The sequence below is a fragment of the Aegilops tauschii genome, chromosome 1, assembly GCF_002575655.3.
Source record: "Aegilops tauschii subsp. strangulata cultivar AL8/78 chromosome 1, Aet v6.0, whole genome shotgun sequence".
Lineage (NCBI taxonomy): Eukaryota > Viridiplantae > Streptophyta > Magnoliopsida > Poales > Poaceae > Aegilops > Aegilops tauschii.
Window position 1 is genome coordinate 23,929,517 of NC_053035.3, and position 72,089 is coordinate 24,001,605.

The 72,089-nt window shown below is 47.4% G+C and overlaps 1 pseudogene; it reads left to right on the top strand.

Annotated features, from left to right (window-relative positions):
• The first annotated feature begins 5,235 nt into the window (after positions 1-5,235).
• On the top strand, positions 5,236-27,528 carry LOC109775783 (uncharacterized; annotated as a pseudogene).
• The last annotated feature ends 44,561 nt before the right edge of the window (positions 27,529-72,089 follow it).

Here is a 72,089-nt window from a genome sequence, read left to right on the forward strand (position 1 = left end):
TTCTTCATGACTTATACATGTTCCTCAGACTATGAGATTATGCAACACCCGAATACCGGAGGAAAGCCTTGTGTGCTAACAAACGTCACAACATAACTGGGTGATTATAAAGATGCTCTATAGGTGTCTCCGATGGTGTTTGTTGAGTTGGCATAGATCGAGATTAGGATTTGTCACTCCGTGTATCGGAGAGGTATCTCTGGGCCCTCTCGGTAATGCACATCACTATAAGCCTTGCAAGCAATGTAACTAATGAGTTAGTTGCGGGATGATGCATTATGGAACGAGTAAAGAGACTTGCCGGTAACGAGATTGAACTAGGTATTGAGATACCGACGATCGAATCTCGAGCAGATAACATACCGATGACAAAGGGAACAACGTATATTGTTATGCGGTTTGACCAATAAGATCTTCGTAGAATATGTAGGAACCAATATGAGCATCCAGGTTCCACTATTGGTTATTGACCGGAGATGAGTCTCGGTCATGTCTACATAGTTCTCGAACCCGTAGGGTCCGCACGCTTAACGTTCTGTGACGATTTGTATTATGAGTTATGTGATTTGATGACTGAAGTTTGTTCGGAGTCCCGGATGAGATCGGGGACATGACGAGGAGTCTCGAAATGGTCGAGACGTAAAGATCGATATATTGGAAAGCTATATTCGGACATCAGAAAGGTTCCGAGTGATTCGGGTATTTTTCGGAGTACCGGAGAGTTACGGGAATTCGTATTGGGCCTTAATGGGCCATACGGGAAAGGAGATAAAGGCCTCAAGGGTGGCCGCGCCCCTTCCCCATGGACTGGTCCGAATTGGACTAGGGAAAGGGGGCATCCCCTTCCTTCCTTCTCCTTCTCCCTTCCCTATTTCCTATTCCATGTGGGAGGTGGAATCCTACTAGGACTCCACACTTTGGGCGCGCCCTATGAGGGCCGGCCTCCTCCTCCCTCCATCCTTTATATACGTGGCCAGGGGCACCCCATAGACAGACAAGTTGATCTTTGATCTCTTAGCCGTGTGCGGTGCCCCCCTCCACCATAATCCACCTCGGTCATATCGTCATAGTGCTTAGGCGAAGCCCTGCGCCGGTAGCTTCATCATCACCGTCATCACGCCGTCGTGCTGACAAAGCTCTCCCTCGAGACTCTGCTGGATCGTGAGTTCGTAGGACGTCACCGAGCCGAACGTGTGCAGATCACGGAGGTGTCGTACCTTCGGTGCTAGGATCGGTCGATCATGAAGACGTACGACTACATCAACCGCGTTGTCATAACGCTTCCGCTTACGGTCTATGAGGGTACGTGGACTACACTCTCCCCTCTCGTTGCTATACATCACCATGATCTTGCGTGTGCGTAGGATTTTTTTTGAAATTACTACGTTCCCCAACAGGGGGCGCCGCCCCCTCCTAGTACAATTCGGACCAGCCATGGGGGGGGGGTGCACCCCTTGAGGCCCTTCTCTCCTTTCCACTAAAGCCCATTAAGGCCCACTAGTTCCCCGGGGGGTTCCGGTAACCCCCCGGTACTCTGAAAAAATACCCGAAACACTCCGGAAGCATTCCGGTGTCCGAATATAACCTTCCAATATATCGATCTTTACCTCTCGACCATTTCGAGACTCCTCGTCATGTTCGTGATCTCATCTGGGACTCCGAACAAACTTCGGTCGTCAAATCACATAACTCATAATACAAATTGTCATCGAACGTTAAGCGTGCGGACCCTACAGGTTCGAGAACTATGTAGACATGACCGAGACACATCTCCGGTCAATAACCAATAGAGGAACCTGGATGCTCATATTGGTTCCTACATATTCTACGAAGATCTTTATCGGTCAAACCGCATAACAATATACGTCATTCCCTTTGTCATCGGTATGTTACTTGCCCGAGATTCGATCGTCGGTATCCTCATACCTAGTTCAATCTCGTTACCGGCAACTCTCTTTACTCGTTTCGTAATGCATCATCCCGCAACTAAGTCATTAATCACATTGCTTGCAAGGCTTATAGTGATGTGCATTACTGAGAGGGCCCAGAGATGCCTCTCCGATACTCGGAGTGACAAATCCTAATCTCGGTCTATGCACACTCAACAAACACCATCGGAGACACCTGTAGAGCATCTTTATAATCACTCAGTTACGTTGTGATGTTTGATATCCCACAAAGTGTTCCTCCGGTATTCGGGAGTTACATAATCTCATAGTCAGAGAAATATGTATAAGTCATGAAGAAAGCAGTAGCAATAAAACTAAACGATCATAATGCTAAGCTAACGGATGGGTCTTGTTCATGACATCATTCTCTAATGATGTGATCCTGTTCATCTAATGACAACACATGTCTATGGTCAGGAAATTTAACCATCTTTGATTAACAAGTTATTCAAGTAGAGGCATACTAGGGACACTTTCTTTGTCTATATATTGACACATATAATAAGTTTCCGGTTTATACAATTCTAGCATGAATAATAAATATTTATCATGATATAAGGAAATATAAATAACAACTTTATTATTGCCTCTAGGGCATATTTCCTTCATTTCCCCCTTTTATTTTTGTGTTTACCATTCAATTCTTCTATATTTAGGATTTTATTTATATTTATTCAACTCGATGCTAACTACTACATATAGCAATGAAGGAACCATTTACACAAGATCGTCATGACCATATATAGAGAGAAGTGACCTCTCTTTCTCCGTCCTTGGTCAAACAACAAGTTTTCGTATATCTATCCGAATCTACTACATATATACAATGTAACATATCTTACGATCCCTGACATCATCTACCGAAAATCCATTTGAACTTCCGTATGGTATTCTCCCTTTTCATGTATGACGTGGTCAAGAAAGAATCCCGCCAATTCCTCTTGAATTGCTCGTATGAGATCATTTGGTAGGAGTTCTTCCCGCATCTGCCGCATCTAATTTAAAGAAGGGGGTCAATACATATATATGAATGAAACCCAACACAATTGATGGTAATAAAATAAAATTATGAATATTGTTCATGTACTCGAAATTGTTGGTCAGAGGAGCCCCGCTCAGAGGTCGAGTGGCGCATGAACGCGCAAACGTAGTATCCACATAAATTAGCCCCGGGTGCCTGGCACAAGCACTTTACGAGAATAGAGTTCAATCAAACTGATAATCAAGCATGATAACGGTATTGATGAAACTAGAATCAATGAGAGATGCGCGGAACTAGCTAGTACTACTTACTTTGGGGTGTGCAAATCGCAGCTCCTTCTTCAGACTCAGAACCATTGTGGTGAACTTTTTCCAAACCCTGCTCGGCAAAGAAAATGATTACTTGATATCAGGAAATGAACGAAAGTTGCCGATATGGTGCGATATTGATTGAACTTACTTCTAAAGCATTGCACTCATGTCCGCATAGTCCTTAGGATCTTTACGTCTCGAGTCTAAGACAGTTACTACTCCCCCGTTAAGCTTAATGGATAGCAGAATAAAGTGGAAGCTGCACATGCATAACTCATCAATTACAGTACTTAACCTCGAGTAAGCGAAACCGAATATGCATAAGACAGTAACACTCACTCGAAGATGTAAGGAAAGAGTATTTCCCTTTTGTTTTGATGTCGAAGTAATGATTTTAACAAGGTTTCCTCAGTATCTTCAACTCAGTTTTGTTCCATCCATTCATCTACGGTATTTGGGCTAATGAACCCAATGTCATAGATATGTCCTCTTTTGCATTCGACGATCTTCAATCTGCATAATATAGTGAGGATAATTATATATACATGCAATGAACGAGCTGAGCTAGAGACTTAATTACAGAAGTAATACTTACAGACAATAGCAAGTCATGAGTTATTTGTCGAGGGCGTCTTGATTGAATAACTGAAATAATTCCATAAATTCAACAGGCATCAGGTCGACTCCAATGAAGTCATGCTCATCTTTAGTTGCCACCAAAATACTGTCAGTCTCATCCTTGCTGCAGGTTTCCAAGTACCAGTTATGCAATCTTCGCATCATCGTTGGTAGAGGCGGGAGCTGATCAGGTTCGACGAGAGGCTTCCCGTGCTCTTATCTAAAGACAGCTACTACTTCAGCCATTTCAAACTGTACATCATCGCTCATGTAATCACCAAGAATGGTACCGGGTGCTAGCCCCGGATGATTAGTCATATTGAACTTCTCACTCTGTGTGCTCTATAATTTAAATTTCCAATGTATCTCATTTCTAAAAGATGTCCCATTCAACTTTCGGTGCTACCTCATTGTAGCCTCTACTTTTGCTCTCTCCAAAGACTTGTGTGTGTTGTACGCGATTGTCACACACCTTTGTTATAGTTTCAAGCACTGCTTCTACTCATGAGGAAGCTAGTTATTTATAGATACGGTGCAAGTGCAGACTTCATTGCTTCACCAACTTCACATGTTTGGGATTTTATTGTTCTTCCTTCAAGTGTACCAGAGCCGTCAAGGAAATAATATCTCTAAAGGCACATACAATATATGGGATATTAACATCCGATGGGTCAGGCTCCATCTTGGTTATGAAAATAGTGTTTTGGAGTTTCAAAGGAAAACTATAATGTCCCCCTAGCGCTTCTCTCTCTATTGCCTGACAATGACGCTTCTTTCTCCATCACAAGATTCTCTTCACGTTAAAATATTTCACTACACAAGTACATTTAAGCTAGCTAGCATGAATAGTGTTGGCTGAAAGAAAGAAAAAAACAACATTTTTGATACAGCCACAAACTTCTTAGATCTTGTTAATTTCCATCTTGGGACAACCACCATAAAAATAGGCGACACACCGACCATGTGCATATAAATCAACAAAATATTTAAATCCAAATGATTGTGGAAATATCTGTTCATCAGTGACACCGATCATCATAAACACATGGTTTGATTAACAAGACCTAAAATGGCTTCTTCAGGTTGATTCTCATATACAGTTTAATTATTCATGATACAATATGTTGTAATTAACTAGATGTCTCAAACCAAGGCTTGTGGTCTGATGATGGCAGGCCGTTGCCGTTGCCGTCGCAGGTCAAGGCTCCGCTGCACATCTCGTTCCCTCTTATCTCTATTCCATGCCGCCGCTAGGTTTCCTTCCCTATACGCGGCCTCTCGGCGTGGGAAATCAGCACCAATCTCACACCTTTTTCTCTTCCATATAGGGCTTATGTGTTCCTTGTAAGTTAGGAGTTGTGAAAGGAGAACACCAATGATGGAGTTTGTGGTCAAGTCGTTGGCATCCATGTTGATGAACAAGGCATCCAGCCTCCTGGCGGACAAGTAAAAGGTCATGTATGGCATGGAGAAGCACCGTGAGATCCTGGAGCGTGATGTGGCAGCAGTCTTGCGCATCATCAAAGATGCGGCGAAAGAAGCTTTCTGGCGCGAAGTGGGTGTCTGGCTCGACGCCCTCAAGAAGGTAGCCTTTGAGGGGACCGATTTCTTCGACGAGCTCAAGTACTAGGTACTCCAGCATGATGCCCAGAACGGGCGTTACAAGAACTTGGCTTTGATACAATAAGCCTCTTCCCTGCCCACAACCCCATCATATTTCGTTTTAGGATGGGCAAGAAACTATGCAGAATTGTGCAAACCATTGAGGACCTTGTCACATGGATGAACACCTTTGGATTCAAACAGATGCAACACGCAACCCCATCTAAGCATGGGAGGATCTAATGTGGGGGTCATGGGGGCCATTTCCCCCCCACACACTTTCCAAGATGTTTTTTTACTAGTGCATTCATATGTATATTCAATACTTTATGAACTATTTTTAATGCGTTTTGCAAAAAGAAAAACTACAACCCTTCGTAATGTTGCCCCCTTGTTGGTCCAATTCTAGATGCGCCAGTGCATCTAAGTAGTGGCGCATTACATATTCCACCATACTCGACTCTGAGAATGACATATTGTCAGGATGTCTAGAGTATATTGATTGGTCAAGCTAGCGACAGGGATCTCATCGCCCTTCCCATTGTTGGAATGGGTGTGCTGGCTGAGAACACCTTTGCTCAGCTTGTCTACAATGACCCAGAAATAAAGGAGGATTTCCAGCTCCAAAGGTGGTGGTGGGTGTGTGATGATTTTGACATTGTTAAGGTTGCAAGAAACATCTGTCAGACCAAAGAGATTAATCATGAAAAGGCATTGCAGCAACTTCAGAAGGTAGTAATTAAGTGGGAAGCGATACCTTATTGTGTTGGATAATGTATGGAATGAAGATGTTGATATGTATGAAAAACTCAAGACCTGCCTGAAGCACAATGCTAAGGAAATTGCAATACTGACGACCACTCGTAATGCACAAGTGGCTCAAATTATGAAGACGTGCACTAATGATAGTCATAATCTCAAAAATCTAGATAATGTATTCCTGAAGGAAACATTTGGGACAAGAGCAGTTAATTTGCAAAAGCCAAACGAAGATGTGCTAAGTGACATGCTTGAAAAGATTCTAGATAGATGTAGGGGATCCCCTTTGGCTGCCAAAGACTTTGGATCTATGTTGAGTAATAACATTAGCATGAAACAATGGAAGAACATACTAACCAGAAGCAACACGGGCAATGAGAAGACGGGAACTTTAGCAATACTCAAACTCAACTATCATGACTTGCCATCACACTTGAAACAATGCTTTAATTTTTTTGCAGTATTTCCTAAAGATTACCAGATTGATGTGGAGATTTTAATCCAGCTATGGATAGCACATGATTACATACCATTGGTGGAAGGCGACAATCTTGAAAAGGTAGTGTTGAGGATATAACCATTAGAGTCACCCGCCCAGGAGGGGCCGGGTTACGTCATAATGATCTTCACGTAAAGCCCAGTACCAAGCTTAAGGATGGCGGATCAATAATGGGCTTAAGACCCGGAGGCGGCTTAAGGCCCGTAGTGATAACCCGCCGTTATGGCAAGTCTTGTAATGTAAGGCCAGAGTAGTTGAGAGTCCGAGCCGGATACTGTTATAAGCCGGCCGAGACTCTGAGAGCCACGGGGCGTCAACCTCTCTATATAAAGGGACGACCCGGCGGCGGTTCAGGGAGAGAAACAACAGATCGAGAGCCGGGCATAGCGATTAAGCTCCCTAGTCATCGAAACCCTAAGCAATACTACCTCAACTGGACGTAGGCTTTTACCTTCACCGTAAGGGGCCGAACCAGTATAACCCTCGTGTTCCTTGTCCCGTTTAACCCCTTTAAGCTTCCTAGCGGCGATGGCTCCACGACTAAGTCCTTGCACGAGGACATCTGCCGTGACAATTCCTCGACAGTTGGCGCCCACCGTGGGGCCAGCGCACGGTGGATTTGAGTTCTTGAAGGGCAGCTTCGAAGGGCTCAAGGGATACGCTGTGGGCCGGATGACCAAGAGTCGTCGCGGCAAGCTCTACATCGACGATGCAAACTGGGGCCCCGACGCCGGCTCAATTGAGTACGGGTACCGGGTCCCCTTCGGCGGAATTCATGTCTTTATTGGCAAGATTGGTGAGCCGGGCCCTGAGCCGGACCTCTGCACCGATCTCATCGAGACGGCTCAACGTGCACGACCCGCTCGGACTTTGCCTGCCTTGAAGCGTGCTTTCGTGGGATGCGTCCATGGAGAGCTCTCTGAAGGATCTGGATCTGGTGATGAGACGGCCGCTCGCTCTGACGGCGAGTCATCCACAGAGGAGACCGATTCGTTATACCAACTTCAAGATGGCAGGCTCAGGGGTTGTTCCGATGGCGACAGTATTCCGGACCCCTTTGAGCCGCCGAGCCGGGTTGGAATCTTCATGGCTGGCGCACAACCTGTTCAAAACCCCACCGCCGGGGCAGGAAGCCCTGTGCCCTCGCTGGCTCAGGTGCTGATGGATCTCACAGACAAGATGATGGCCCTGTTAACCGCTACGGTCGCCCCAGCGGATCAAGCTCAGCATGACATGGAGGTGGCACAGTTAAAGCTGGATCTAGCAAAAGCCAAGGAGGATCTAGCGGCGGAAGGGATCAGGATGGCTGCGGAGAGGGCGGCTCTCGACGCCCAGACTCAGCTGATTCAGGCACAGTCCTTCCGGCTCACGATGGATCAGAACGCGTCCAATGAGGTCATGAGAAGGAGGCATCAAAAGGCCCAATCTCGACTCCCTCCGGTTTACGATCCTCGTAACCTCTTCAACACGCCTGGTGCAGGGCCCAGTAACCCGCCAGAGGTCACGACGCTCGGGGCTGGAACGCCAATTCAGCCCCAAGTGATGGGGCCTCCCCGGGTGAACGCTGCCCCGCCTCAGTATGTGCCAATATCACCGGGTCATTATGCCAACCCGTTGGAAAACATGGTCGCCGCAGCGGCGCGACTGGCGGCTCTCGCAATCGATGGCGACTCTCCAACGGCGGTTGAAACCCGCCGGGTCAGAGAACTCCTTCAGACGGCTCTGGCGCAGCAGGAGGCATATTCTTATAGCCGGGACAGGATTCATTCAACCCCTCGTCCAGGACGGAGCACGAGTTACAGTAGACACATGGTCTCAGCGACCGGGTCAAGCAACGTCCGACGCAATGACTTGCCTCCTGGCCACGGCCCGGCTCATAACGGAGCCTTTCACGCGGTAGACCAAGACAGAGCACGGCAAGAGGCGGAGCAGGCACCTCAGTTGACGGCTTACCAGCCACCCCCGGCTTATCCGACGGCTTCTATCGATGCGGGTATACCTACGAGGACTGGAGGTGTCCCTTGTCTGGTACCGGCTCTCCGCAATGAACGTCTGCCCAAGGATTTCAAAGGGCCTAGGAAGGTGCCTAATTACACGGCTGATTTACAACCCGGAGCCTGGATCGAGAGTTACGAGATGGCCATGGAGTTGCTGGAGGTTAGTGAAGCAGCAATGGCCAAGTACTTCACCATGATGTTGGATGGAACTGCCCGCACTTGGTTGAAGGGACTGCCACCAAACTCTATCGGGTCTTGGGCTGAACTAAAAGCCCGGTTCATCCAAAACTTCAAAGATACCTGTAGGCAGTCTATGTCAATTGTGGATTTGACTAACTGTAAGCAGCAGGAGGGTGAATCGACAACCCATTGGGTTCGCCAGGTCAAAGAGATAATACATTCATCTGATAAGATGGATGCCGGCTCTGCAGTCTTAATGTTAGAGCAGAATTGTCGCTTTGCGCCCCTGAAGATGAAGCTCGGGCGGCTCAAGCGCGATTGCAACGATATGGGTACGCTGATGACGGCACTGGTTAAGTACGCTGACTCTGATAGTACCAAGGATCCCGCGTCGGATGATGAAAGGATAGGAATGGCAAGGGCCCCCAGCATAACCCGGCGAACCAGGGGGGTAACAAGCGTAAGGCTGATGGCAGTATGGAGTTTGTGGCCAACGCCAGTTCACAGGGTAACAACCACCGGCGCAAGGGGAGACCGCCTCCCCGCGCCGGCGGGTCAGGCCCGACGCTTGAGCAGTTGTTGAATGAGCCTTGTCCAAGGCATGGCTCTAGGGAAAAGCCAGCCACTCATCTGTGGAAGTACTACGCAATCATGAAGGCCTTCAAAAATTCCAATGCCTTCAATGGCAATAATGGCCCGGGCGGCGGCTCAGGCGCCGGCGGCTTTCATGGCCCGGGCGGCGGCTCAAATTCCAATTCTCAGAATGTTCAAGGGGGCTTTAATCAGCAGTCCGGCCAGGGTCATCAGCAGCAGCAGCAGGGGGGGATACCAGACCAATCCAGAGAAGCTCAATGGTGGACAGTATCATGTGTTTACCACCAGTCTGTGCAAGCGAGATCAGAAGCTTCATAAAAGGGCTGTGAATGCTGTTGAGCCGGCGGTTCCATGCTATTTAAGATGGTCTGAGCAGCCTATTGTGTGGAGTAGGGAAGATCACCATCCCCGGGTTGATAATCCGGGTCACCTGGCTCTGGTGGTGGCTCCTCAGGTGGGGGGATATAAATTCACTAAAGTGCTCATGGACGGAGGCAGCAGCATCAACATCCTCTATTATGAGACCTTTCGTCGTATGGGGTTGATTGATAAGAACCTCAGCCAGTCCAATACTGTTTTCCATGGTGTGGTGCCTGGCAAGTCGGCATATCCAATTGGTAAGATCGAGCTGGAAGTGGCTTTTGGAGACGAGTACAACTACAGGGCGGAAAGATTAACCTTTGAGGTGGTTAAGATAAGAAGTCCGTATCATGCTTTATTTGGGCGGCCGGCTTACGCCAAGTTCATGGCACGGCCGTGTTACATGTATTTGCAGCTCAAGATGCCGGGTCACAATGGGACCATTACGGTTCATGGCAGCCGAAAGATAGCCTTGGAGTGTGAGGAAGGTGACGTGGCTTATGCAGAATCTGTTTGTGCAGCAGAGGAGTTGAAGTTTTATAAGGACAATGTTGACCCGACAGATATGACATCCTTGAAAAAGCCGACCACGGAGCATGAGCCGGCAATGAAATTTAAGTCAGCTGATGAGACTAAACTTGTTGACTTCGTTCCAGGTGACTCATCTCAGCAGTTTAGCATCAGTGCCAATCTGGATCCGAAATAGGAAGGCGCGCTCATCGAGTTCATCCGTGAGAACAGGGACATTTTTGCATGGAAACCTTCTGACATTCCAAGTGTACCTAGAGAACTCGCTGAGCACACTCTCAATATTGATCCGAAATTTAAGCCGGTCAGGCAATTCCTCGGCGGTTTAATGAGGAGAGGCGGAAAGCCATTGGTGAGGAGCTGGCCCGGCTCTTGGCAGCCGGGTTTATTGTTGAAGTCTTTCATCCAGAATGCTTAGCTAACCCGGTACTCGTGCTCAAGAAGAATGGCACCTGGCGGATGTGTGTGGACTACACGGACTTAAACAAGGCTTGTCCGGCTGATCCTTTTGCTCTCCCCCATATTGATCAAATCATTGATGCTACGGCGGGTTGTGAGCGCTTAAGTTTTTTGGATGCTTATTCTGGATACCATCAGATTAAAATGGCAGTTAGGACCAGGAGAAGACGGCGTTCATCACTCCCTTTGGAGCCTTCTGTTATGTGTCTATGCCTTTTGGACTCAAGAGTGCACAGGCGATTTATCAGCGTTGTGTGCAGAATTGTCTTCATAACCAGATTGGGCGCAATGTTCATGCCTATGTGGATGATATCGTGGTTAAGTCCAGGGAGAAGGAGACCCTGGTAGATGATCTTAGAGAAACCTTTGATAATCTCCGGGTTTACAAGATGATGCTTAACCCGGCCAAGTGTGTTTTTGGTGTTCCCGCAGGCAAGCTCTTGGGTTTCCTGGTTTCTCAAAGAGGCATTGAAGCTAACCCGGAAAAGATCAAGGCAATCACCTCTCTGGCTAAGCCGGCGTGCATAAACGACGTCCAGCGTCTGGCGGGCCGCATCGCTGCTTTGAGCCGGTTTATAAGCCGTTTGGGTGAAAAGGCCATGCCACTGTACCAGTTGATGAAGAAAACAGATGACTTTGTCTGGAATGATGCTGCTAATGCTGCCTTTGAGGATTTGAAGAGACAGCTGGCTGAGCCCCCAGTTCTTGCTGCTCCAGTTGACAAGGAGCCCTTATTACTGTATGTAGCCGCTAACACACGAGCCGTCAGTGTGGCTGTGGTGGTGGAGCGCAAGGAAGAGGGCAAGGAGTATCCGGTTCAGCGGCCGGTTTACTACGTTAGCGAGGTACTCATTGAGTCCAAACAGCGGTATCCACATTGGCAGAAGCTTGTTTATGGTGTGTTCATGGCAAGTCGGAAGCTTAAGCATTATTTCCAGGGTCACCCCATCACTGTGGTTAGTTCTGCTCCCCTAGGAGATATCATCCAAAACAGAGAAGCCACAGGAAGAGTGGCTAAGTGGGCTATAGAGCTTGGGCCTCATGGTTTGAAATATGTGCCACGCACTGCTGTCAAATCTCAAGCATTGGTGGATTTCATCAACGATTGGACAGAGCTGCAGGTGCCTCAAGAGAAACCGGATAATACATACTGGACTATTCACTTCGACGGGTCTAGGCAGTTGGAGGGCTCGGGGGCTGGAGTTGTATTAACTTCCCCTCGAGGTGACAAGTTTCGTTATGTGCAACGGTTGATGTTTCCCTGTACTAACAATGCAGCTGAGTACGAGGCCTTGCTCCATGGTCTTCGGATGGCTAAGGAGATGCGCTTGAGCCGGGTAAGGTGCTTTGGCGACTCAGATTTAGTGGCTCAACAAGTGTCAGGCAAGTGGGATTCCAAGGACCCTCTCATGGCGGCTTATTGCCGTGAAGTTGATGCCATTGCTGGACACTTTCAGGGTTACCAAGTAGAGCACATTGATCGCAGGAAGAACGAGGCGGTTGATGCATTAAGCCGGCTGGGCTCTCAGCGAAAGCCGGTGCCGCCTAATACTTTCTTGGACATTTTGCATAACCCTTCTGTTAAGTTGCCTACAGCGGAAGACTTGGCTATCCCTGACCCGGAGGCGCAGTTAGTGGCGGCTCTCCACATTACCCCAGACTGGACAGTACCATACTTGGCTTACATGACCCGGGGAGAATTGCCTGAGGATGAAACTTTGGCCAGACAAATAACCCGGCGGTCTAAGTCAATGATAATTGTCAATGGCGAGCTGCATCATCGCAGTGTCACTGGAACTTTCCAGCGTTGTGTTTCCCCTGAGGAAGGTCAAGAAATTTTGCGTGAGATTCACCAGGGGGATTGTGGCCATCATGCCGGCTCAAAATCCCTTGTGGCCAAGGCTTTTCGTCATGGTTTTTATTGGCTAACGGCTCATGCTGATGCGGAGGACTTGGTCAGTAAATGTGACGGTTGTCAGAGGTTCTCGCGACGGGCTCATGTGCCAGCTCAGGAGTTGAGGATGATTCCAATTACTTGGCCATTTGCGGTCTGGGGGCTTGATATGGTTAGGCCTTTTAAAAGGTCCAAGGATAAGAAGACCCACCTCTTGGTGGCAGTTGACAAGTTCACAAAGTGGGTGGAGGTAGAGCCAGTTAGCAAGTGTGACGCGGCCACAGTTCATGAAAGGGTGATATTTCGCTTTGGTTTTCCACACAACATTATAATTGACAATGGTACCAATCTGTCTAAGGGCGCCATGGAGGAGTTTTGTCAACGAGAGCATATTCGACTTGATGTTTCATCAGTGGCTCACCCTCAATCCAATGGTCAAGCTGAGAGAGCTAATCAGGAGATTTTGAAGGGCATCAAGCCCCGGCTTTTGGTCCCTTTGCAACGGACGCCGGGTTGTTGGGTGGAGGAGTTACCCTCCGTGTTATGGAGCATCAATACTACTCCTAACAGATCTACGGGTTACACGCCTTTCTTCATGGTTTATGGAGCGGAAGCAGTCCTCCCTAGCGACATCCGTCATGACTCGCCTCGAGTGGCGGCTTACGTTGAGGCGGATAATGAGCGGGTGCGCCAAGATGCTCTTGACTTGTTGGACGAACAGCGTGATGTGGCAGCAGCTCGCTCGGCGATTTACCAACAAGACCTGCGCCTTTATCACAGCCGCCGGGTTAAGTCCCGGGTCTTCCAGGAAGGTGATCTAGTGCTCCGGCTCATCCAAGATCAACCAGATGCACACAAGTTATCCCCGCCTTGGGAAGGGCCCTTTGTGGTCAGCAAGAACTTGCACAACGGGTCATATTACCTTATCGATGTTCGGGAGCACAAAGATTCACGTAAGTCGGAGGAGGAGACCCGTCGGCCGTGGAACATAGCTCAGCTTCGGCCTTATTACACTTGAGCCACCGGCTCTCATAATGTACATATTTCTATAGCCATGTATATATTATGATAAATAATAAAGCAGGACCTCTGTCCTTTTCTCCTCCAAAGGTAAATGTGTTATTTCCATTACAACATTACATGGTCACTTGGAGGTGGACCCGGCTTACGATCGTATTCGAATCTGGCCGTTAACAATATGATCATTTGGGGGCTTCCTGTTCAAACATAGGTCGTATTCGAACCAAAGAGAACATAGCTGTCGATACCCACTTGATTGGCAAATCGCCGAGCTCATTGGGGAGTTTTTCTTGATCATATTTGAATCATAGCTCAACCCCCTTTGGGAACTGACGTGGATCGTATTCGAATCAGCGTCGTTAAACAACTCTCAAGGTCATTTGGGGTCTTCCTGTTCACACATAGGTCGTATTCGAACCAAAGAGAACATAGCTGTCGGTACCCTCTTGATCGGCAACGCCAACGCCACTGGGGCTATATGATCGTATTCGAATCTTAGCTTAACCTCTTTGGGACGGTTCTCTGGTCGTATTCGAATCAGAAGCCCTTAAGTTTTGATCTTTTGGTTTGCAACAAGTTGTTTTGATCATATCAACAGTGTGCAAGGGCGGTTCTTGCTCCGCCGGCTTAACTTTGATTAACAATGTTGATAGCACACAATAAGCATTATCGATGCTGGTGAACTGGAGTTGAGTTCTCAACCTCATTATTTGGGTTACATAAACCGGAAGTATACTTCCAAGGCTTGCAGGTAGGCTATTGTGGTTATCCCGAAGGTATGATTGAGAGTCGGTTTTTTATGACCTTGGTTATGTTCCGGGTTAAGTGTAAGATATATGACTCTCCATGCGGTAAGCCGCCTAGAGACTTGTGATTTATTTTTCTATGCAGAGCAATTAAAGACAGTTCTTCAAGCTTAAGGAAAATAAATGATCAAATATAACCCGGAGGAATATAAAGAAGCAGCTTCAATGGAGTTAAGCATTCAACACGTGCACGATGGCACGACAAAATTAAGTGTTTGTCTTACTCTATTACAAGACTCCCCGAGCCCAAAAGGTGAGGCATTGTTTTAAGGTGTAACCATGAGCCGCCTAAAAAAAATCAAGGTGCTTGTTGGGTCGAAGCTTCCGACTCATCCCTCTCCGCTCCTCCGGCTGTTCCCATGACCTGGAAGGTTGATGATTTCTAGTCAATGCCGTTCAAAGCTTCAAATTGAGCCTCATCATCAATTAACCCGGCTGGGTCAACTTCTGGGGCGAAGGTGTGCTTACGAGTCGGCGGGATCAGGCTGACTGCTTCATAGCGTGGAGTTGGGATCCTCTGATTCTCCGCGTCATAACCCGGCTGATACTTGGTAAGATCTGTGTCATTCCCAATCATGGTAGTCACCGGGCGCATGCTTTTCACACAGGCGGCGAAGTCTTTCTGATCGAAGGGGGTCCCATCTTCCTTCAGGCTGGGGTATCCAAGAGCGATGTCGGTCGGGTCTAGCTCCGGGAGAAACGCCTTGGCCCGGCTCAGAGTAGCTATAGCTCCGGCTCTTGCAGAGGCCCGTCTTAGCTCTTGGAAGCGCTGAGGAAGAACGGCAAGCCGCCTGAGTACGTCCGCCAGGTGAGTCAGAACCTCATTGGACAGAGCCACAACGGCTAAAGCACGCTGTGACCCGGTGTAGAGTTGCTCCACCAAGGTGTAAACAGCCTTCAGCTTGGTCAGAACATTCTGATTAAGGTTGGAGCTTCTGGGACCTGCATAACAAAGTCAGGTGAGCTGATGGCAATGGTGGGACTTATAAGACATAAAGAATGTAAGCTTGTTAAAAGCTTGCAGAATGACTTACCGAAGATTGCGGAGACCATCTGTGGCACATGGCGTTTTAAGCCGGAGAGTTCGGCGGTTCTCTCAGTCAGAGCAGCCTCCGCTTGTTCGGCCCGGCTGAGCAAGGCCGTTTTTTCCTCGGCCCAAGTCTTCCTTTCTGTTTCAAATTTCTTCTTCAGCTTTTCTTGTGCAGCAACACTGAACTCAAATTTGGCATTGGCCTTCCGGGTCTTAGTTTCCTGAGTCTTCAGGCGGTTCTTCAGCTCAGAGATTTCAGATTCAAATTTATTGCAGACAGCCTGTACAAGTTCCGGGTTACAGTTTGAGTAATTATCATATAACATTAAAGTCCCAAGCACTTTGCAAGCAAAGACACTTGGCACATGGGGGCTAATGTATGCTGAAAGGTTCTATTTATAATTGCCGGTTCATAAAGGTAAGCCGGAAGTTAAGTCTACAACGTATTCTATCATAAGTAGTAGACTTGGGGGCTAGCATAGTAAGGATGACTATGGAGTAAGCAAGAGAGTTGTACCTCAGATTTTTGCTGTATCTGCTTTACCATGTCAATCTCCAGGTCCCGGCTGTTGTGCACTTGACCAATGTAACCAGAAACAATATCTCCAATGCTCAAGTTAGCATAGTCAGTGATCTCCAGTCTGGCCCTGCGGCGCTCCAGCAGTTCTTCTTTGGCAGAGCATCTGGCCAGCACAGTGGGTCTTCCCGGCTCAACATATTCGGTCCGGGTGATCACCACATCCGGGTCATCGGCCGGTTGAGCTGAGCTGGGAATCTCCGGGTTGTTAGAACCCGCCATGGTTTGTTCTTCCGTTGAAGCGGCGGTTTCCGGAGCTGGTGCAGATGGCGGCTCAGAGGCAGAGGCGTTGGGTTCAGTTAAGTCCGGCTCTTCGACCGGTTTATTTTTCTTTGCCCTCTTGCTGAGCTTGGCTTGGGCACTGAAAGTCAAAAGGTTAGTACAAAAAACATAAATAAGATAAGCACAAAATGAGATGATCATCATTACCTGGGTGCGGTCTTGAAAGCCGGCAAGTTAGATTGCATGGAGTCACCGGAGGAAGGTGAAGTTTCCTGATAGTTTGAATCAGAAGAATTGAGTGGTTGGCGAGTGATGCCCGCCAAAGGATGAAAAGGATATAAGTTGGAGATAACCTCGGTCCGGCGCTTTCTTGATGCTTCGGGTAAGCCGGAGGAGAGGTCTGCATCCTTGCTGGCCCGGGTTTGCCTCCGGCTCTCATGAATCTGTTGCTTCAAAAGAAATTGAGGATCTTGATAAGCTAAAGGATGCAAAAATCTTACTTTCCAGGTTACTCTTCGGACTTTCAGCCTTGGCGAGGGGTCCGAGTCGGAGGAAAGTATAGTTACCTCTTCAGTCACCGGGTTACTTGCTCCGGTATCATCCTGCTGATAATCAGTGTCAATAAGGTGGTTAAAAGCAGACGAAAAACAAAAGAAGAGCCTAAAGAATCAAGGGCTACCTCTAACTCGGAGCTATCATCCAACTGAAGCAGCTCTAAGGCGCTAGGCTTACTTCCCTTCTTGCGGGGAGCGGCTCTCCTGGCGGCTTTTTTAGCCTTCCTGGCTTTTTTAGCAGCCTCATGGTCATACTTGACCTTCCAGAACTTGTCATTAGCCTGGAAAAATGCAACAAAGGTTTCCTTGAAGTTAAAACGAAAATTGTTAAAATGGAAAGTAAAGTGCTCAGATCGGTAGCTTACCGCCGGAGCCGGGTTAGCTTGGCAGAAGGGGCTTAAGCCGGTCCTCCCGCAGTCTGCTAAGCTCTCGTTCAAGAGGGACTTGGTCATGTCGTCAACGACGTCCTCAGGTAGGTCGTTGGGGCTGTGCCGCAGAGGATCATCCTTCCGGCCCGTGTAATCACACATTAAGCCGGGGCGGCGGCTCAAGGGAATCACCCGCCAGGAAATCCAGACCCGGACCAGATCAACGCCGTTAAGGCCATTTCCCAGAAGAGCCTTAATCTTGTTGATGGTGGGGATCAGTGGTTGACGCTCAACTTGAGATAGTTTGTCTGGCAGGGTGTCATTTGGCTCCAGACGCAGGGCACGAAAGCCGGGCAGAGGGTTCTCATCAGCCGGAGAAGTATCTTGGCAGTAGAACCATGTCTGGTTCCAGTCCTTTGGGTGGCTTGGCGGCTCAGCATAAGGAAAGAGGCAATCTCTCCGTCGTTGAATGGAGATTCCACCAAGTTCCAAGCTAGGCCCGTTGGCGCATTCATTCTGGCGGTTCAAATAAAATAACTCCCTAAAGAGTAGCAGACTGGGTTCCTCTCCAAGGTATACCTCACAAAACACTTGAAAGTTACAAATGTTCGACACGGAATTGGGTCCAATGTCTTGAGGTCACAGATCGAAAAAGTTCAGAACGTCTCTGAAGAATTTTGAGCCGGGAGGAGCAAAGCCCCGGCTCATGTGATCAGCAAATATCACAACCTCTCCATCTCTTGGTTGAGGTCTTTCTTCAGACGGGTCAGGGGCACGATAAGACATGACCTCCTTTTTAGGCAGGTAACCCGTCTTCACGAAATCAGCTAAAGTATCATCAGTAACATTGGATCTCATCCAGTTGCAGGTAATGGGTGCCTTGGGAGCCTTGAGCGGCATTATGAAAGATGAAAGCCTATGACAAAAGGAAATGTCCGGGTCAAATATAAGCCGGAGTAAGATTACAGTTCAGTATTCCAGATGGCGGCTTATGAAGGGGCCTAATGATATATGGCCAATTATGTCGGGTTATCTAAGCCGCTGTGGGCATCATGAGTCATTCAAGTTGTTTAAAACTCTATCATAAATGAGCCGGAAATTTCACAGCACATGGCCTCTTTTAAGCCGGAGATATGAGCCGCCATAGCTAACAGATGCAATTTTTGACTAAGTGTGGCACAAACAAGTTTCACAGATCGTAATAATTATTTTGGATCAAACGATCGTCCAGAAAGGAAAAATTTCTAGACCTAGAAAGCTGATACAGAGAAGTTCATGAGCTCAGAACGAGGTCTTTCTGCGGACAGAAGGGATCTACTAGCATAAAAATGAGTGCGAAACCACTACCGCAGGAGTTCTACCCTGTTTTTCGGATCAAAAGGGGTCGCGGTGGAAGAACTGTGAAGAACTCAGGATAAACTACGAAGAACAGGGGAAGAACGACAGAACCCTAATGCGAATCTACTGTAGGGAGGTGCAAGGACTTACTGGCGCTGATGAGATGCGGAGGTCGCCGCCGTTCCTCTGGACCAGTTCAGGGTGATGCAGCGGCCAAGGTTGAGGAAGACAAGGGGCGCGGCGGCGGCGGCGGAGCTCGAGCTCTCGGGTGTCAGAGGAGGAAGACGATGGAAGAAAGGAGTGAATGAAGGCTTATGTGCTGGGCCTATTTATAAGGGTGACTGATAAATGGGCGCGAGAAACGAGGAGGCCAAGACGTGATTATCTCGCCACAGAAACGCCTCGGTTTTCGGGATGGTCATTAAAGATAAGATCCGTTGGGATATGACAGAATAAAAAATGAATTTAATGGAAGATGACGTCACGGCGGGTTACCAAGAATCCAGAAGATGACGTCACGGCGGGTTATAACTTTCGCACAAGCAGAAGCAGGAAGATTTTCTTTCAAAGGGATTGAAGATTGACATGAACCGGTTCAAATCAATCTGGGGCCTAATGTTGAGGATATAACCATTAGAGTCACCCGCTCAGGAGGGGCCGGGTTACGTCATAATGATCATCACGTAAAGCCCAGTACCAAGCTTGAGGATGGCGGATCAATAATGGGCTTAAGACCCGGAGGCGGCTTAAGGCCCGTAGTGATAACCCGCCGTTATGGCAAGACTTGTAATGTAAGGCAAGAGTAGTTGAGAGTCCGAGCCAGATACTGTTATAAGCCGGTCGGGACTCTGAGAGCCGCGGGGCGTCAACCTCTCTATATAAAGGGACGACCCGGCGGCGGTTGAGAGAGAGAAACGACAGATCGAGAGCCGGGCATAGCGATTAAGCTCCCTGGTCATCGAAACCCTAAGCAATACCACCTCAACTGGACGTAGGCTTTTACCTTCACCGTAAGGGGCCAAACCAGTATAACCCTCGTGTTCCTTGTCCCGTTTAACCCCTTTAAGCTTCCTAGCGGCGATGGCTCCACGACTAAGTCCTTGCACGAGGACATCTGCCGTGACAATTCCTCGACAGGTAGGCAGAGAAATTTGTAACAAGCTAACTTGAAGGTCATTCTTTCAAAAAGTCAAGCAAATTCTGGGGTGGGGGGTGGGGTGGGGGGGGGGGGGTCCGTTCTAGAACAGTATGCAAGATACATGATCTTATGCATGACATTGCCTCATCTGTAATGGGAAAATATTGTCCTACTATAATTGATATGCGTGATCAATGACTTGTTCTCATGAGGCCCTACATGGCACTTGTTCTCATCTATCGCCAAATTGGAACCCTTTTGTATGATTATCTAGAAAAAAACTCTACATTTCTCTAGACACTATTGTTTGTAGATAAACACACTGCTGGGTCAACACCACACTTGTCGAAGTACATTCATATGCACGCACTTCAACTCTTTGCATTGTGCAAACTTCCACTTGAACCAAGGCACTTACAACACCTGAGGTATCTCAATCTCTCATATAACACGTGGATCAAAGAGCTTCACAAGGAAATGGGCATACTGTATAATCTACAGACCCTTAACCTTTCTACTTCTGAGAGTCCTGGTTGACTTCCTAAGGATAAGAAGTATATGACAAATCTCGGTCATCTCTATACTAATGGTTGCAGATCACTGGAGTGCATGCCTCCATAACTCGGGAACGTCACTTCTCTGCAGACATTAAAATATTTGCTGTGGGTTCTAGCCCTGGTTGCAGTACTATTGGATAAATACATGGCTTAAACCTTGGTGGTGAATTCAAACTATCCAGTCTTCAATATGTAACTCAAGCAGATGCTAAAGCGTGCATTCTTGGAAATAAAGAGACACTGAACCATCACTGGGATGTCCTTGATGCACCTAAACCAGGTTGCATTGAGGTTTCTAAGAATATACTCATACTCTACAAAGGTACCAATTTCCGAACATGGGTGACAGATCTTACTTTTCTGGGGAATTTGACCAAGCTCCACCTAGATGGCTGTAAAATGTGTGATGAATTTCCCAAATTCGGTCAATTTAAGGCTCTGAAAGTTCTTGTTTTGATAAGAGCCTATGCAATCACAATTCACCTGCAGCATTTCCAACATTAAAACACCTCGTGTTAGAAAAATTGGAGATTTGAAGAGATGGGTGGCAATAGAAGGAGAAGAATTAACAGTTTCTCTTCTTGAGAGAGTTCACTTGAAGAACTGCCGAAAGCTAACAACTCTCCCGAATAGATGGTTAATGTATATCTGCACAACAAATATGTGTATAATTATAAATACCATTGACTGTTTCTATAGTGAGCCCCGCTTCGGTACACCCGCCTACTAAATGTATAAAGCACAATATGGAGTTTTGACCCACTTTCGTATGTATGATGGGTCGCCTGTCTGTACGTAAATGCCCGTATGTTCATCTTTTTTTTTCTCTTCACTTAAAGTTTCACTTCTTTTTTTAAGTTTAGAACTTTTTTTCTCTTCACTTAAAGTTTAATTTTTCTTTTTATTAAAGTTTAAAAATTATGCACCCGACAAGCTTCAAACTATAGACCTCCCATTAGGCTATACACCAACAGGCCACCTTAGTAGTTGTGACAATTATAGGTATGACACCACTCTTAGTTAAAAACGCAATGGTTTTCCTTTTTTTTTGGCCTGGTTTTCATCTTTTTTTCTTTTTTGTTTTTTAAAATTCATGATTCTTTCTTAAATTCATGAAAAAATCAAATCTGGAATCCTTAAACTTTCTTATAAAAATCTCTTAACTTTTTTTTCAAATGCGTGAACTTTTAAAAATCTGGAATACTGTTTTCTATACTATTTTACATGGTTTTTCATCTCCCGTAGAGTAGAGCACGATCGGGTGCTATTAATTGGCTGAAGCATTGCGTGTGGCATATTGTACATGTTTAATTCAGACCGCTGATTGTGTGTGTTTTGTCAAATTAAAAACTGGTCCTGGAAGCTCAACGGCTTCCCAACAGCTGCAGAAGCGCACTCATCCAGACATCTGGGGAGCTCAGGTAACCACGGAAACACATAATGTCTCCAGTGAGCTCGAGCGACGACCACTGAAACTTAAGTAGGCAGGAGCTCTGCTTGCCGATTCACCATGTACACAAAGCTGCCACCAAATTTTCACTCAAAAAAAAGCTGCCACCAAACTTCGAAAAAAATAATTCAAATTACTAGTGCCTTTCAGAATGGACATACATCCCGTGATTTCAGAGCAGAAAACACCCCAAACACAATTAACAGCAATGCAGGTGCACAAAACACCCCTGAAGCTCTCCTGTTCATCATCAACCTCTGAAATTAACTGAAGAATGGACACCAGTGTCTGAAGAGAAGGTACAGTCGATCTGAACAATATGCTTTTCGCACCATCCCGAGCTTTTACGTCCATCTGATCACCATCCGATGGCGGAGGTTGCATGGACACGGCATCCTCCACACACGAATGGTCATCATACTCAGTTTGGAGTTGTTTCGTTTTTCTGTTCCGTAAGCTCTGATGAAAATAAGGTGGCTGAAGATCAGAAGCTTGGAGAAAATGAACTCCAAAGTTGCAGAACTGGAGCAAGAAGCTCGTGCTCAAACCTGCTCACTTTGTGCAGAAAAAACAAGCATATCCTCGCACAAATCATATTATGAGTATCATGTCCACTGGAACTTTGCTTGTGGCATGTGCACAGTCAATTCAGATAGCAGCTTACCCCGCAATTTTTCTTTTCAGATAGCGGCTTGTGTCTGTGTGTTTTTGCCAGTCTTATGATAAAGATTTTGACGCAAATGCAAAAGACTGTGAATGGGTCAAATGGGGCTCAAATCTACGCTTCAGAGCTATATAAAGTAATATATGCATTTAAGCTGTGATTTGCGCTGCTTCGGTAGATGTACCATGTTCAAATTACCAGCACGTTTCAGGATGGACATATAGTACATGATTGCAGAGTACAAGAAACAGCATGCAGGTGCTATAGACAACCAGAGTAGTAAGCTCCCTCACGTTCTTTCTTCAGTTCCATCAGGCACACATGCCGCATAACAGAGACTGCTGTCACTGTGCACAAACTTTAATCAAGTGCTCAACAGAGTTTGTGGAATTAATTATTGCACAAGCTTTTTTCTTTTGGAAAAGGAGGTTAATTAAGACCCGCCTCTGTATCAATCGATGCATACGGCCATCTTTATTTATTATTCAACAAAGGTCTAATAAGAATATACATCAAGCCACCCGAAGCCACCGCTCACACCTACAAAACTCGATAATGTGGAGTGCCCTCACTCCCTATATCTAAACCCGGTGTCGTCGCCGATCCATCCACATGACATATCGGAACCAACAAACGGTGCAGCAGACCTAAAGTGAACACCACCTGCATACGTTCTAGACATCGCCATTTTCATCGGACGCTGTCCCATCTTCAGTAGAGAGATCCGCATCATCCTTGCTAGTCTGTCCTTTCGTCGGCGCCACCACAACGACCAACGGCGCCACCGGCCAGTGCTTGTCCATCCAGACGCGAAGATTCTGGAAGATCTGTCGTGCGTAGCACCTGCCAACCAGGCATGACTTGGCATCTCCATCGAAATCTCCGTGCAAGACGAAGCCGCTCCACCTCCTGCCTCTGTCTTCCAGCACTGCTCCACAAACGATGCTCTCAAGAGAGAAAATGACACCGTAGTACCGCCATCATCCGATCTGGAGGACCAGATCCTAGGGTTCCCCTGGAGCAGCACGAGTAGGTCGACAATAGTTACACGACGATGCCTTCATCATGGTATCGACACAGAACGTTGCCATCGCCTGCGATCATCTCGGTTTTCACCGGCAACTATGTCTTCCCGACTCGCAGCCGGAGCTAGATGACTGATCTCGAGATCTGACCATCCAGCATCAGGCCGACCACCTCCGACGGAGGAGATGGCCAACATTGCCAGCTGTACCGGCCATATCAGATCTGACCGGAGGCGCCGCCGACCAGACCACCATGGCCTCCATGCCATCACCGCCAATCCGACGCCTGATGGCGCGCCGACCGCAGCCACCGCCCTTCCCGATACAGGGTCGCGCCACGCCTGTAGCCGCCGCTGCCCGAGACAGGGCCGACCACCACGCCGCCACAGCCATCGCCGCCGCATCGCAAAGATTGGATCGGCCGCCGAGCTCGCATCCTAGACGACGACGCCGCGCTGCGCACGACGCCGCCAAGAGTTGCCACCTGGCGCCTCCTTGCGATCTGGCCGTCCCGCCCCGCCCGTGATGCTCGAAGGGTGGAGAAGCCGCGCCGCCACCCTGCCGGCCCGGCTTTGCCTGGCGGCGTTGCGGACGGCGGCGAGGAGGGGAAGGGGCAGGAGGGGTCGAGTCGCGGCGGCGAGGGTTTACCCCCGGGTCGCCCACGGGGACGACACGGGGTCGAGGGGAACAAATTGAAAGTTCCGTCTACTATTCTTTGTTGAGGACTAGGCTCGGTGCGTAACTGAGATAAAAAATCCTAATACTCATACTTAAAAAGCCGTATGCATCCCTAGTTGGTGCAGAGATTGGAGAAGTAAAATTGTCCCCAAATGATCGTCTTTCTTATGTTCGTCTTTCTTGAATTGAATGTGTGAATTCCTTGCAGGACAGTGGCTCCTCCACAGGCAAATGATCACCCTAATTGGTACTCCCTGCGACCCAAAATGAGTGTCTCAATCAACTTTAGTATGTAAGATGTGTATAGTACCTTTTCGGTATATCCCCATTGTATAAGGGGTTCTCTCCACTTTGCCACATATGTATATGTAATGATCTTTGGCCCTCAGTGAATACAAGTTGCTGTTTGTCCAACATGGTATCAGATGTTAGGTTCCCCTCTCTCCCGCACGCTGCAACTCCGTGCTAGCTCCTCCCCTGATCCACCCACTGCCAGATCCGGCTCTTCTCGCCGCGGATCCGGCCGCCCCAGCTGTCCTCGCCGCGGATCTGGCCGCCCCGGTCCTCCTCGCCGCGACTCCGCCCGCCCCGGTCCGCTCCGCTGCCTGGTCCCATCGTGTACTCCGCCTGCCCGCCGCCCTGTCCCGCGCGTGTGCTGCTGCTGGGCTGCTGCTCCGCCCAGCCCCGCGCGTGTGCTGCTGCTAGGCTGCTGCTTCGCTCAGCTGCTGCTCCGCCTGGCCTGCTGTCGAGCTGCTGCTCCGCTCGGCCCCCGAGCGTGTGCTGCTGGTGAGGCTGCTGCTTCGCTCAGCTGCCCCTCCTGCGCCGCCCGCTCTCATTCGGCCGACAGCCGCTGGCCCTCGCCTCGGGTGTATGCGCGAGTGCGTGAGCTCTCGCTCGATCCCGTTCGATCCAGATCGGGTCTTCTGCCTTTGTTGACTTCAAAAAAAAGAGTGATATCTTAGTATGTCATCTTCGGGCTATGTCGCGGTTCCTCGGTGCTCGGTGATCTTTGATGGCACCAACTATTCTGAGTTTGTGGGTTTCATGCGCATCCATATGCGTGGACTCCTTCTGTGGGGTGTTCTCTCTGGCGAGGTCTCCTGTCCACCATGCCCGGTTGCGCCAGTGGCCCCAATCCCACCAGTGCCGCCGGTCCTTGCTGTTGATGCTTCTCAGGCTGACCGGGATGCTGCCAAGGCTCTGGATGATGATGCGGTTGATGCTTATGATCAGCAGGTATCCGCTTATTTCGATGCTCTCTCTGTGTACCGGGATGATCTGTCTGCTTACACTCAGTGGTGCAATGATGGTGCTCGAGCTGCTGCTGTTCTCACTGCGAGTGTCCTCCCTCAGTTTGCCTCAGAGTTCATGGGCCTTGGCACCGTTGCAGCGATGTGGTCTTACCTCTGTCAGCGCTATCAGCCCTCTGGTGATGCTCTCTACCTATCTGTGGTGCGCCAGGAGCATGCACTGCAGCAAGGTGATTCTTCTGTTGATGAGTTCTATTCACAGTGCTCTGCTATCTGGCGCCAGGTTGACTCTCTTCGGAGAGTTGTTTGTGGAACCTGTCGTTGCTGTCAGACTACTCGTTCAGATCTCGAGTTTCAGAGGGTCCATGAGTTCTTATCTCGTCTCCGGTCTGAGTTTGAGCCTCGACGTGCTCACCTGCTTGCTCGTGGTCGTGTTCCTATCTTCGAGATACTTGCTGAGCTTCGTGCTGAGGAGACACGCCTTCGCTTTGCTGGGTTGCTTCTGGTTCCGTCAGTATTGGCCGCCCGAGCTCCTGTGTCGTTTGCTCGCCTCACTGCTCCGCCGCTCCTGCCTACTCCTCCAGGGGGTGAGCCGTCCTCCTTATGCTGAGAAGGGCACGTCACGCCGTGACACTGTCTGTGGTTATTGCTCCTGGTCAGGTCACCCAGAGTCTGATTGTCGCCAGAAGAAACGAGACCAGAGGCGCTCCTCCTCCTCCAGTGGGACTCCTGTGTCTTCCTCGACCCCGTCACTCACTGACCAGGATATTGTTCGCCTCAAGCGTCTCCTTGCTTCCTCAGGCTCCTCGTCGACTGCTTCCGCTGCTGTTGTGACTGCATCCCCTTCCTCACCACCACCGGCATCTACACAGTCAGGTACATCTTCGTGGGTTCTGGATTCTGGAGCCTCCTTTCATATGTCTTCTGATTCTTCCGCGTTGTCTTCTCTACGACCTCTTGATTCGCCTGTTAATGTTCTTACTGCCGACGGGACATCGCTCCCTGTTGCTAGTCGTGGTATTCTTTCCACTCCATCTTTTTTTGTTCCGAGTATTTCACATGTTCCTCGCCTTACCATGAATCTTTTTTCCGCTGCCCAACTCACTGATTCTGGTTGTCGTGTCATTCTTGATACCGACTCTTGTTCCATTCAGGATCGTCGCACCAAGGCTTTGGTTGGTGCTGGCCCCCGGCACCGTGAGTCAGAGGGCCTTTGGGAGGTTGACTGGCTTTGTGTTCCTTCCGCTGCCACCACTTCTGCCAGCTCTCATGCTCTTGCTGCCTCTTCGTCTGCGTCCTTCCAGCAGTGGCATCATTGCCTTGGTCACATCTGTGGCTCTCGCTTGTCTTCTTTAGTTCGTCAGGGCCTCTTAGTACATTGTAATGGTTGCAGACTTGGCAAACAGACTCAGTTACCTTATCCTACTAGTGAGTCTGTATCTCAGCGTCCTTTTGACTTAGTTCATTCTGATGTCTGGGGTCCTGCTCCCTTTGATTCGAAAGGTGGTCATCGCTACTATGTTTTGTTTATTGATGATTTCTCTCGCTACACTTGGCTCTACTTCATGAAATCTCATAGCGATGTTCTCCCTATATACAAACGTTCTTCTGCCATGGTTCACACCCAGTTTGCCACGCCCATTCGTACTTTTCGTGCTGACTCTGCTGGAGAGTATATCTCTCAGCTGTTGCGTGGTTTTCTCGCGGAACTGGGTACTCTTGCCCAGTTCTCGTGTCCTGGTGCTCATGCTCAGAATGGCGTTGCTGAACGAAAGCATCGTCATTTGCTTGAGACGGCTCGTGCGCTGATGATTGCTGCTTCCCTTCCACCCCATTTTTGGGCTGAGGCTGTTTCAGCATCCACCTACCTCATCAACATTCAGCCATCGACTGCTCTGCAGGGTGGTATTCCTATGGAGTGTCTCACTGGTCGCTCTCCTGACTACTTAGCTCTTCGTATGTTTGGATGCGTGTGCTATGTTCTTCTTGCCCCCTCGAGAACGCACCAAACTGACTGCTCAGTCGGTTGAGTGTGTTTTCCTTGGCTACAGTGATGAGCACAAGGGCTATCGATGTTGGGATCCTGTGGGTCGTCGCTTGCGCATCTCGCGTGATGTGAATTTTGACGAGTCTCGTTCCTACTACCCACGTTCTTCTTCCTCGACTGTGGACGACCTTTCTTTCCTTCTCCTTCCCGATACACCCTGCTATGTGCCTCATGTGTCACCTCTTCCTTCGGCACCTCTCATTTCTTCTCATTCACCACCGACCCCGTCTTCTCCATCCTCCTCCTCCACCTCTCCACCATCATCTCCAGTCCGTCGCCCTCTCTCACCGTTTCCTCTCCACTATACTCGTCGATCTCGTACTGAGGATGTCTCCTCTGACGATCCTCCCACCTCTGGTGCACCTCCTCCCACGCCTCCCCCGGTTCACAACCTCCGTGCTCGGCCTCGCCCCCCGCCTGATCGCTACTCCCCTGATCGGTACTGTCTCTCTGTTATTGCTAAGCCCACTTTCTATCGGACTGCCATGACTCAGCCTGAATGGCAGCTTGCGATGGCCGAAGAGCTTGCTGTTCTTGAGCGCTCTAGCACATGGGATCTGGTTCCCCTTTCCTTCCGGTGTCCGTCCCATCACCTACAAGTGGGTCTACAAGATTAAGACTCGCTCCGATGGTTCTCTTGAGCGCTACAAAGCTCGTCTTGTGGCCCGTGGTTTTCAGCAGGAGCAGGGGCGCGATTATGATGAGACATTCGCTCCTGTGGCCCACATGACCACTGTCCGCACTCTTCTTGCTGTGGCTTCTGTTCGTCAGTGGTCTATCCCTCAACTTGATGTTCAAAACGCTTTTCTCAATGGCGAGTTGCGTGAGGAGGTTTATATGCAGCCACCATCGGGGTACTATGCTCCTGATGGTATGGCCTGTAGACTTCGCCGCTCCCTCTATGGTCTCAAACAGGCCCCTCGCGCCTGGTTTGAGCGCTTCGCCTCTGTGGTGACTGCCGCTGGTTTCTTGCCTAGTGATCATGATCCCGCGTTGTTTGTTCACACGTCTCCTCGTGGTCGGACTCTTCTCCTTCTCTATGTTGATGACATGACCATCACTGGTGACGACTCTGATTAAATTGCCTTCGTTAAGGCTCGCCTTCGCGACCAGTTTCTCATGACTGATCTTGGTCCACTTCGCTATTTTCTTGGGATTGAGATCTCCTCGACCTCTGATGGCTTCTACATCTCCCAAGAAAAATATATTCAGGATCTTCTTGCTCGCGCTGCTCTTGGTGATGAGGGCACAGTTGTGACTCCTATGGAGCTCAACGTTCAGCTTCGTGCCTCTGATGGTGACCCTCTTCCTAATCCCACTCGCTATCGTCACCTTGTTGGCAGTCTTGTCTATCTTGCTGTTACGCGTCCTGACATCTCCTATCCTGTCCACATCCTGAGTCAGTTTGTTTCAGCCCCCACCTCTGTCCACTATAGTCATCTCCTCCGTGTTCTATGATACCTTCGTGGCACGATCTCTCAGCTCCTTTCTTTCCCCGCTCCAGCTCTCTTGATCTCCAGGCCTACTCTGATGCTACCTGGGCTAGTGATCCCTCTGATCGTCACTTGCTGTCTGCTTATTGTGTTTTTCTTGGTGGCTCTCTTATTGCCTGGAAGACAAAGAAACAGACTGCAGTTTCTCGCTCGAGTACAGGGGCTGAGTTGCGAGCCATGGCTATGTTGACGGCTGAGGTGATCTGGTTACGGTGGTTACTTGAGGACTTTGGTGTGTCTACTACTACTTCGACTCCCGTACTGTCAGACAGTACTGGTGCTATCAGTATTGCACGTGACCCGGTGAAGCATGAGCTCACCAAGCACATCGGTGTGGATGCCCACTTTGTGCGTGCTGCTGTGCAAGATCAGACTCTCGCTCTTCATTATGTGCCCTCTGAGTTACAGTTGGCGGACTTCTTCACGAAGGCACAGACTTGAGCGCAGCATGGCTTCTTCCTCTCCAAACTCAGTGTTGTTGATCCACCATAAGTTTGAGGGGGGTGTTAGATGTGTATAGTACCTTTTCGGTATATCCCATTGTATAAGGGGTTCTCTGCACTTTGCCATACATGTATATGTAATGGCATTTGGCCCTCAGTGAATACAAGTTGCTGTTTATCCAACATAGTACAACTTTGTTTTGGGACGGGGGGAGTAACTGTCATCTTCAGGGGAATGTGGAGTTCTCTTCTTTTCTGTTTCGTAAGTTATTGCAAAAATAATCAATCCAAGCTGCAGAACTGCAGCCCTGAAGAATGAAGACCAGAGTAAAAATCATGTTTGACACTGCTATGGTGGTGTGCTGCTGGCACAGCTTTGGAGGTGGCATCATGAACCAGGGGACAAAGTCCACTGCAATATATATTTTGTGCTGCTATTTTGCAGCTCCTTTCTAACATACTGTGACCTGAACCTGATGTTTGGATGTGGATCAGTCAAATAATGCTCAAATCAACCTGATGTTTGGATGTGGATGATATCCAATTAATCCGTGATTCGCGCTGCTTCGTCAGCTGGGATGTAAAAAAAAAAAACCATGGCGACAATTTCAGTATGACGTTAAATTTGCATGTGTTCCCGCTTTTTCGAATAGAAAAAAAAAATAGTTTTGCAGGTAGCGCACCACGGACCAGTCATACCTCTAGATCAGAGCCCAACGGTTGATCGGCGTGGCCTCCCAACAGCTGCAGAAGCAGTCATCCAAGGGTGCGTGGCAGCAGCAAACGACCAGCCAGACAAACACAACGCCCCCTGCATAGTCTACGATGAGCTCTAGCAACGACCCACCAAAACTTTTATTTTTTTGCTGAAATAGGCAGGAGCTCTGCTTGCCAATTCGCCCTATACACAAAGCTGCCACCGTGCCTATTGAGTTTCAGGATGGACATACGTGATACGTCCCATGATTTCAGAGCAGACCACAAAAAAGCATCCCAAAGACAATAAAGGGGCATGCTAGCCATAGCTCCACCAATCATCCTGTTTCGACTACAAACTAGAGCTGATCTCTGGAAACGAGCGAACCCTTTTGGCACCCCAACGACGAGTACCTTCTGCACAGATTATAGTGGGGAAGAACATGCATGGCTGGGTTGCACGAATTTCAGAGAAGCTTTGCAACAAATTCAGGATGCAACCGATCCCCTTATTCTATACAGCCGTCCATGGCAACTTTTTTTTTCAGGGGTAGCCGTCCATGGTAACTAGGAATCATCTTGCTTGCTTTTATACATTCGGCATAAAGCCCACGAAGCACACAAGTAACTGACATAATGAAATCCTTCCCTTTTTCACAAAAAAATAAAACAAAATCCTTGGTACTCCCTCCGTGAAGAAATATAAGAGCGTTCAAATCACTACTTTAGTGATCTAAATGCTCTTCTATTTCTTTACAGAGGGAGTACTAGTGAAGTTATGCAGTAAAATAATGGGGAAAATCGTGTATAACTGGAATGCACCACCAATATCACTGAAACCTTACAACAATTTCAGGAAACAGATGATCTTCCTATGTATAAATTGAAGAAAATTTGTCCGAGTTCTTATGTATGTACCACCTGTCCAAAACAAAACGTACAGAGAGAAAAAGTAGTAAATGCATTCCTACTTTCTATCCTATACCCCTAGTTTACATACCTTAAGTTTCAGACATGAAGACAACTAGGAAGAGGATTCCTCTAGAGAGAACATGCACTCTGGAAAGCTTGCGCATTTCCCTAATGAATTTCTTGTCGACCTGAGAGTAAACATTGATGTGCCTATCTGCCTTCGAGATAAGCTGCACCGCCCCGTTGGAGCTCTGCCCGCAGTTGCAAGGAATCAGGACTTGCCATTTGCGTCTTTCTCTAACACAAATTTCCAATGTTTCCCATTTCTAAAATATGTCTCCATTCAATTGCCGGTGCCACTTACGTGTCGGCCATTTTCACTTTCTCCATAGACTTGTCAATATTGTATGCAATTGTCACAAAGCATCGATTGTAGTTTTGAGCATTGCTTTGACTATACGAGGAAGCTAGCTATTATGGACATGGTGTAAGCACAAACATCGTTGCTTCGCCAAACTTCACGTGTCTGGGTCTTTTGTTATTCTCCTCTCTTGTAGCCATAGTTGTTGAGGAACTAACGTCTCTAAGGCTCATCCAATATATGCAGCCTTGAAATGCCATAAATTCGGCCCAATCTGGATTATGAAAACAGGGTTCTCGGGATTGAAAACAAAACAATAATGTACCCAAACGCTTCGCAATCAATCCACTACCCGTAAAAACTTTTCTCCTAGACAAGCTCATTACCTCGTCAAATTATTTCGCCACACTGTGGGTGCTCTGACATGCTGTTGAAGAACGAGTATCTCTAAGGCTTAAATCTACATTCAGGTCCATATAATGATATGCGATTAAGACATTAATTTGAACTGCTTCGCTCAGATCTATGTGTTCACTGTTCAGACGCCTTTCAGGATGGATATAGTACATGATTTCAGAGTACAAGAAAGAGCAGGCAAATTTCTTCAACTTATTTATAAGATCAGTTGTCTCTTGAAATTGTTGGAAAGTTTCTAGGAGTTTAGAAATTCCAGTCGACTGAGAGTATTTATTATTTAACAAAAAACTAACGCATTACAGGTTTGGGCCCCACAGAAACAGCGGTATCAAAACTTTAACAAAAAAACACCGGAGAAGATGCTGCCCGGCCCAATCGCTACCACTGCTGCGCACAGGCCAGGTGTTGGGCGATGGATTCCGTGCAAACCAATAAGAAACTGCAGCAGGAGACGCCAAGGAAGCAGCCATGCAGATGGCCGAAACATGAGGGAGATCTTCTGTAGGTTAACACCGACGGGTCTCTTTTTGCTCAGCTACCAACACTGGAAGGCTGGGGACTTGTTATACGTGATGCTGCTGGAGATGTTCCAGGAGCAGGGGCGGGTCTCATCAGGCATGCGGCGAACGCTGAGCACACTAAGGTGATTGCATTGCAGGCTATCGGTGCTGCTGCAGACTGGGGAACAACGAAGATCTTGATTGAGTCAGACTGTCAAAACATGGTCATGGGCTTGTACCCCACCGCCTGTGGCTGGAGGCTGTGTCAGATGTTGTAAGCGTACTAGGGCTAGCGATTTAGCTATGCCTGTCCAGTAATTGGAACCGGAGTGTTCCATTTTCAAAAAAAAAAAGAGGAAGAAAAAAGAGCATTTCAAATTTCCTATCCCACACTCCTAGGCAAGAAGCTTCCTTTGAAGGCAGCATGCACCCTGAAAAGCTTCCGCATTCCCAAGAAGAAGAGGTGTCTCGTCGATCCCAGAGTGGCCATGCCTTGCCGACAGCATGCCTTAGCAGTGATCTGCATGGGCGTGCAGGCGCATGGAGGAGGAGGAGGAGGAGGAAGTGGGTGTTGGTGGGTAGTGGACGCAGGCCTTGCTTGAGACCATCACGATACACTACAACCAGCAACGAGAAAAAGAATCCATTTAGTAATATCATTTCTTCCTTCCAATACAACTCCAACCACTCACAGAGGTTTTCTCATCAAAGGCACTATTTGTTTATTTTCGCAGATCCTGTTGGCCGGGCCGCGTGGGTTGCCATGGAATGCTTATCTTGGCTTTATTTTTTAAGAAATGATTAATTCCATTCATTTATATATCTTCTTTGCACTAGCTATTATTAAGTTCCTGAGTTTTTTATTTGTGATCAGTTAATTTGGAAAGAATAGAATGCACAACCTTGAGCCCAAGACGTCAGCACTGTGGCGAGCACCAGCAGCAGCGAGGTTGAGCTCTATAGTCACCCCCTATCTTCTTATAGCAAATTGGTTCACGCGTGGTTGAGCTCTGCTTGCCAATTTGTTGCGTATGCAAAGCTTCCACCAAACTTTAAAGGTTTCAAATTCCCGGTGGCTTACAGGACGGATCTATTCTACATGATTTCAGAGCACAACAACATCACAAAGATAAGAAAAGGCATGCATGTGCTAGCTACAGGTCCCATCATTCTGTTCGACTACAAACTAGATCTGATTTCTGCAAAGAATTGGTATGGACAACCATGGTACGTAGTACTAGTAGCTCCCTCTCGTTCTTCTTCAGTTCCGTTTTCCCAACCAGACGACGAGTGGCTTTTGCACAAATTATAGTGGGGAAGAACATGTACGACTGGGATGCAGGAATTTCAGATAAGCTTTGCAACAAATTCAGGAAAGAACTGATCCCCTAGATATACACAACCATCCATGGTAACATTTTTTTTGGTTTTGAGAAAATACGATCCATGGTAAGTAGTAGGAACCATTTACTTGCATTTAAGCATTCGGCCCAAATTCCGCATGGCCCAGAAGCAACCAACATAATGAAATCCTTCTCTTTTTTTTAAACAGAAATTTTCTTTTGTGCATGTGCTTCCCCTCGGCGTAGCTAGCTCTGACTGCTTTTCTTGGTTTGCATCTGCGTGTGCGTGCCCGTGTGATGTTGCTTTTGTCCGATCCATCCATGTATGTGTGTCCTGCAGATTAGTTGGAGATGGGAGCTAGCAATAAATATCATGACTATGTAGGTCTCTTTGCTAACTATAGTCAAATAACTTGACTAGTCAAAAACTGACGCCGCATGGCCTAGCTAGTCAGCAGTCAGCAAGGTTAAAAATCGGACTACATGGTCAAAACTAAGCAGAGGGTTGATTCTCGAACCGAGGGTGGCAAGTTCAGGGTGTAGGATAATAGGTTCACTTCTTCAGTACAACCCCCTAAACATGTCGACGGTGGATATCTAAAGGGTATGATGATCTTTTTTTTGTCCGTCAGCATGTATACAACACCCAACCCGCGCCGGAAACCCAAAACAAGTGGAGCTACCAGGATTCGAGCCGCAGACACCTTGCAGCAAGCGTGAGTGGCTCACCAATTGACCCGGCTAATGATTGTGTTAAGCAGTGACCGTGAAATCTAAAAAACTAACACCAGAGAGCGCGTTTGTTCGCGGGCTGTAAAAAGTGCCAAAAAAATGAACCAGCTAGGAATCTAACCACAGATCTCTTGCAACAACCATAAGTGGCATACCAGTTAAGCTGACTAATGTTTGTGCAAAATGAGGAGCGTGCATACTTAAGAACTAACACAAATGCAGAATTCAGGTACCTTTCCAAAAAAATCCAAACATTTGTTGGAGATTCTGAATAAATTTTTACAAATCAAATAATGTTTTAAATCCAACAGTTTTCAAATATTTCATTTTTTTAGAAGCATGACATATTTCGAAAATTTTGAACAACATTATTTAAAAGCATGAACATTTCAAAAAAAAAGAGATATGTTATTTCAAAATGTTAAGAATATTCTTTTGAACAACATTTTCAATAATTTTAAAGAGATATGAGGAGCGTGCTAACTTAAGACGTTACATTCTGAACAATTTTATGAACACAACTTGAACACTTGCTTTCTTTGTGGCTTATTATGTGGCAAATGTAACTTCGTGAAGTTTTAGGCCGTTTTTCATGTTTTTTAAAACCGTGTTTTATTCTGGCTTGTTTTCCTTTTATTTTATTTTTTCCTGTTATTTCAAATGTGTGAACCTTTAAAAAAAATCATGAATTAGTTCTCAAATTTTTCAATCCTTTTCAACTTCTTGAGCTTATTTTTTCAACTTTTTTGGTGGACTTGTTTGGAAAATTTTCAAGATGAATATTTTTTCAGCATCGATGAACTTATTTCAAATCTACGAACGCTTGGGCCAGCCCAATAGGTGCCTGACCGGAGTGATGAGATCACCCGTCAGGGTGGTAGTCTGGTAGAAATTGAAATTTCTGTTTTTACCATTTGTTTTTTATTTTGGTTAGCAAACTTAAAACCCGAAAATGTCAACCCAATACAACAAATCGATATTTCGTTAACCAACTGATTCGGTTTGGTTTTCGATTTATAATGAAAATCTTTTTGTAGAGCACACGTACAAGCTACGACACAACTACTAGTGCTTCCCTTGTGCCGTTCTCTAATTTCCGTGACCACCTTTATCCTCTGAGCATACCTACGTGACGTGGTACTAAAAAAATAAGACGGTTGCCGCTGCATGCTCTGCCTGCCCACAGAAGTACTAGTAGTTGCCCTTGGGCCTTACAATTAGGTGGACAACGAAACCTCGCAATAGCTTAGCTGGATTTAGTTCTTGCATGGGGAACAAAGCATGCATTGGGCCCTTCGTATCCTGCATGGTTGGACACACGCGTGCGATTGAGCCTTTGGTGTTGGGTGACACGCGTGAGGGAGCCTCGTACTGGATGCCTGGATTTCAGTTTTTTCTTTCAGTTATGCGGTTTAATACAAAGAAACAAAATGTTTTTTGGACATTCTTGAAATGATCCCAATTTTTCAAGCATGTGGGTATGTCCAAAGTAGGCATCCATGTTAGGTTCGAACGATTTTCGACATCGTACACAAGTTGTGACACGTGGAACCATTTATTTGTCTTTTTTGACCAAGAAGACTCTGGACGATGCAAAACTTGTCGAAAACCTAAGAAACTTGGCATGGTGCCTTGAATTGTCATACAAGCCATGAAAAAAATTTGTCGTGTCAAGGATGTTGAGAAACGAAGTTACTCCCTCCGGACTAACCTTCAGAGCCACGCCCGGCCCTCGCGTCGTCCCCTTGGGCGACTCGGGGGCGACTAGGGTTCCGCCGCCGCCTCCACCCCCTCCACCCCCTCCACCCCCTTCCTCCCCCTCGCCGCTACCAGAGGCGGCCGCCGGGAAGCCCGCGTGGACGCCGGTGAAGGTGGCGGCGGGGATCTCGGTGCTCCTCCCCCTCTTGGAGGCCCGTGGTTCCTGGGGCGGCGGCCCTTGCCGGAGAGGCGATGTCGTCGGGCGGTGGGCGGCGTTCGCAGGGGGTGCTGGCCAGCGTGCCCGGCCGCGCGGGCGGCGGGTGGCTGGTGGAATCCGGCCGCGGCGTGAAGCTTTCTTCCTTAGATCTGGAGGTGCGAAATCCCTATTCCCTGCTGCCTCTCTCTCGCCTCCGGTGTGGGCTAGCGTTTTCTGGCTCCGGCGTTGGTGCGCGTTGGTGGTCAGCTAGGGAACCGGGGGAAACCTTGGCCGGTCCGGCCGGCCCGGCGGCGGCAACGCCCAAGGGCGCTGCTTTCCTCCATGGGGGCGTAGCCGAGGTCCCCTGCTCTCCACCCCAATCCCCCTGCCCGGGTGAAAACCTTTATCCTCGGCGGATTTGGCGGCGGCGGCGGCTTGCGCGTCGTGACCTTGCTGGAGGCGTCGTCAAGGGTGCGGGGCTCGGTCGGGAGATTATGCAGGTGACGGATTGAGCTACCTCCTCTGTGTCGTCCGATTCCTTGAAGCTTGTCTCCAACAAGTTGGGCATGGACTGTGGCGGAGCAGCCGGCGAGGCATATCCCAAATCGATGTGGTCATCCTATGTTCACCTTGCGATGCGAGGGCGACATTCTTCTAGCTCTAGAGTGAGCTTCTCGAAATCCCGATGGTGCGGCGCCTACGAGCCATGGCGAGGGGGAAGGGTCCCTCTTCGGTGATTGAGAGGGAAGATGTTGGTTCCCTTCTTCTTTAGGTGTTCCTGGAGCACGGTCCATCCTTGAAGGTCGGCTATGTCCTGCTGTGCTGCTCCGTTTCTGCTACATATGATCCTAGTGTGGAGTGCTCGGCCTTTGCTAGCTGCAATTCATTTGCGGCTTGTGGAGGTTGTAGTGAGTAGGCTTTCCAGTGTTCCCCGTTGTATCGTTCTGACCGTTGTAAGTTGGGTTGTCTGTTGTAACTCCTAGCCGGTTGATGGCTTTGTTAATTCAAAGCCGGGCTCTTCGCGAGCCTTCGTTCTAAAAAAAGGATGTTGAGAAACAGCGTGTTCTCAGATGGACCCTTTTGGCCTACTCGGACACCTCCATTGAACTGGTCCATTTTTTGACATTCTTAAAATGACCCCAACTTTTCCGAATAGGTGGGCATGACCATGGTAGGCATTAATGCCATGTTTGAATGATTTAATTACGACACAGTATGCAAGTTGTAACACGTCTGACCATTTATTGGGTTTTTTCTTTACCGATAAAACTCTAGAAAATGTAAAACTTGTTGAAAATTCAAGCAACCACGCATGGTGCATTTAATTAGTCATACAAGGTCTTGAAAAAAAATTAGGGCCATTCAAGGATATTGGGAAACAATGTGTTCTCAGGCGGACCCTTCTGTCCTACCCGGACACCATTCATTGAATATGGTTTACTTTTGTACATCCTTGAAATGAACCCAACTTTGGGATACGGCTTAGGATTAAAGTTTCCTCTATAAGCGTTGTTACCAAAATTGTTCCTACCAACAAAATTCACATCCATAGATTCATTATTATTCTCAATCGAAGTAGACAAAGGCATATCATTGGGATCAGAATAAACACGCTTATTAGCAAACAATTTCATAAGTTCATCCATCTTTCCACTAAAAACATTAATCTCTTCAATTGCATGCACCTTTTTACTAGTAGATCTTTCAGTGTGCCATTGAGAATAATTAACCATAATATTATCTAGGAGTTTAGTAGCTTCTCCTAAAGTGATTTCCATAAAAGTGCCTCCCGAGGCCGAATCTAAAACATTTCTAGAAGCAAAATTCTGGCATAATTTTTTGTATGATCATCCATAAGTTCAAACCATGTGTAGGGCAATTACGTATCATTAATTTCATCCTCTCCCAAGTTTGTGCAACATGTTCATGATCAAGTTGCTTAAAATTCATAATATCGTTTCTAAGAGAGATGATCTTAGCGGGAGGAAAATACTTAGAGAAAAAAGCATCTTTGCACTTATTCCATGAATAAATACTATTTTTAGGCAAAGACGAAAACCAAGTTTTAGCACGATCTCTAAGTGAAAAAGGAAATAACTTCAATTTAACAATATCGTTATCCACATCTTTCTTCTTTTGCATATCACACAAATCAACAAAGATGTTTAGATGGGTAGCGACATCTTCACTAGGAAGGCCGGCGAATTGATCTTTCATGACAAGATTCAACAAGGCAGCATTGATTTCACAAGATTCAACATCGATAATAGGAGCAATCGGAGTGCTAAGAAAACCATTGTTGTTGGTATTGGAAAAGTCACACAATTTAGTATTATCTTGAGCCATCGTGACAAGCAAGCAATCCAACACAGAAGCAAACAAGAAGCAAGCGAAAAAGAGGCGAACAGAAAGAGAGGCGAATAAACGGCAAGGGTGAAGTGGGGGAGAGGAAAACGAGAGGCAAATGGCAAATAATGTAATGCAAGGGATAAGAGTTTGTGATGGGTACTTGGTATGTCTTGACTTGTGCGTAGACTCCCCGGCAACAGCGCCAGAAATCCTTCTTGCTACCTCTTGAGCATGCGTTGGTTTTCCCTTGAAGAGGAAAGGGTGATGCAGCAAAGTAGCGTAAGTATTTCCCTCAGTTTTTGAGAACCAAGGTATCAATCCAGTAGGAGGCCACACGCAAGTCCCTCGTACCTACACAACCAAATAAGAACCTTGCAACCAACGCGATAAAGGGGTTGTCAATCCCCTCACGACCACTTGCAAAAGTGAGATCAGATAGAGATGATAAGATAATATTTTTGGTATTTTTTTGATAAAGATTAAAAGTAAAGATTGCAAAATAAAACAGATTGGAAACTTAAATGACGGAAAATAGACCCGGGGGCCATAGGTTTCACTAGTGGCTTCTCTCAAGATAGCATAAGTATTACGGTGGGTGAACGAATTACTGTCGAGCAATTAATAGAAAAATGCATAATTATGAGAATATCTAGGCATGATCATGTATATAGGCATCACGTCCGCGACAAGTAGACCGAAAGGATTCTGCATCTACTACTATTACTCCACACATCGACTGCTATCCAACATGCATCTAGAGTATTAAGTTCATAAGAACAGAGTAACGCATTAGGCAAGAAGACATGATGTAGAGGGATAAACTCAAGCAATATGATATAAACCCCATCTTTTTATCCTCGATGGCAACAATACAATACGTGTCGTTTCCCCTACTGTCACTGGGATCGAGCAACGCAAGATTGAACCCAAAGCTAAGCACTTCTCCCATTGCAAGAAAGATCAATCTAGTAGGCCAAACCAAACTAATAATTCGAAGAGACTTGCAAAGATAACCAATCATACATAAAAGAATTCAGAGGAGATTCAAATATTGTTCATAGATAATCTTGATCATAAACACACAATTCATTGGATCTCGACAAACACACCGCAGAAAGAGTTACATCGAATAGATCTCCAAGAAGATCGAGAAGAACTTTGTATTGAGATCCAAAGAGAGAGAAGAAGCCATCTAGCTAATAACTATGGACCCGAAGGTCTGTGGTAAACTACGCACACATCGTCGGAGAGGCTATGGTGTTGATGTAGAAGCCCTCCGTGATCCATTCCGCCTCCGGCGGAGCGCCAGAAAAGGCCCCAAGATGGGATCTCACGGGTACAGAAGGTTGCCGCGGTGGAAATAGGGATTCGTGGTGCTCCTAGTTGGTTTCGGGGTATATGTGTATATATAGGAGGAAGAAGTAGGTCGGTGGAGCTGCGAGGGGCCCACGAGGGTGGGGGACGCACCCGGGGGGTGGGGGGGGGGGGTGGGGGGCAGGCGCGCCTCCCTGCCTTATGGCCTCCTAGCTTCTTTCTTTACGTCCACTCCAAGTCTCCTGGATCACGTTTGTTCCAAAAATAACTCTCCCGATGGTTTCATTCCGTTTGGACTCCGTTTGATATTCCTTTTGTGCGAAACACTGAAATAGGCAAAAAAACAGCAATTTGCACTGGGCCTTGGGTTAGTAGGTTAGTCCCAAAAATAATAATAAAGTGCTTAGTAAAGCCCATTAAACATCCAAAACAGACAATATAATAGCATGGAACAATCAAAAATTATAGATACGTTGGAGACGTATCAGTTCCTCCGGAAGCTTCCTTGCTTGTGGTGTGCTCCGGAGAAGTTTGTAAAGGTGTGGTGGTCGCCTTCAAGACCAACCCCGAGTGATTCGAGGCTTATCCGTTGGGGGTGAATCGAAGGAGATTACGGTGAGCCTTCGGTGGCGTTCCGCAAGCTTTGGCTCCGACAACGCTCCAAACGGAGAGTAGTTCTTCCCCAAGGAAGAGTGAACTTCGGATAAAATATGCGTCCTCGTCTCACTTGTGGTTAATCCTTTCCCGCACCTTACTTTGCTTTGTATGCTTGTTGGCTTGCTACTTAGATTGTTGCCTAGCATATTTACCATGGAGCTTGCTTGTCGTATAGGTTGCATTCACCTAGTTGCATATCTAGTGAACCCTATTTATTCGCTAAGCCTTAAAACTGACAAGAAAGATTAAAATGTGTAGTCTCCGATTCACCCCCCTCTAGTCAACCGTATCGATCCTTTCACTTTGGTAAGTCAAAAGCTGTCCACAATGGGGTTTAGTACTAAAGCGGCGGGTGCTCGGACTGATCAGGCCCTTGGTTCGTCGTCAGTGGTGAAGGTTATTGTCACGGTGTTCCATGGGCTCACTGCGGTTACTTGGTGGACTTTGGCGAGGTCGCGAAATGCCCTCTTATGCTGACTATTTGAAGAGAAAGTCTCGAAGACCGTAAGGACATTAAAATCGTCATCATCCGGAGAATGCTTCTCTGGAGTGGCGGTGGTGAGGATGGCCTCCCCACTTTTAGCTACCTGCCGGAGTACCCAACATGCTCGAAGGATATGAGTTGAGTCAGTGCTCGGCGTCGCATGTATCGGACAGGGTTTGTCGAGGAGTTCATTGATACGTCTCCAACGTATCTATAATTTTTTATTCTTCCATGTTGTTATATTACCGTTCTCGGATGTTTTATAATCATTTTATATCATTTTTTGGGTACTAACCTATTGACATAGTGTCAAGTGCAAGTTGCTGTTTTTTGCATGTTTTTTACATCACAGAAATCAATACGAAACGGAGTCCAAACGAAGCGAAACTTTTTCTGGATTTTTTTGGACCAGAAGACATCCAGTGGGGCGAAGAAGCACCTGGGGGCTGCTCCGAGGGGAGCACAACACACCAGGGCGCGTCTGGAGGCCCGGGCGCCCCTGGTGGGTTGTGCCCACCTCTAGTGCCCCCCGGACCGCGTCTTTACTCTATAAATACCCCAATATTCCAGAAACCCTAGGGGAGTCGACGAAAATCAGTTCCAATCGCCGCAAGTTCCAGAACCACCGGATCCAATCTAGACACCGTCACGGAGGGGTTCATCATGTCAATTGGTGACTCTCCGATGATGCGTGAGTAGTCTCTTGTAGACCTACGGGTCCGTAGTTAGTAGCTAGATGGCTTTCTCTCTCTCTTTTGATTCCCAATACAATGGTCTCTTGGATACCCATATGATGTAAGTATTTTTGTGGTGTGTTTGTTGGGATCAGATGAACTTTGAGTTTATGATCAGATCCATCTTTTTATCCATGAAAGTTATTTGAGTCTTCTTGATCTCTTATATGCATGATTGCTTATAGCCTCATATTTCTTTTCCGATATTTGGGTTTTGTTTGGCCAACTTGATCTATTTTTCTTGCAATGGGAAGAGGTGCTATGTGATGGTTCGATCTTACGGTGCTTGATCCCAGTGACAGAAAGGGAACCGACACGTATGTATCGCTGCTATTAAGGATAACAAGATGGGGTCTATTTCTACATAAATAGATCTTTTCTACATCATGTCATCATTCTTATTGCATTACTATGTTTCTTCATGAACTTAAGATGCATGCTGGATAGCTGTCGATGTGTGGAGTAATAGTAGTAGATGCAGGCAGGAGTCCGTCTACTAATTTTGGACCTGATGCCTTGATACGTCTCCAATGTGTCTATAGTTTTTGATTGTTCCATGCTGTTATATTATCATTCTTGGATGTTTTATAATCATTTTATATCATTTTTGGGACTAACCTATTGACATAGTGCCAAGTGCCACTTGCTGTTTTTTGCATGTTTTTTACATCATAGAAAATAAATATCAAACGGTGTCCAAACACCGCGAAACTTTTTGGAGATCTTTGATGGACCAGGACACCCAAGATGGGCAAGAGCAGCACCTGGGGGTGCCCCGAGGGGGGCACAACCCACCAGGGCGCGCTAGGGGGCCCTGGCGCGCCCAGGTGGGTTGTGCCCACCTCGGTGGCCTCCCGCACCCCCTCTTTGCACTATAAATTTCCAAATATTTCGAAACCCTTCGGGGTTACCCTAGAGGAGAAGTTCCGCCGCCGCAGGGCTCTGTAGCCACCAAAAACCAATCCAGACCCTATTCCGGCACCCTGCCGGAGGGAGGAATCATCTCCGGTGGCCATCTTCATCATCCCGGCGGCCACCGCGATGAGGAGGGAGCAGTCCATCCTCGGGGCTGAGGGTTTGTACCAGTAGCTATGTGTTTAATCTCTTTCTCTCTCTCTCTCTCTCTCTCGTGATCTATATCATGGGCTTTGTTAATATAGTCGGATCATATGATGTTTCTCCCCTCTATACTCTTGTTGTGATGAATTGAATCTTTACCTTTTGAAGTTTTGTCATGTCGGATTGAATATTTGGAGATGAGAACACATGATGTATTTCTTGCGTTATGAATACTTGAGGTGACAGTGGAGTATCTTATTGATTCACTTGATATATGTTATGGCATTCAACTTGCGGATTCCCGCGGTGATATTGGGGTAATCTTTCCCAAGGGGTTGATCCACGTTTTTATTATCTTTTCTCCGATAGAAACTTTGGGGTCCCCTTGTAGTTCTTTGTGTGGATTTATTATTATGAATATGAATTTGCTTTGGTGTTATTTTAGTACGAACTCTTGATTAGATCAATCAGAAAGAATAGCTTGCGTTATTTTAGTACGAACTCTAGGATAGATTGAACGGAAAGAATAGCTTTGAGGTGGTTTCGTACCCTACAAACAATTTATATCTTTTGTTCTCCGCTAATAGGAACTCGGGAGTGATTCTTTATTGCACTTTGAGAGATAATCATATGATCCAACTATGTTAGCATTGTTGAGAGGTTGCAGTAGTGAAAGTACGGACCCTAGGCCTTGTTTTCAAGCATTGAAATACCGTTTTGTGCCCGTTTACTATTTGCTACCTTGCAGTTTTTATTTATTCAGATTATAAAAATATATTTCTACCATCCATATTACACCTTTATCACCATCTCTTCGCCGAACTAGTGCACCTATACAATTTGCCATTGTATTGGGTGTGTTGGGGACACAAGAGATTTCTTGTATTTGGTTGCAGGGTCTTTTGAGAAAGACCATCTTCATCCTACACCTCTCACGGATTGATAAACCTTAGGTCATCCACTTGAGGGAAAATTGCTACTGTCCTACAAAACTCTGCGCTTGGAGGGCCAACACGTGTCTACAAGAATGAAGTTGCGTAGTAGACATCAAGCTCTTTTCTGGCGCCATTGCCGGGGAGGTGAGTGCTTGAAGGTATATCTTTAGGTCTTGCGATCGAATCGTTTAGTTTCTTGTTTATCACTAGTTTGGTTTATAAAAGAAAACTACAAAAAATGGAACTAAGGTTGCATCATATTATTCATCTTTATAATGCATTTCGTGAAAATGATGGAAAGGAAAATTGTACTCAATTGATTGAAGAAGAATTCAATAGAATGTTTGGTATAAATGATGAGCAAGATTACAATGTTTTAAGTATGAATTCTTTGAATATCCATGATGCTAATGATATGCAAAGCCATAAGCTTGGGGATGCTATGTTTGATGAAGATGATATTTTTAGTCCCCCAAGATTTGATGTGGAAATTTGTTATAATGATTGCATGCCTCCTATTTATGATGATTATATTGATGAAAGTGGATTTGGAGAGGTCATGACTTTATTTAATGATGAATCCACTATTTTGGAGGAGGTTGCAATTTATTATGACAACAAAATTCCTATATATGATGATTATGGTGATGACATGTATGCTATATTGAATAATGATAACCATGAAACTTGTCATCATGATTTTAATTTTCAATCACATGATAGTTATTTTGTTGAGTTTGCTCCCACCACTATTCATGAGAATAAATTTGCTTATGTGGAGAGTAACACAAATTTTATGCTTATGTATCATGAAAAGAATGCTTTATGTGATGGTTATATTGTGGAATTCATTCGTGATGCTACTGAAAATTATTATTATAGAGGAACAAATGCTTTTACATATTGCAATAATATCAAGTTTCCTCTCTATGTGTTGACAATCTTGAAGTTTTGCTTGTTTTATCTCCCTATGCTAGTTGATTCTCGTTCCCATAATTTCTTTGCTCACAAAATCCCTATGCATAGGAAGTGGGTTAGACTTAAATGTGCTAGTCATATGCTTCATGATGCTCTCTTCATGTTTCAATTCTTATCTTTTATGTGAGCATCATTGACATTATCATGCCTAGCTTAAAAGGAATTAAAGAAATGCGCTTGTTGGGAGACAACCCAACACTTTTACATACTGTTTTTGTGTGTTCACATGATTAGGCTACTGTAGTAATCATGTTTTATAGCTTTTGTTTCAATAAAGTGCCAAGCAAAGCCTTTGGGATAATGTTGGGTGATGGTTGATTTGATCTTGCTAAAAACAGAAACTTTTGCACTCACGAAAATAATTCTCATTTTTAACGGAAGAGTGCTTTTGAGTTGATTATTTTTGCAGAAGATTAAAATAAAAATTGCTCACGTGGTCCTAATTTTTCATAATTTTTGGAGTAGCATAAGTATGGTAGTTATCCAGATCATTACAGACTGTTCTGTTTTTGACAGATTCTGTTTTCAATGCATTATTTGCTTGTTTTCTAGTTTCTATGGAGTATATTGCTCAATATAAATTGTAGAAATGATATGATACAGTAGGCATTGTGTGGAAACAATTATGAATCTTGTCTTTAACAGTACCAAAGTGAAATGGTTTGCTCTTTATCATACTATCCTATCTCACGAAGTTCCGTTAAGGCTTTGTGTGATTAAAGTTTTCATATTTTAGGTGAGATATCGATATGAGGAGAATAAGGAGTGACAAGACCAAAGCTTGGGATGGCCAAGGCACCCCAAGTTAATATCTAAGGAATATCCAAGCCACTAAGCTTGTTGATGCCCCGGAAGGCATCCCCTCTTTCGTCTTCAACAATACCGGTAACCCCACTTGGAGCTATGTTTTCATTCATCACATGATATGTGTTTTGCTTGGAGCGTCAATTTATTTTGTTAGGATTTGCTTGCTGTCATTTAGAATAATATTTTTCATCTTTTATTTCAGTAAAAGTGGCATTGACAGCCTTTGCCATGCTTATTTTACAAGTCTACATGTTGCTGTTTGAAAACAGAAAGTTTACCGCTGTCGCAAAAATTCCCTAGAAAAGTCAGAGTGTGATAAAATGTTGAAACTTTTTGCAAAATAAGCTCTGATAAATTTTCTACAGTGTGGTAAAATTTCATAATATTTGGAGTTGAATAAGTATTGATACTCCTGCATTGTTTACAGACTGTACTGATTTGGCAGATTGCTGTTATGTTTGCATATGTTTGCTTGTTTAATGATTCTATTTCAGGATAGAAGTATTAAATATGCAGAGGCATTTAGTATGCAATGTTGAATAATAATTTTAGTGATTTGCTACAGTAGAGAATGATAAGGTTTATGCATTGGTTTATACTAACTTATCTCACGAGTTCTTGTTGAGTTTTGTGTGGATGAAGCTTTTGAGATTTAGGAAAACCGTGATATGAGAAGAATTAAGGAGACACAAAAGCTCAAGCTTGGGGATGGCCAAGGCACCCCAAGATAATATTTCAAGAAGTCTCAACCATCTAAGCTTGGGGATGCCCCGATAGGCATCCCACCTTTCCTCTTCAAGAATTATCGGTTAGTATCGGTTGAGCCTAAGTTTTTGCTTCTTCACATGAGTTGTGCTATTCTTAGAATGTCATTTTTTCAGTTTGCTTGCTGTTTTAATAAAATACTTAGATCTGAATGTTTTTAAATAAAATAGAGTCCTCAAATAGTTGCCAGGGAGGCTAGGTAAGCGGCACGCACATCCCATCAACAAAGCTCTTTTTTGGAATTGCTCTAGTGCTTCACTTATATCTTTTTGAGCACAGTGTGCTCTAGTATTTTTGAAGAAATTCTCTCTTGCTTTACTTACATTAATTTGAGAGAAAGAAATATTATGCTCATGATCTTCAATTAAATTTGTTTGAACTTATCAAAATAAACACATGAAAATTAGTTCCAAAGTGATAGATATCCAAGAAGGATATAATAAAAACTTTCATGAAGATCATTGGACAAAATAAACTTGATTCCTTGTAGTAGTTTTGAGATATGATGATGTGATATGTGTGTCATGTTAATGAGTAATTATGCTTTAGTTAAAATATTGGTGTTAAGGTTTGTGATTCCCTATGCAAGCACGAAAGTCAATAGTTATGCAATGAAATTACATCCTACTTGTGGTGCATTATTCGGTGTTAATTATGCTTAATGCTCGCTTATGAGATTATTCGTTTCTTGGTTGGTCGCTTCTCAATCTTTTGCTAGCCTTCATTTTGCACTAAGTATGATCACTACTTGTGCATCCAAAATCCTTTAAACCAGTTTTGCCACATGAGTCCACTATGCCTACCTATATGCGGTATTCTTTTGCCGTTCTAAGCAAATTTGTATGTGCCATCTCTAATTTTCAAAATAAATTTCTCTTTTGTGTGCTCGTACCGCTCGCGAGGCGGTGCGGGGTGGCTAATATTTTCCATGCTAGATGTGTTATTCTCACGATAAGTGTTTATTCAGTTGTCATTGCACGAGAGTAAGGCAAAGGTATTAGGGATGCCCAATCCATAAATGAAAAATGAATTTAGTTTATGTTATCAAATAATAAATTCCTTGGAAAGTGTTGGTATGGAGGGCACCCGTGGATGCAGTTAGCCATGGAAAGTGAAAATTTGGTGGAAAAAGGAATAAACTTTATTTTCAGTTTGGGAACCGCCTATGATATATCTATCATGGAAAGTGTTGGGAGCTCTAAGTCGTTTTCGTTGGTGGGAAAAGTATGCCTCTCAAAATGTTTTTATCTCTAATTTTCGCTTTGAGCTCTGGCACCTCAACAAATGCCTACTTCCCTCTGCGAAGGGCCTTTCTTTTACTTTATGCAATTTTTTCTTTTATTTGAGTCTCCATCTCCTGTGATGAAAGCACCAACTAGGGGCACTATGATCGTACTTGAGCATGGGTGTAGTTAATATGCGAGTGTGTTTCATGAATGGACCAATGATTGAGCATGATGGGCAAGGGATAACTTATTTTAGCGTTGATATTTTAAAAGACATGGTTGCTTGTTGATATGCTTGAGTATCTAAATTATCATGTCAAAACTAGACTATTGCTTTGAAAAATATAAAAGTCCAAATGGCCATGCTATAAAGAAAAAAATATGAGATGACATGTTAGGCAGCATTCCACATCAAAAATTCTGTTTTTATCATTTACCTACTCGAGGACGAGCAGGAATTAAGCTTGGGGATGCTGATACGTCTCCAACGTATCTATAATTTTTGATTGTTCCATGCTGTTATATTATCATTCTTGGATGTTTTCTAATCATTTTATAGTCATTTTATATCATTTTTTGGGACTAACCTATTGACATAGTGCCAAGTGCTAGTTGCTGTTTTTTGCATGTATTTTACATCGCAGAAAATCAATATCAAACGGAGTCCAAACACCACAAAACTTTTTGGAGATTTTTTATGGACCAGAAAACCCAAGATGGGCTAGAGCAGCACCTGGGGGTGCCCCGAGGGGGGCACAACCCACCAGGGCACGCCAGGGGTCCCTGGCGCGCCCAGGTGGGTTGTGCCCACCTCGGTGGCCTCCCACACCCCCTCTTTGCACTATAAATTCTCAAATATTCCGAAACCCTTCGGGGTTACCCTAGACGAGAAGTTCCGCCGCCGCAGGGATCTGTTGCCGCCGAGAACTAATCTAGACCCCGTTTCGGTACCCTGCCGTAGGGGGGAATCATCTCCGGTGGCCATCTTCATCATCCCGACGGCCACCACGATTAGGAGGGAGTAGTCCACCCCCGGGGCTGAGGGTTTGTACCAGTAGGTATGTGTTTAATCTCTCTCTCTCGTGATCTTTATCATGGGCTTTGTTAATATAGTCGGGTCATATGATTTTTCTCCCCTCTATACTCTTGTTGTGATGAATTGAATCTTTACCGTTTGAAGATTTTTCATGTCGGATTGAATATTCAGAGATGAGAACACATGATGTATGTCTTGCGGTATGAATACTAGAGGTGACACTACGGGGACTACTCCATTGCATCAATTTGGACATTGAGTTAATCCATGCCACTAGAGGATCGTTCAGTTCTATTAGCAACACTGACTGTTAAGTACTCCCTCCGTTCGGAAATAAGTGACGTGGTTTGAACTAAAACCACGACATCTATTTCCGAATGGAAGGAGTACATAAATTAGAGTCATCCTATAAGAAGCTGTAGATACATATCCTAGCAGAATTAGTCTTTGTTCATCTTCAGACTTGTCCTAGCATAATTACTTGTAGTTATTGAACATGCTCTGCGAGAAGCTTAAGACAACTAGTTCCTCTCCCAGTACACCTTGGTAGGCCTAGGAGCATGCCTCCTCGGCCACCTTCTATAATTGTCACAAGTGGAAACATATATGGCGTCAAATACTGAATTTTTTATATCAGATTGCTGAAAAGGTCAAGAAAATAAACATTGAAACAACATTGCCCCCGTTCATAGGTTAAGAAAGTACAAGCTTAACCTCAAGCAGTGATGTGATTTGTGAGCACAAATGAGTTCTATACAAACAAACCATCCATAAATTTACACCCACTAAGCTAAAGTGCATCATGACTAGCTAGCAATATGTATATGTAGGAAAAGGATAATGAACCTGATCTTATAAAACATTTTGGTTGTGGCCGGTCCCGCTCACCAGCTGATCGCAACCTCCGCCCGTCAAACCGGCGAGAAGGGTGCACGCGCTTTACTACCCAGCATACCTGCCGCATTGTCAGAACAACTTTACGTCTTCATCTCCCATGGTTTGACTTGTTCATGCACGGTACACCCACTACTAGGGAAAAGCCTAGCAGTAGTGCGGGTATTTTGCTTATAAGTAGCGCGGGCTGCCACACTATTAATAAGACGCTACAGCTAACATGTAGCAGTAGCGCGTGTCATCCAACGCTACTACTATACATGGCTAGCAGTAGGGAGCTTTAGTGCAACGCGCTGCTGCTAATATCTGAAGCGCTTTTTACCAGAAAGCGTTAATGGTAACGGAGCGCTACTGCTAACTTTACTCCCCTCGCTACTGCTAGTTTTATTAGTTTCTGTTTTTTTTTTGCATATTTGTTTTGTATTTGAACAGGCTTTATACAATAATCTTTAGCATATCATACACATACAAATGTAATCATAGCATATACATACAAATAGTTTCATCAAATCATGTCATCATCATAATCATCATCCAACACAAATTGGTCTCATCATCATCTCAAAAATAGCGATACAAGTCTCGATTACTTGCAACTACATCGTCATTCATCTAAGCAATGATATACGCGAGAAGAGCTATCACTATGAGTGAGAGCGCAAATATGCAGTACATGAGTTCGTATCCCTCTCTCGCATTAGCGTGAACCCAAACTAACTACTGGCTGTCGCTCGGAAACCGGAAACCGGTACACCTGGGACTGACACTCTGGCCACTCGTCGTATACTCCTGGCGTAGCACTTCTTCGCCATCGATGATCTATGCACCTGCATCATCACATGAGTCGATGATATGCCACATATATAGTTGAGCAATAGAAAGAGACAGACTTGGCAAAAATAGAAGCAATATATCATAAGCATAAATAACAAAGTTCATCATACCCAAAATGGCGTAACTAGAGTGATCTTCGCTAGTTGAGGAGGACGGTTTAATTACATCACAAATAAAGTTTCGTCGTGCATAACTCAAAGTTTCGTCATACATAAAGTATGGACTAAACGGACACATTGTCATATATCGACAATCACTCCAACATGTCGTGCCATCCATCCAATTCAGGGAGATAGTCCCCGAGCCTAGTGAAAGGCTTCAGGTTGAGACGCTGAGCGGCAACGCGTGGTCAGACGTCTTCCCGTGACATTTGTCCTTCTTCGTAGAACATCCTTGTTTTTTCGATGACCTCCTTCATGATGATTTGGGCAAGTTCACGATGGATGTGATAGAACTCAGCTCGAAGTCGATGATCCTCGTTATTCCTTAGTTCTTTACCCATTGCAGCATATGGGCATCGCCGGATGTAGGTGACATGCGAAGGTTCTGATGATCCCGTCTGTACTCGAGCATGTGGTGTAGGACATAGACTCCATCATTAAGAGAATCACTCGGTTGCTGGATGCAGCAGAAGTCGGTCTTATGGCCGAAGGCGGGCCTGCCGTCCCTTTTCTTCTTGTCCTTGACCTCTCCACCCCGTACGCCGTAGTAAAACATAGCACTGTCGAGAACAGACTTGATGTGGGTGTAATCCTTTTTGTTAATGTTCTTCGACGAGTCCATGTAAAGAGCGTGGGAGTATCGGGGATAGAGGATGATGAGGATGGCGCGCCCGCCGCTGGGAAAAATAAGTACACCTCAAATTAATTAGCCGCCACCGTGCAAATGAATGATTAAAATCGAAGGAAGGATATCTGCGCGGAAGACTTACAGGGGATGATAAGGCACGAGAATCGCCTCCTTGTCCTTATTGGCGAGCATGAAACTGGCTATGTAGTCCCTCGCGTATTCACGGTGCTTTGTGCAGACTCCCAAGAAGCCCTCGTGCATGAAGTATGGGTCAGTGACACAGATATAAGGTATCTGCTCAACCCCGATGAGGTAGTTCATGTGCAAGGCATAAATGCGGACAAACGTAAAATCCAGCTTCTTCACGTGAAACATGTCAAAGATGTAATCGAATCGAAGGAAGAACTTCTCCGCGGGGAATGTGTCGACGTACGACAATTGCTGCGGCACGTTAACCACGTAGAGTGGGTATCCTGGATTTTTCGAGGCGATGAGGCCTTTCTGTATCGGCAGCACATCGTCATGAAGTCTCCTTAGATCGCCGAATCTGGCCCCTAGCGCTGCTTTAGGTAGGATTGGTTCACCGGGGATATGCCATGTTGCCGCACCGGGGATATGTATACGGTCTTGAACCCGAGGCTGCTGAGGCGGCTGGATCATAGAAGCAGCTTTGTTGCCTTTCCTCGGTCTCTTCCGATGCTTCTTTCCTACCGGAAGGTCGTCTATAATACGTTCAGCTTCCGGAGGAGGCAATTCTGTCACCGACTCATGACGCTCAAACCCTGAGTACTAATCATAGGCGCCAGTATTGAGATACTGTTGAGTGTCATCGTCATCCTCATCCTCATCTATGGCGACGTCATCAGCGACTAATGGAACCTCTTCCTCACCCCGTCCGCTATCACCCAGCACGACAGCCGACGCTAATTGGGTAGGTGGGGTGTTGATTTTCATACCTTGCTGAGGCTGCGTGCCCGTGGGTGTGCTCCCGGCCGTCTCTAGACAAAGCAGACTCTTTGGCCACAACAGGACCCACCCATTGCAACCACCAAGCTGCCACGGAGTCTCGTCGTCATCCCCCTAGTATCGGAGGAGCCAAATGCTCGTGGCCCGGTTTGACACTGACCACGGAAACCTTGAAGACGTCAGAGTGGATCGGCCGGTTGTGGAACGATGGTTCCATCGGCTTCATTATCGTCGCCTTCCCCACGTCCACCTTCTGGTCATCGATGGTGTACAATATGGTACATGGGGTTACGTCGGCCTGCAAAGACATGTCTGCGACGTGAGACATCCGAAAGGCAACGAAAACAGGAGATTATACATTTATTGAAGAGGGCCGGTGTGACAGATACAGTGAGGGCGTCGAGCTCAGTCAAAGAAGAAGCACCGCCGAGCACGTCCGGTGCCGGAGCCGGTGCCAGAGCAGGTGCGGGAGCCGGTGCCGGAGCAGGTGCAGGAGCAGGAGCAGGTGCAGGTGGAGGTGCTGGTGCAACGCTAGTTGAGCTGCTCCCGAAGAAGTTAGCAAGGGGAAAGTCCGCTACATTTTTTCTGGATTTTGCCTACTCCAATTGAAAACGGCCGGAACCAAGACAGTAGACATACCTGCAACCACCTGCTTTGCGGCAGCTACCGCTGTTGCGACTGTCTCAGATGATTTCTTCTCAACCGCAATCTCAACCTTCTTGTCGATGTTTTCTTCAGTTAACCTCCGTCTTTTCTTTCTCTCCTCCGTGGTCTCACCGTAGTACTTCTTCCACGTGGCGCCATCTCCGACACCGTGCACGTGTCCATACGAGGGCTGAGTGTCCACCGGGAGTCCTTTCAATATGTTCAACGCCCGGTGGAATGTAGTGTCCCACTTGGGCCTCGCCAACGCCTCAGACGGCGAGTCGCTTTCGGCCGCAATCCTGTGATGCTCCCTCTGCAAAAGGAACAAGGATCGTTTACAACTATGACTAACATGCAGTCGAATTGATCAGAAACTAAAATTACCAGCAGTCTCATGAACTCTATCGCGACCGGTTCCATCTCGAAAACCTTCTTGACTGAGTCCCAATGGTGTCGTGCTCTGAGGACGTCACGCTCCTGCGGGACTGTGAAGTCCGCCAAGGGGTCTGGGATGCCCAGACTCCCGCGTTCCGCGTCCTCCTTGGCCCATATGGACCTCTTCCCGCCGTAACCGCGGCTTCCGAGGTGGTGGCACCCCATGTTCCTCTGTTGAAGCCCCTTCATGTACTTCGACTTTTTTTGGCAGCTTCGGCCTCGCAAGCCGCCTTGAATATTTCAAAGTGCTCTTCCGTGATTGTCGGGTTATCCTTTACAATCTCGGAGTAGGGTTCCTTTTTGTTGACGATCCGATGTTTCACGCTTGCTTTCCAGGCGGCCAACACATCGCTAAACTTGGTCATGGCATGTTTGTTTATCTTCTTCATTGCCGGGTCCTTATCTAGATATTTATAATGCTTTTCATTCCGGCCCGGGAACAAGAATATTTGGTGCAGCTTCTTTAGGAGGGAGGGCCTCATATTATCTATCTTCATTAGTTTCTCATCGTTGATGGTGGCGGTTGTCCGTACGATGCAGCCTATTTGATTGCCTTAGCACGATCGCGCTTCCTCGGGCGCTATTGGCTCAAACATGCCGTCGTCCATCTCCGTGACCACCAGTCTAGTAGTCATGAGCTGCTTTGGGCGCAGTGGCCTCTTTGCTTTCGGTTCTAGACCAGCTCCGCTAGTCTCGGCACCGGTCTCAGTCTCAGCGTCGGTCTGCATGTCGGTATCAGTCCCCGATGCGACAGGTGGGCCCAGCAACAACATCCGTTGATTGTCGGCAAGGCTCAAAAATTCGTCTGCCGCTAGGTAGATGTCGTCGCAATCACCAGAACCCTGTCCTTCATCGTTGCTAGCCATGTTTCCTACAATTAAATCTAGTCAATTAATTCTACACCTAATAAAATGAATAATGACATAAAAAAAGGCCTATGTTTTGCAGGAACGTTGACTCCTTCCTGGTGTGGCAAACCCGGGCACTCGATATGTCCTAGTTTGTAGCACAAGTCATGCCGAAATTCACGTTTTTTTTGGCATGACCTTTGCTAAAAAGTGGACAAATTGAGTTATTGAAATTTGCCGGAATGGAAATGAATCGACATTCTGGCAAAACATAGGCCACTCGGAAACTCAAGAAAACATTTGCCAGAACGAAAATGTTTGACACTTCAAGAAAATCTACACAAACCTAACATCTAGTTAAACAAACTCAATTCAAAAACTAAACCCTACTAAACTAATTAACATCTACATTATCTACTACTTAACATCTGTTATTACCCTAACTAAAAAACATCTACTATTAGCCCTACTGCCCTAGTTAACTAGTACCACCACTGCTACTAATTAACATCTAGTACTACTACTACTAAAAAACGTTATCTATGAACCCTACTACTAATTAACATCTACTACTGCTGCTAATTAACATGGCAGGAAGAAAATGCAGAGAGAGAGAGAGGAGGGGTAGGGGAGGGGTGCGGGCTTACATAGAGGGGAGAGACAGTGGCGGGGAGGTGCTCGGCGACGGAGGCAGGGGCGGGGAGGGCGGGCTCGGGCTCGGGCAGCGGCAGTCCTGGGCGGGCTCGAGCGGCGGTGAGGTCGAGGGCGGAGGCGGTGAGGTCGAGGGCGGCGACAATGAGGTCGAGGGCGGCCTCGGGCGGCGGCGGTGAGGTTGAGGGCGGCCTCGGGCGGTGGCGGTGAGGTTGAGGCCGGCCTCGGGGGGAGAAAGTGAGGTTGCGGGCGTCGACGTCGGCAGGAGACAGCGGCGAAGTGGGGCAACGGCGAATTGGGGAGAGGCGGCGAAGTGGGGCGAGGGATTTGGGGGAGAAATGGCGGCCGGGGGAGGGAAACCGCTGGTTAAGTCAAAAATAGCGGTAGCGCGTTACTAAAAACACGCTATAGCTAAGTTAGCTATAGCACGTTTCAGTAAACGCGCTACTGCTATGCCTTTCTCTTTTTTTTCCTTTTTCATTTATTTTTCTTTACATTTTAATTTTTTCCTTTCTCCCTTTTCTATTTCTTTCATTTTCATTTACTTTTCTATTTTCTTTTTATTTATTTTTTAGCAGTAGCGCCTTTTTACCTAAATGCGCTGCTACAAAAATATTAGCAGTAGCGCTGTTTCTGTAAGATCGCTACTACTATGTGTAGCCTATTGGCTTAGTAGTGGGAATTTTAGTAGTAGCGCTTTTCTCATTAGACGCGCTACTGCTATTTAGCACTAACGAGTTTTTTTAACAAGCGCTACTGCTAAAGTTCTGTGTATAAGGTTTTCCCTAGTAATGACCTCATGTAATAAATTAAGCATCGTAGCCATTCCAGGTTTAGATGACTACTCTACCTCTTGATGTACATATGGCTTGTTTTGTTGCCGTTCTGTCCCTATCGTGCCTGGCCTAGAACGTCATTTGAACTTGCCGGGAGGTTGTTTAATTGTTATCCTAACAAGGATGAAATCTTGCATGGCTGGGGCACCAAGGCATCGTGATTAGGGAGACCAGGTGTTTGATTTTGAGTGCCTGAACGTGTGCGCAGAACGGTTACAATGACTTGGATGATGATCAGCGGAAACAACAGCGCAACTAAGTTCATGCTGCAGCCCGTCGTGGAGATGTTGTGCCTGCCATCTCCAATACTAACTCTTCACTTGTGTGCTACGCGAAAAACATGCCCACTCGCTGCGGAGAGGATATCCACTATACTCCTGTAGCTTTGTAGCTTTGTCGGCTTCCAAAAAGAATCCGGTCTTTTCTGAATGGATCACCTACAACTCAAGTTTCCAATGTATCCCATTTCTAAAAGACGTCCCATTCAACCGCCGCTACTATACATCGCCCCGTCCGTTTTGGCACTTCCCATAACTTGTCTGTATTGTATGTGGTTGTCTTGCACACATATGTTGTAGTTTCGAGCATTGCTTTTGCTGCATGAGGAAGCTAGTTATTCATAGATATATAGTGTAAGTTGAGACTTCATTGCCTCACTAAACTTCACGCGTCTACCTATTAATTTTCTTCCTTCATGTGCAGCCATAGTTGTTGAGGTAATAGCATCTCTAAGGTGCCTCCAGTATGCGCAAACCTTGACTTGTCACAATTTGGGCCCCATCAAGCTTATGAAAATAGGGTTCTCAAACTTGGAAACAAAATGAATATTTCCAAGTGCTTCTCTGCCCATTCCCTGCATGTGAAGCCTCTTTCTCCTTGACAAGCCTGATTTGTCTTCAAAATATGCGGCTACAATGTGGGTGATCTTATAGGCTTACATTTCATCTACCTAGCCTAAATGATTTTGGCTAAAAGGGAAAAGAAACAATATTTGTTGTTGAACAATCGCAAACTACTTAGGGTTTATTAATTGTCACCTTGGACGCCCACAAACAAATAGACGTCAGACCTAACATGTTTATAAATCAATAAAATGTTTGAAACCAAATTATAGTGGAAATATAAATTCATGATTGACACCGATCATCACAGACACGAAAATGATTCCTTTGGTTTTATTCTGAATGATCTCCTGTTTGGTTTAATTGCTCACGGTAATATACAATAATAACTAGATGTCTCTATAAAAGGATCGGGTGGGGGTGAATAAGGATGCTCTTTGTAATCATGTATTCTTCCATGTGTTTTTGTATTACTAGAAAAAGAGTTAGATCTCTCCAATTTTCGTTCCTACATCAAAGTTCATGCATCAGATATAGAAGCACAACACCTACCACACCCATGGACACATCACAACTACCATTAGTCACCAGAATGTCTCATCGATTGCAGAGTAATACATTAGCCATTGCATTGCCCGATGACATTCATGAGCAGAGCAAAGAGCACTTGCTACTCGTTGGAATGCTGATGTATGCAATGCCGTGAATGGGCAGGCTTGATAGCATGGTTGCCTCTATTCCGTCGCTCGGCCTCAATCACCATACTGCCGCGCGTCACCTCACTCACCATCGTCATCATTCTTGGTGGTGACATGCCTTGCTGGCAATACACCTTGGCAGTGGCCTGAGAGAGCTATTACCGTGGAGATGAAGGCCAATGGAGAAGAGGGAGTTGATGGGGTGGCGGTCGGGCCTCGCGATGCTTGTACCACAGCTGCTCCGTCACCTCAGAGGCACATGATGTGGTCGCACCCACAACCATCAATGGAGGTTCGTTAAATAAGCTTTGATCCAAATCCCTAACAATTAAGAGACAAGTTGTTGATATTAGTAGTAGACTCCTTACTGCACTAAGGCGATGTGGCACTCGTTGTGAGAAGCATGACCATGACGATTGATCCAGTCGGTGGTACTGCTGCAAGTCCACGAGAGGGTATGCATCCTACATGCAAAACAGTTGGGTGGTATAACGTGGACTACCAAACAAGTAACAACTAGAGGAAACACGCTCCTTTGTTCCCACATCAGAGTGAATTCAGGATTGGTCTGTAGCTCTTCGTAGCTCTAGGCCTTTGGTGCGCCAGCCAGGTCTTTGCTAACGTGCTGCCATGCGTTTGCTTTTTCACGTGCTAAGGGGACGACTGTTTACGTGCAAGACCGTGGCTGGCTTCTTGCAGTTGATGTATAATATGGATTGCCAATGTACGGGCTCAGTTGACTACTCTACCTCTAGTTGCTCGTCTTGATTGCTGTAAGAAACATTGACGTTTGCAAAAGAGAGACTCCACTATCGATTGGGTCGAAACAAGAATGAGCATGTGGCACACCAAGCCATGGTAGCACCATATTTATATCTTCGTCTAGATTATATAACTGAAAATACAACATATGTATAGGACAGCCAGCAACGACAAAGAAGCCCCGCAAAAAAAAAACGGGGGGCTGAATTGGACCCATTAATTACCATAAGTTAAATTAGACCCATTAATTAATTTCGGGATTAATACCAATTAAATGGCATTTAACAAATTAGGCTCGTGATTGGGGGGCTGAATTATGTTGACATGGTAAGGTCCCACGGTCAAAGGCGACACATTATATATAAGGGGCAGACATATGCACAGATTAGTCCACCCATAAGTTTTACCTGCCTCTCAAAAATTACTTCAAACCAATCTGGAGGTGTCGCTAATTGCCGTGAAGATCCTTCCCTTACTCCGACGAGGTGTCGCAGTTGAGATAGACTACACTGCTCAAATTCTTCATCAACTTTGCACCATACTTCCTGTACCAAGATGGCATCCCCACACGGAGGTATGATTCTGCTGCACTTAAATTCCGCATGAGATCAAAACGTGTTCATGTGAATTAGACAAGATCCCATTAGCAATTGCATAATCTCATTATTGAAGTCTATCACACAAAACACATGAGAAATCCTAATGAACGATCCAGTCAATGTTGGTGCGACCATGCAAGCATGAGTGTATAGTATGTACGGCCAAACATAAGGAAAAACTGAAAATGCGGTTTGATTGACTACGATGCATGTATGTCCCGTTGGTGTCCTAGCCTTTGTCATGCTTGGCCCGAAGCATCATTGCGATATGCCGGAAGGCTTTTTTGTTGCTACTCTGTAGAAGATGGAAGTTTTCATTGCCGCGACATCCAGGCAATCATGATTAACTTTCCCAAACATTTGATTCTGAGCACCTAAATGTGTGTTTGGAACACTGATGGCGGCCGCGATACAGATCAGAGGAGAATTTTTTTTAACCATGCGCCGATGCTACAACCCATCACTGATAAGCTCTGGTTGTCATCACAAAGTCGTTCCCCTCGCTTGTCTGCCGCGCCAACACTTTGCTAGCCTGCCACAGAGACGAGGTCCACTGTACCATTGAAGATCTGTCCGCTATCGCAAGGAATCAGGAATTGACTCTCTGATTCAAATTTCCAATGCATCTCATTTCTAAAATATATCCCCATTCAAATGTCAGTGCCACTCATCGTGTCGGTCATTTTTGCTCTCGCCATATAATGGTCCATATTGTGCCCTGTTGGCTCACGCATTTCTGTTTTAGTTTCGAGCCTACTTCTGCAACATGAGGAAATTATCTATCTATAGATAGGCTGTGAGAGTACGGAATTAATTGCTTCACCAAACTTTATGTGCATGCCTCTTTGTTTTTCTTCCTTCAAGTGTGGCTACCCATAATTGATGAGGAACTAACATGTCTAAGAAGCATTAACAATGCTAATGTACCATACCATACCACGCCCCGATTTCAGCTCCATTTTAGTTATGAATAATGGACTTCAGGGATTTAGTATCAAAACTGTAATGTTCCCAGGCATTTCTCTCTCCGTTGCCTCTCCTTAAACCTCTTTCTCCTTGTCATGTTGGTTTTTCTCATCAAAATATTTCAGTACAATTTTGATGCTCTTACACTGTAATCTTCTTAGGGTTATTGATTTCGCCTTGGAATGGTCGCAAATAAAAATGCATACAACATCAAGCATGTTTATAGATTAAAAAAATATCTTAATCCAACCAACCGTAGAAATGCCATTTCATCATTGACAATGATCATCATATACGCAAAAATGGTTCCTTTGATTTGATTTTGAATGGTCACTTATTTTGTTTAATTATGCACGACATTATATATAGTCACCGGGTGGACGCCATCAGATATACTATGCGCATCCAAAAACAAAACAGGATCTCGCCCCCGTCTCGTTAGTTAGCGGCACCAGGGCGTCCTCAACATAGTTATTTGTCTCTACTCGCCTGCCACTCCTCGACAGGCCTGCCCCTAGAGACACGTGTGGCTTGAGTGCACATTGATGGGAGGAACCTAGGAGTTGCGCCAACGGGTTACCCACATCGAGCGACCCTAGCGGCGGCCGTCGTGCGAGCTCATTCCGATGGTTTCTATGGCTCCCGGGCCAGGCTGGATGGCGCGAGCGAGTCTTTTCCATATCAAGAGTTTTGATGCCATGGCCGACCACACCGATCTAGAGCCTCGGATCTAGCCTAGCGATGACATCTCATGCCTCCTCCCCTAGTTGCGCAACGACTCTGCTCACTCAATAGTGGCGTGGAGCCGCACCTTCCTGAAAGGCTCGTTATGCCTCGAGGCGCTGCTAGTCCGACGCATGCCGGTGCAACACTTTAGCAGTGCCAATTTCCTAGATTCGGGCATCCACATAATAGACAGGCTCTCTCTTTGATGAAGCTCCATCTGGTGGGCACCCAAAGGTCTTCATGAGAGTTCCTCTCTCGAGATACGGTAGTTGACTTCGGTTGGCAGATTCAATTTATAAACAATGGCTTGATGTAGAGGGCTAGTTGTGCAATGGCGGCAGTCGCACATCGCATGTAGCTGTTGAGATCATGAAAAAGTGACGGTGACAACACGTAAGTTACATCGATGGTGGCTCTACTCGAGCACCCGGTCTTAAGCTCCGGGGTGAAAGCCTAAGTCGTTCATGTGGTGTCATGGCCTCAAATGATTGGTGCTGATATGGTCAATGTTGTAGTTTGTCGATCATGGATTTGATCACTTTCGGGGTTTTTTTTCTGGCCTACACACAGCTTTGGTCTACATGACTTTGCTGTTTGCTAGTGTGTTTTTTGTGTTTGTGCAATGGTGTTGGCTATGACATCCTAACTAAGCAAAGTTTGAGTGTCTGGTCATTCTATTTCTATCCACTTGATGCTCCATTTTAAGGCAATAAATTCTCCCTTTATCAAAAAATTTAGTCACCAGGTGTCTTTATACAAGCCTTATCAGAGGTGCTGGCCACGTCCGGTTGGAGGTGAATAAGGACAATTTTTGTCTAATTAGTGTCATGGTTTATCCTTATCTTTTTGTTAAAAAAAAGAGTTCGAGCCCTCCAATTTCATTCCTATAGCAATTAATTTTTTTGCATCAATTCGAGGAGACATCCACAATATTATTTTGTGGATAGAAATAATCCAACTGGTTTGATGCTTCTAGGATACATGCATGAACTGAAAAAACGAGTTTGAGCCCTCCAATTTTCATTAGAAATATATAGAAGACCTACCACACCCCCAGAGGCACACCACAACCAGCAATAGCTCGCCAGAATGTCTCGACGATCCCAGAGTAAAATATTTGCCAATGCAGTCTGAAGTTTTATTGAACTCTCCTTTTATTTTCGCTTTTGGAAACACATATGATCTGTTTTTTTTTCAATGTCTTATAGTAAGGAGAGGAGAGTTTTCCTTTTTCTACGACAGTACCCATGAACTCTGATCCTATAAACTAGGATAATGCCTAAATCATCATCTGCACTGGTTGTATGCGATGTCCCACTTCCAGTTGTTATTGTATTTCTTTACAACAATGCATATAACTAAACACTACCATTGACTGTATTTATATATTGTGTGCTTGTTGGTACTAAAAGTTATACACCGTTGAGGTTTGTTCTCTGGGAGGTGACACCCCCGCGTCGTCTCCTCCGAGGCGACTCGGGGGCATCCCCTAGCCGCCACACTTTAGCCCCTCCCCTCCCTTCCCACCTCTGCCGCCGCCAGAGTAGCACCTCAGCGAGCCCGCGCGGCTCTGATGAAGGTGGCGGCGGGGATCTCGGCGGCTTGACCCTGTGTGGAGGGCCTCGGCTTTCGGGGCGGCGGCCCCGGACGGCAGCGCGCGACGTGGCCTGTGCGGCGGGTGGCGTCGGCGGGTGCAGGTGGGCCGCCTCCCTGGCCGTGAGGGCGGCGCGGAGGGGGCGGGCGACGGCTGCTGCGACGACTCCTCGCCAGTCGTTTGCGCCCTGGAGAAGTGGCGTCTTCAACCTCGATCTACTCCAATACGCGCCGAACTCGGCCTCTGGCGGCTCTGGTCGCTGGATCTCGGCGTCGGGTGCGCGGATCGGGTGCTTGGGGGCGGATCTGGGGGAAACCCCTGGCCGGCGCGGCGGCCACACCGAAGGCGGCGTCTTTGTGCGTCGTTTACCTTGTTGGAGGCTTCGGTGGGACTCCTCCTCCTCCCATCCCATCCAAGAGCTCAGGTGAAAGCCTCAGGTCCCCTTTTCATGGCGACGACGACATTTTGGTGGCGTGTTCCTTCCTGAGGGTGTCATCCGGGGATGGCTTGAGTGGTGGTGGAGTTGGGTGTGGTTCGAGGGCGGCATGTGGTGGCCTGATTTCATCAACGGCATCCTTCTCTGGTCCAGGTGCGGAGGGTTCCAGCCGCGGGTTCGAGGGGATTGGGGTCCCTGCCTCCATGTCGGCGGAAGGCCTTCGGCGTGGCGATTCCTATCCTTGACCAGGGGCATGGTGTCACATCCTTTTGGCCTTCTCTGAGGTTTCAGCGTCTGCGTCCGATAACTCTCGTGCGGTGTTTTGCCTTGCTGCCGACGACGACGGTGTTTTGGTGGTCGGTTCTCCGTTTCATGTGGGTCTGTCCCTGGTGCCTCTCCTTTGGCAGCCGGGGCACTCTGATTTGGATTCTAGGGTGAATCACTCCGTCGGCCGCCGGTGCGGCACCCGTCGAACCCGGGTGGTAGGGTAGGGGCCCTTTGCGGCGGCGGAGTCAGATCATGTTTGCCCTGTCTGATCCCTTTGGTGGCAGCCAGCGACACAAATCATGAATGGTGGTCCCCTCCTCTTGGTGCCTCCGTAGGTTAGCTAGTTTTTGGCTTGGCGTCGTCCGATGGCAAGAGTGGTGTGTGCTCTTTGCCTTCGAGTTGTTCTGCTGAGCACATTGTATCTTTTTCTTTCCGCTTTCCTATTTCTTGTTGTTTTTTTAGAAAAGGAGGATGACCCCTGGCCTCTGCATCTGGGCGATGCATACGGCCACTTTATTAATTATTCTCACAAGACCTTACAAAGAAATACAACAGTAAGACTAAAGCCGTCGTCTAAGTAACAGGCTGTCGCTACACCTATCCAGTTGATGAACGGGCGCAGATAGCCTGGGCCTAATACCAAACAGACATCGCAGCCAAACCTCACATCTAAGACCTGGGGTCCCATCCAGGACGCCTGCGGGGCATGGGTGTCACCGGTCCGTCGTGCACTGAGAGGCCGCCGCCGCCAACTGCCACCGCTCCATCTTCAGAACTGTATTGATGCATCAACCTTGCTCGGTCCAGCTATTGTCGACACCCAACGGCACCTCCTCCCTGCGTGCAATCAGCTGAGCACGTCGCGGTCGCCACTGATACACCTCAGCACCATGCTGCCAAGTACCACCAACCGACACGGCTTGAAGTTTTTGGAAGATCTGTCGTGCGTAGCACCTGTCGACCAGGCATGACAAAGCATAGCACCTGTCGGTCAGGCATGACTTGACATCTCCACCAAAGCTTCGTGCAAGATGAAGTCGCTCCACCTCCAGCCTCTCTAAACGGGAGCACCCCAGGAAGACACGGCGAAGAGTTGAGCACCACAATCACCACGAGAGCCGGACCAGCCGACCGCCATGGCGAAGCGACACCACTAAAGAGAGAACCGCCGCCATCAGGAATGCCAAGAACGCGCTGCAGCTGTCCCACCTCCCGGCGGACCCAAAGCGGCGCCTTCAAGAAGGTGACGGAGCCGGGCACCGCCGCCGCCCAACCAAAGTTGTGGGTTTTCACCCGGGTGCAGGGGGGGCGAGGGGGAGGGAGCTGGATCTCGAAGCCGCCTTCAAGAAGGAAACAGCGCCCGGAGCGCCGCCGGTGTTGTGGCCGCTGCAGCCGGCCAAGAAATTACTCCGATCCAGAGCTCGCAACCCCACATCCGCGCAGTCAGCACGGGGGCGCCGTCCTCAGATCTGGCGAAGGAGAGCAGCAGGGGATCCCTCCAACGCGGCGCCCGCTTCCACCGCCAACTCGCCGCCCGGGCGGCTGAGTAGACGCCGCCCTCAACACCGGCGAGCACCGCCCGCCCAGGACGACGCCGCCCTCACCAGCAGAGGCCGCCGCCTCAAACCCTAGGCCCGAGCCCGAGCGGCGTCGCGGCCGAGGGCCTCGCCGCCACCCTCATCGGCAGCTGCGCAGGGGACCCGGTGCCCGTCTCCGGCGGCGGCGAGGGAAGGAATCGAGAAGGGGGGAGGCGGACGGGGAGATCGGTCGCCCCCGAGTCGCCCTCGAGAGGGCGACGCGAGGGAACGGGTCGAGAAACGTGGTTTCGTGATCAATCAGATTTTTGTAAGTTGTAAGTTGCAGTCTTGTACTCCTGGCCGGTTGATGGCTTTGTTAATTCAAAGCCGGGCTCTTCTTGAGCCTTCGTTCCAAAAAAGGCTTGTTCTCTGGTGTAGTGTGCCCACAATTTATTCTGACATGTCCGTTCCAGTATCATCTATAGTATTTTATAGTTGTGTTGTTTTGAATTTGGTGCAGTAATTTTCATAGAGAGATCCTGAAATCAGTTTCCATGTACAGGGCCTAAACTATGGGAACCAAAATCTTGGAAATATGCTATTTCAAGACGTCAGCGGGATGCTTAACTCGAGGGCTGAACACTGAACTGAGATATGCATACAATGTATGTGGGCGGAATCAATATTCGCACCTTGAGTCATACAAGTTTGATGCCTGAAAGATTGATTAATCATGTTCTTTTTATTGAGCTGAATGTATGAATTCTTGCAGGATTGTGGCTCCTACATATACAAATGACCAACATAATCGATAACTGCCCTATTCAAGGGGATCTTCAGTTAGAAGTAATCCTGCTTTACTGTTCCGTAAGCTCTGATGCAAATACGCCGCCCAAAGATCTGAAGCTTCGACAAAATGAATTCCAATTGCACAAGTGGAGAGATAAGGTCGGGTTGAAACCTGTTTACTTTCTGCATAGGTAGCAAGCATTTCATTGAACAGATCATGTCTGAGTGTAATTACACTTCTAGTTGTGTGTGCCGGCCGGCGAGGTGTTAGTTTTCTTTCCTGTCCGGTACTGTCCGCCACTGATAGTTATGCTACGAGGGTAGTTGTAGTACGTACAGTCCAATGTAATACTGTGTTACTTCACTTTTTATTTTTCATTTCAGAGTAAATACTGCCACCTCCATCTCCATAACTAGCAGTGTAAATGCCGCCTCCATACGAGAGTAAATACTGCCACTGCTTGTGTACACCAACCTGTTTGTGAGAATACCTGTAAAGAATCCGAACTATTATATCTTCAAAGCACTGAGTATAGTTCATGTTTGTCATGTCCCGCTGTGGATTTGGAACAAGAAATACTTAAAAACATTGTAGACATTTTTTTTGTATATCCTGTAGAACAGAACATGGTGATTGGGTGATAAGTAGTGGAACAATGCGTCTGGCATGTGCAAGTTTGATTTGCTAAAAGATTGAGTTGTTATGTTGGTCTATCTTGGACGGAATGAGCGCAAATTCCTTGTAGGGTTGCTCCTCTGTCAGGAACCAACATTCTGTGACCCCTGAAGATCCCCTGTTCATGATCAACATCTGAACTCAACTGAAGAATAGACACCAGTCTCTAAAGAACAGCTAGAGTCGATCTGAACACTCTGCCTTTCGCTGCACCCTGAGCTTCGAGTAGACATCGGATCACCATCCGACGTCTACTGCTACGCTTTAAGTCAGTCCTCCTGAATAGTTGATCTTTCCATCCAACCACTCCCGGCGCCACGTCGGTCACTGTTGCTCTCTCAATCATAGTTGTCTTCTTCTTTTTACATTATTGTGTTTCCTGTTTACTTCTTGTAATTACAAAAAAGCCACAGATATGGAGCCCAAGAGGTCATCTATTTTGTATTTGGGTTATACCCTAGCCGCCACTCTTCGTGGATCAGGCAAAGCATTCCTCTTTCAGTGAGAAATCCTAGTTAATTTCCTTACTAAGTCCTAAATTCAGTCTACTGTTAATCTCTGAATTCCTCCCAGTGTCCTCTGACTAGCTAGGTGGATAATTAAAGTGAGAAAACGATTCCCCGAGCTCGGCCCCCCGCGTCGCCCTCCCCGGGCGAGGCGACCGGGGCGGCTCCCCTCTCCTCCCCCTCCCCGCGAGTCGCCGCCCCCCCTCCCCCTCGCCGCTGCCACAGGCGGGCGCGGCCGGGCGTTGCCCGCGCGGCGCCCGCAGTCCGGCGGTGGCGGCCCCCCTTCTTCCCCCGTCGCTTGACCCCGGATCGGGCGTGCGGTCCTGGCGGTGGAGCCCTTCGGCCGACGGCGTTCCGGCGCAGATCTGGACAACGGCAGTGCGGTGGTGTTGCCCCTGGCGGCGGCGGCCGGCGGCGCCCGGCTGGCCCAGATCTAGGCCATACGGGCCTGATCTGGTTTGGGGCGGGCCTGCTGGGGGGCTGCGGTGGGTTGTTCTCCGGTGGTTCTAGCGAGCTCCTCGCGACATGGACGGCGGTTGTTGTGCCGCGACATGGAAGGCTGGTCCTGGGTGGCGGGCGCGAGGGCTCGGGAGAAATCCATCTCGGGTCTTGCCGGCACCGACGCGGTGACGCCTGCGGGCGCCGCCATCCTTCTTGAAGGGCGTCGGGTGACCCTCTCCCCCCACTACCCTCCGTGTACCGGGAGAAATCCTAGGATTCGTCCAAGCAGCAGCGTCGTCATCGTCGCATCCCTTCGTGAAGGTGGTGCTTGGTACACGGCAACTCGGTGGCTTTGGAGCGTGGTGGTTATCTTCGGTGGGCGCAGCGCTCGCGGGGTGCCGTAGCTTTCGTTGATCTGGCGTTGTTGGCTTTTTTTCTCTTATTTTCTCTTGTATTTTCTTTTGGGCGTGCTTGTTAGCCCCAGCGTTGATTGGAATGTTGTATCGGGTAGTTGCTATATCTATATAGCGGGCGAAAGCCTATTTCTTCAACTAGCTAGGACATGGCATTCTCCACATACGAATGGTCATCATACTCGAAAAACAAAAATCTTCAAGGGAATCTTCAGAGTGGAGCTCTTTTGTTTTCCTATTCCGTAAGCTCTCATGGAAGTAAGGCGCCTGAAGATCAGAAGCTTGGAGAAAATGAACTCCAAAGTTGCAGAACTGGAGCAGGAAGCTCGTGCTGAAACCTGTTCACTTTGTGCAGAACAAACAAGCGTGTCCTCGCACAAATCATACGGAGTATATGAGTACCATGTCCACTGGAACTTTGCTTGTGGCATGTGCACAGTTAATTGGGACAGCTGGCTGTGTGTGTGTGTGTTTGTGTGTTTCCCAGTCTTGTGATATATATTTTGACGCAAATACAAACGACTATTTGTCGAGGCTGATGTGTGAATGGGTCAAATGGGGCTCAAATCTATGCTTCAGAGCTATATAAAATGATGTGCAATTAAGCTGTGATTTGCGCTTCTTTGGTAGATGTGCCATGTTCAAATTACCAGCACCTCTCAGGATGGACATACAGTACATGATTGCAGCATACAAGAAACATCATGCTATAGACAACCACAGTAGTAAGCTCCCTCTCGTTCTTTCTTCAGTTCCATCAGGCACACATACTCCACAACACAGACTGTTGTCACTGTGCACAAACTTTAGTCATGTGCTGAACAGAGTTCGTGGAATTAATTAATGCACCTCGAATTCTACAAGCTTGACGCGTTAAATGATCGATTTCTTAGGCTAGTCATAGTGCATAGTAATTTAGACTAGTAATATGACATGCATATGTTACTACCATCATAGTGGGTAGTAACATAAGTATAGTGTCATGCAAGCCTTTATTTATTATGTTGTAGGCTCATTTTGCATTTGGGTGCGTTATGTTATGGTAACATATTATGTTACCACAAACACCTCTTTCCTTATTAACTCCATGCCACATAAGCATATATGTCTTGGGATGTGCTATGTTACTAACTAAGTTATTCCCACTATGGCTAGCCTTATGTTCGTTTTTCTTGGGGGGGGGGGGGGGGGGGGGGAGGAGGAGTAATTGTCATCTTCAGGGGAATCTTCAATGTGGAGTTCTCTTGTTTTTTGTGAAAATAATCCGCTCCAAGAAGACTTGAAGCTTCGACAAAATGAATTCCAAGCTGCAGAACTGCAGCCAAAAGAATGAAGACCTGAGTGAAAATCATGTCTGACACAGCAATATATACTTTGTGCTGCTACTTTGAATCTCTTTTCTAACATACTGTGAGCTGAACCGAGGCATCATGATTAGGCTGGCCAGGCGTTTGCTAATTTGATTTCGACAACGACTTGGATAATGATCGAACTGTCAAAAGAAATGGGCTGGCAGAATTGGAAGAGCTAGCTACTCGACAGCGGGGGTTCGGTTGACCTCAGTTCAGTTCAGTGCACTGAACCTGAGGCGGGTGAGTGGGAGGGTCTATCCCCGCGTCGTCCTCCCCCTAGGGCGACTCGGGCGGCCAGAAACCTAGTTACCGTCGCCGCAAACTCCCTCCTCCTCTCCCTCCGCCACCGGGCTAACCCCAAGGCGTGTCTTCGGGGTGGGGCGGACCCCAAGGCGTGTGGTGGCGCGACCGATCTGGGATCTGCGGCGCGGCGGATGGCTGCTGGCGGCAGGAGGCCGGCCCGTCCTCGGACGGCGACGGCTTGACACGGCGGAGGCCAGGGCTGCGGGCGCTGCGGATGGCCCTTTGGGCGGCGGCCGGCTTGGCTGCGGTGGCGTGCATGCTGCCTTCAGATTGGCCACGGCGGCGTGGAGGGCCTCGTGGTCTCGTCGGCGGCACCTCCGATCAGATCTGTTCTGACCGGTGCAGCCGGCGGTGGTGGTCATCTCTTCCGTCAGAGGTGGTCGGCTTGAGGCTAGGTGTTCGGATCTCGGGATCCGTCATCTGGCACCAGCTGCGAGTCGGGGAGACGTAGTTGCCAGTGAAAACCGAGCCGACGGCGGGCGATGGCGGCGTTCCACGTCGTTACCTTGATGAAGGCATCGTCATGTGACTACCGTCGACCCACTCGTATTGCTCCGGGGGAAACCCTAGGATCTGGTGTTCCAGACCGGACGATGGCGGCACTGCGGTGTTGTTCCTCTCTTGGGAGCATCGTTTTGTGGAGCAGTGCTGGAAGTCAGCGGCAGGAGGTGGAGCGGCTTCGTCTTGCACGGAGCTTCGGTGGAGATGTCAAGTCATGCCTGACCGACAGGTGCTACGCTTGGTCATGCCTGGTCGGCATGTGCTACGCACGACAGATCCTCCAAGGGCTTCAAGCTGTGTCGGCTGGTGGTACTTGGCAGCATGGCGCTGAGGTGTATCAGTGGCGACCGCGACGTGTTCAGCTATTTGCGCGCAAGGAGGAGGTGCCGTTGGGCGCTGTGGTGGCGTCGACGATAGATGGACCGAGCAAGGTTGATGCATCAGTACAGTTCTGAAGATGAAGCGGTGGCAGTTGGCGACGGCGGCCTCTGAGAGCACGCCGGACCAGTGTGTGCCCCAGACCCGGCAAGTGGCTAGATTGGGGTCTCAGGTCTTAGATGGTAGGATTGGCTATGATGTCTGTTTGGTATTAGGCCCAGGCTATCTGCGCCCCTTCATCAACTGGATAGGTGTAGCGACAGTTTGTTGCTTAGACGGCGGCTTTAGTCTTACTGTTGTATGACTTTGTAAGGTCTTGTGAGAATAATTAATAAAGTAGTCGTATGCATCGCCCAGATGCAGAGGCCGGGTCATCCTCCATTTCTAAAAAAACCTTGGATAATGATTAGAGGAAACAACAGCACAACTACGTTCATGCTGCAGCAGGTCGTGGAGAAGCTCTGCCTGTCATCTCAAATACGGTGCCTTCACTTGTCTGCTAAGCCAATTGTTGGGAATCGTTCTTAGGATCGATCACATCAAAGTAGAACACGAACACACAAAACTGATAGCCAAGGGCCCTTGTCGTGCCCTTTGTTTCTCTTTTTATTTTTTGTTTTCTCGGGTTACAAACATACGCCCTGTTGATGCATATATAATTATATATAGGGCGATGCTTGACGCCGGTGCGCCGGCCAAACGTTTCGGTCGGTCCTACCCTAGCCGTCATATCGGTCCGTCCTGAGCCATTGGATCTTTATCCAACCAGATCGTCTTCTTCCTCTCGCGAGCGCGTACGAGAAAAAGGAACCCCGTCTCGCTGGCTGCGCGCGTTCTCCCTTGTCGCCGCCCCCTCGCCTGCCCTCCTCGTCTCTCGTCGCCACCCTCGCCGGCCGTCTTCGCCGGCCGCCATGCTCGCCGGTCCCAGCCCTTGGCGACCGTCCTCATCACCGGCTTCGCCCATGCAACAGCCCACCCCTGCAGTTGTAGCTTCCGTGGCAACCGTTGTAGCTCCGATGGCGACGACCGGAGCTCACCGGTGTGATCGCTGGCGCTCATCCCCCTCTCGCAACAAAAAAATCAAGCGCCGGGGGAGATGCCCAGTGCTACAACCGACGAGGGAAAAAGCTACAATCGCTGATAAAAAAAGCTTCAACCCGCTATGAAAAAAGTTTCAACTCGTACGACGGAAAACTATGAACGACCAAAGAAAAGTTACAAACAAGTGACAAAAAAGCTTCATCCGGCGACGAAAAAAGCTTCATCCGACGATGAAAAAAGCTTCAACTGTGGAGCCGTAAGTCATGGATGACAAACGAAAAGCTACAACAGGCGGTTACAAAAGCTACAACCGGCACTGAAAAAAAGGTTCAAACTTATTGTCTTAGCTGTGAACCCCGCGATGACGATGACGCCGTTTTGCTGCAACCATAGTTGGTTTTGCTACAACCGGCGTTGGAATTTGCTACAACCGTTTTCACAGCTACTTTGCTGCTGCTCCGCTGAGCTCCCACGCCCGCCCATGGCCATCGTCGCCGCGGTGCCGTTCTGGGAGGAAAAAGGTTCAACGGTTTGCGTTGCAGCTCCACGTGTCGTCGGTTCAGCTCAGATGTGGTCGGGTCCGACGAGGCAGGCAAAGCTCCGATGACGTGAATCCGAGCAGATCCGGCCGAAGGCGGCCGGATCGGCTGATTCCCATGGCCGCGACTTCCTGGGAGGCCTGCAGGCGGCGATGGCAACGATGGGGGCCTGAGAACGAAGCAAAGAAGGAGAAAGAGATAAGCGACGAAAAGAAGAAAAAAAGGTAGGAGAAGGATAGGAGGGGCGTCTGCGTGTGGGCCCTGTGACCGAGTAGCGCTTGCGTGGATGCGTGACCGGTCCAGCGTTCGGCCGGCGCGCCGTTCACAAAGGTTTACCTTATATATATGCATCGACCAGGCTGACTTGCTAGTCGACTTGACCTAGACATCCTACTACAACACGGACGCACACCTAAGAAACCTACTAGGACACGTGCTAATCCTACAAGTACTTTGACACGGCCTGACTACTAGTCCTAGCCGGACTGTACCTTACCTACGCACCTGACATAGACACAAGCAAACCTAGACACAAGCACATACGCTGTTACTTTTCCTAATATGATAATCCAGCAACCTTGATAAACTTGGTAATCCGGACAAAATAAACTAGGTTCAACACAAACTCAAGATTATTTCTAACAGCCAAGCTTATGCCTGCTCATGCAGAGATGAAATCCACTGTCTCACCCAAGCTTTGGCTGTTGCCAGAAGCAATCAGGACGTTTCTGAACCACTGACCTCCGACTCAAGTTTCCAATGTATCCCATTTCTAAAATATGTCCCCATTCAACCGCCTGTGATATACATCGTCCACACGCCTCCCATCCCTCTCGTGTCTCCCCCCTCGCGGGCGACACGGGGGGCCAGCCTCCGCCGCCGCCAGCGACCTTCCCCACGCCCCGTCCTCCCCTCCGCCGCCGCAGGAAGTCGGCGCCGGGCAAAGCCCGTGCGTGCGACGCGGTGGCGGAGGGCCTCTCCCCTCTTCCCCGGATCTATGGGTGGCGCGGGCACCCAGATCCGCGGATGTGCTGCCCCCACTTCGGCCCACGGCGGCGCGGCGTCGCAGCGGCGGCGGCTGTGGTGGTGCCGGTGGGAATCGCCCGGATGCACAGGGGGCGGCGGTGCCCGGGGCGGGGGCCCCATGGCTGGGTGGCGGCACGCCCGTTGGTCCGACCGGTTCCGGCTCATCCCGGATCTGGTGGCCACCGGACGGCGCGGGGGTGGCGGCGGCCCGGCGTGGCCGGCGATCTG